Source organism: Strigops habroptila, chromosome 1 (assembly GCF_004027225.2).
Source record: "Strigops habroptila isolate Jane chromosome 1, bStrHab1.2.pri, whole genome shotgun sequence".
Lineage (NCBI taxonomy): Eukaryota > Metazoa > Chordata > Aves > Psittaciformes > Psittacidae > Strigops > Strigops habroptila.
The window spans coordinates 69,331,767-69,403,855 of NC_044277.2; the positions used below are offsets into that span (position 1 = coordinate 69,331,767).

Genomic DNA, 72,089 nt, shown 5'->3' on the forward strand with positions numbered 1-72,089 from the left:
GAGAAAGTTGGGGCTGTTCAGCCTGGAGGAGAGAAGGCTGCGTGGAGACCTCATAGCAGCCTCCCAGTATCTGAAGGGGACCTATAAAGATGCTGGGGAGGGACTCTTCCTTAGGGACTGTAGTGGTAGGACAAGGGGTAATGGCTTCAAACTTAAACAGGGGAAGTTTAGATTAGACATACGGAAGTTCTTTACAGTGAGGGTGGTGAAGCACTGGAATGGGTTGCCCAGAGAGGTTGTGGATGCTCCATTCCTGGCGGTGTTCAAGGCCAGGTTGGACAGAGCCTTGGACCACATGGTTTAGGGCAAGGTGTCCCTGCCCATGGCAGGGATGTTGGAACTAGATGATCTTAAGGTCCTTTCCAACCCTTACTATTCTATGATTCTATGATTCTATGATTCTATGATTCTAAGATGCTCTTTATGGAAGAGAGTTTAGGAAAAAAGTATACCCTAGGAGTGTAGTGTCCTACTTTGCCCTTACTATTAGCAGCAGCAATTCCAGTTCTCCCACTTCTCTTTTCCTCCCTCTCTCAGAGTTGACCTGTATTTTTGAAAGTAAATGGAACTTGTTTGTTCTTAGTTTTAGTGAGTGCGATATTGGTTATGTTTTAAATAATCTGATCTTTAATAATGCAGAGACTGTTTTAGTAAATTCTATTTAGGACTTTTCAACATGGCTACCCAAAAGTAGACTATGATTTAAAGCTTTACTTTGTTTTCTTCTTAATGTCAGTCCTCTGTAATCTGGGCAAACAAATCTTATTACTGCATGACTTTACATGCAGTTTCAACAGACGGTAGGTTCTCTGTACCAGTGCAGCACAGGAAAGCACCTGAGTTTGGATTGGGCAAACTTCACTTGTTCACTTACTTTTTTTTAAAAGTGAGTATGTCATACAGCTTGTGAATACTTAGAATTCCAGCCTGGTACTTTGGTGATAAAAATCAACAGGATGTGGCTGATACAGGAACCAGCTATTTTTAGATAAAAAAACTCCCAAAGTGGGATTTAATTTTAAGTCTTCTCTGCATTTTTATTTTTGAAGCTGCTTGAAAGGCTTGAATGATACATGATTAATAACTGAGCACATCATATTTATACATTCCTTTACAATAGATGGATGCAAAGAAATCAGAAAATGAAGGGGGTAAGCGAGGAAAAGGATTAGCAGCCTGGAATATTAAAAGGCAAAAATAGGCTTCTATGGTCGATCCTGCAAGAAAGACATGAGCTGGTAGTGATGATAACTTTTCTGCCAATCTACCTGTGTTTAATCTTTATGTATTAATTTATACATGCCTCCATTTTCATACTTGTCCAGTTTTCTCTTGTGCAAGTGTATCAGTGGCAGGATTGCTGTAACTACACTAAGGATTAAGGCTAGACTGTTTATTTCTGCTAATATATATATGTATTGCCTAGTAAGGCTGGAAATCAATTTTAAAGTCAACACAAGCTATGCTTCATGAGACAGGATAATGTCCAGTTAGTGGTATGGCCTGATTTTTTTGGCTGAGTTGACGCATGTGTTGGCATGTGACAATTATTTGCTTGTACTTCCAACCAGAGCAAAATAATACTATTAATCTTATGAATTTAAAAATCAAGTCTCAGTTACACTGCCTTCAAGTGCTAGTGTTAATGCTCTACTTGTGATATACTGAAGTAACCACCCCATCCATCTTTCTGCCAACTAAGAATATCTGGAAGTAATTTTTTTTTTTTTTTTTTTTAATAAGTTCATAAACCATCAAAATCTTCCTTTTGGTACTTCAAAAGTACTGTAGAGAAGGCTATGAAGAAAAATCTTGGTTTTTACAGTTCTCTTCAAAATATACCTCTTGGGGTTCTGGAGTTTTAGTGTAAAAAACTTGAAAATCTTGAAACAAGACTTTATTGTTGGGGAACTTAAAAGGGCATATTACAGTTTTACAGTCTTAGCCTTGGTCATGGTCTTATCCATGTTCCCAGTCAGAAAAATCTCTGAAATCTCTGCATTTTTCATTTCTTCAGGATGTAGTGGGATTCACCTAATTCAGTATTTAGTGTTCAGTAGCTTCTCAGAGATAAGGAAAAGAAATCTCATGGAATAATGTGTTCATGGAATAATATGCTTAAAGGTTATTTTATTCCTCACCACCAGTAGATGTTTGCTACCTTCAGTCCTGAAACATGAAGATTTATATTCATAGAATTACAGAATCATTTAGTTTGGAAAAGACCTTTAAGATCATCAAGTCCAACTGTAAACCTAACACTGACAAGTCCACCACTAAATGATGCCCGTAAGTGCCACAGCTACATATCTTTTAAATACTTCAGGGATAGTGACTCATCCAATTCCCTGGGCAGCCTGTTGCAATGCTTGATAACCCTTTCAGTGGAGAAATTTTCCCTAGCATCCAATCTAAACCTCCCCTGGCACAGCTTGAGGCCATTTCCTCTTGTCCTATCACTTGTTACTTGGGAGAAGAGACCAAGACCCGCCTCACTACAACCTCCTTTCAGGTAGTTTTAGAGTACAATGAGGTCCCCTCTGAGCCTGCTTTTCTCCAGACTAAACATCCCCAGTTCCTTCAGCCGTTCCTCATAAGACTTGTTCTCCAGACCCTTCGCCAGCTTCATTGCCCTTCGCTGGACCCGCTCCAGCACCCCAATGTCTTTCTTTTAGTGAAAGGCCCAAAACTGAACACAGTATTCAAGCTATGGACTCACCCGTGCTGTGTACAGGAGGAAGATCACTCCACTAGTTCTCCTGGCCACACACCCCCACACACCCATAAGCCTTAAAAAAAGCTCTTCTTCTGGCTCTGTAGATCTTATTGTTATCTTTACAACTGTCCAGTTTCACTTGGAATTTTGCTGTCTTAAGTACAGCTCCATTTTGAAGTAGAGCTCTATCTCACTGCCACATTCTGATATCAGTGCTGTCAGTGATAATGAGTCTATACCTGCATACAGTATTCCTCAGAAGCAAGCAACAGAAACCTGTGTCATGCCATTTTACTATTTTCAGAGTTTCTTATCTCTTTTGTTTCATATATGTCAAACTGTACTTTCTGTTTGTTTACCCATTAACCACTAGAACAGTGTTTTATCGATCTTCTCACCCTGAACACTAGTCTTTCTTCAGAATGACTATAGTTGGTACAGAAACAAACCATTCCAGTGTTAGGTTCAGATTTGTTAAGACCTTGCCTATGTAATGAACCTTCGAAACATATACCACTGTGAATTTAAGTGTCACTGGAAGAGCTGTCTGTAGTGGATGGAACCTGGACAGAGCACAGGAGTTGCTGGCATATTCATCCTGCATCCCCAGTGTTGTGTTCTTCCACCTGTATATCTTCACCTGCACTAGGTGCTTTGTATGCTGGTTCATCAACAGATCTTGTGCCAACTTCCTGAATGACATTCCTTTTAAATGCCCCCAGATGGCTGGGGTTTTAATTTCTTTTTTGGATGACCAGAGATAGTTGTGACTGTTTTAAAACATTTCTGCCACTCCACCTTGTTTGTAACCATGCTACATTGAGGAAGTCATAGCCCTCAAAGATGATGTGGTGAAACAGATTGTGCTTCTCATCCATTTCAGAAATGTTGTACGGCTTAGTAGCTTAAATTGATGAAACAGAATAAAGAATGCAATACAGAAATACACAATAAAATGAGGGCAGATATTTCAAGCAGAGTCTCTATAGTGGCATATGTGATGGCAAATCTCTCTGAATGTTGTCTCAAATATGACTTGTGTATAACAAACTCATCTTGAAGAATAACATAAGTCTTTCTTTTCCTAAGGAAATGTTTAGCATAATTTTATTTGTCCAGTGAAAATATTTGAAGGGCCACATACTTCAATGCAACTGCCTGTGTTTTTTTATGCGCTACACATTTCTGAGGACTACCAAATGCCTAGTCAGATGGAAGAATGAAAAGTGGCTAATAAAAAAAATAAATAAATAAATCACTGAGTGTATATATTTCCAGGATAGAATTGATACTGCTGCTGGCAACTATGATCAGTAGGAGAAGTGTGAAGAAAACAGAAGTCATCCATCTGCTTCATCCATCTGCTGAGAAAAAAAGACTGTGTTACTGTTAGCAAGTCTGTCTCTATAATTCTGTGTGTTCTGTGTACATCTTCATGACAAATATCTTAGATACATATACTGACTTTACAGTTAACCATACTAAATATCATTTAATTTACCCAATTACAAGCAGCTCTAAGGTTGTTATGTTGTTATTTTTTGAAACAAATGAATAACAGAGCATAAATTCCCAGATGTCTCCTTAAAGTTCATGATGATAAATTAGTGGCTCTTTAAAAAAGTGTCTAATCAAAGAGACTGGTTTAGTATTTGATATACTTGATAATTTATTTTTCATATTATTCTGAGTGAGGATTTTGGCACAATGTGCCACCTTGGCTTCTCATTATCTGCTTATATTCTATTTAAATCTTAACATACCTTTCAAAAGTGAAGGTAGTAAAGTTGGGCTGTAAACTTCAGGTGAAACAGCATTCTCCAAGTCCATCTGTGGAGGTTATTGCTGAGGAGAGCAGTTTTCTTGAACATTAGAAGTCTCAATCGCAAACAGTAAGGGAGACTCCTGAGGAATTTTGTTCAATATTCTTTATTTTTCAGCATTCTGTATTTTATTTATCCTATGGGTTAGGAGCCTTCGAAAGGAAACAACTTTTCTAACTACACAAATGCAATCTAGAAACAGGAGCAACCTAAATCTAGTAGCTCCTTCTGTGGTGCATGATGAGATCTCCAGTACATACCAGGCATTCAGAATTTCTAGAATCCAGACAATGCCAGCTACCCTGCCCGTGTGCACAGTGCCACAGTGTAAATTCAATAGGTCCTGTGCTTTGTACAGGGTTGTCAGCAGTATTGCATACATTATTTTTGCTGCTACACATGTGTAATAAGTAATTTCAGAATTTATTCCCTTGCTGGGTCCAAGAAGTATACTGGAAAGGTGTAAGACAAAGATCACATCACCATCACCAGAATCACTACAACAGCTCTCTCCTGGCCACCTACTTTCCTCAGCATTTTGCATAACTGATTAGAATGTACTCCAGGTCAGGAGGTTTCCGTTTGGTTTTTTTCCCAATTAATGCAAGTAGACTGTGACACATACACAGCTTTATAATGCTATTGGGTCACTTTCTAAACCTCTTCTGTTATTGTGAATGCTAAGAACTGTTTTAAAAAAAAACAACAAACAAAAAAACCCTAAACAAAACCGACAAACAATCTACAATATTTATTAAACTATGTAAATATTTCCTTACTTTTTAAAGGAATGGCAGCTAAGTGATGTAATAAGATTTTTCTGCTACAAAACTAAAAATAGTAAAAAACAAATATTTTTTTTTAAGGAATAGAAAATCAGTGTTGTGTAATATGTGTTCATCTCCTGAGTGCCTTCATCACTGATAATCAAGTATAGGGCAGTGATGATGAAGGGAGGCAGCTGACAGTCTCTCAGTTGCCATTGTGCAGTTGCAAAAGACAAAAACTTTCCCTGACAAAACCCTAATTACAAGACCTTCTTTCAGATTAGCCAAAAGAGTCATAGTTTTGGAAGAAAAACCTTCTATTTTGCTAGAGAAATTGCATTTAATTTCATTGAGTACTTCACCTTATTGCAGAGTTGAGCTACCAATGTTACTTCTTACAGCAGTGATTTGGTTCAGCAATTCTTGTAAAGATCACAGAATCATAGAATGGTTTGGATTGGAAAGGACCTTAATGATCATCTGATTCCAACTCCCCTGCCACTGGCAGGGACACCTTCCACTAGACCAGGCTGCTCCAAGCTCCATTCAATCTGGCCTTGTTTTGTCTCCCCCTTTCAGCCAACAGTTTGTTAGCATCACCTTTTGTGTTTGAAAAGTAGCCCCCAAGTTCTTCCTTATTCAATCCAACTTCATTTCCCTTCTCAAGAAAAGAGAATTATGCTATCACTTCTTTCTTCATAGTTGCCTGTTGCAGGGAAAAAAAACAATCACACCTTCCATTTTCTGCCTCTTATGCAGGAATACAATTAGTAGGTGAAGCAACCAGGCTGCACATTTCCACATCTTTTTTGTCAGTGCTTAACCCCACTGAGGCGATGCCACATATGGACAAAAGTAATAATGCCCAATTCACCAAAGGAAAAAACATTGAGGTGGTTTAGTAAGTACGTTGACATTTATTTTCAATAAAGTGTGAATTCCTCTTTTTCTGTTACGGTGAATAAGCAAAATTTTTGAAACCTGAACCATTGTTGGTTAACATCCAGAAACTAAAATGTAGTACAGAAAATTTGGCACCTGTTTTTTTTAAGAAGTATAGCTGCCAATGATTTGAAGGGTCTGTTAAGTCATTTGATATTGAAAAATATCAGCATCAATTAACATACTCTCGTTACAAAAGAAATCATTATCTCTTTCCTTCTCAATTTGATATACAAGGACTTAATACATAATATCTATAACTTTGCTTAACAATCTAAACCCCATATAATTTTTAAGGTCATAGTTATGCAAGTGTTTTTCATAAGGAATGTTTGAGACTTTAGATTTAAATGAAATTGTTTGTTTTAAGCAGCTAGTTGTCAAACCCAATCTTCTCTTTTGTTTTTCAAGTTCATAGTATATCAAAAGAGGAAAGGAATTAATAGTCTATTATGTACATTTTGGCTTCCTTATGTGCTGTCACTCTAAATAGTCTCATATACACATAAGATCTCTTCCTGTGCTGTATTGTCATTGTAAAGGAGAATTTTGATAAGTTTAAATTTCATTTGCTCCCATCTGAAGGCTTTCTGTATTGTCAGCACAATATAGTTGGAATTCAAATCCAGAATATTTATAGCAGTATGGATAAGAGTGGGTTACAATAAAATTTTAAAAGAAAATCCCACAAAAACCTTTTTTATTTATTTTTTATTAAACTGCTTGTCATATTTTTGAACTTTTGAGAGATTGCTAGTATGTGGTATTCTTCCAGATTTGTTTATGGCTCTAATTGTTGCTATTCCTAGTAACATTCATAACTGAATGGAAAAATTTTTTGAGTTGCAAGTATTTATCATTTCAAAACTCAAATTAATCTGTCACTGGTAGTTAAATGGAAAATTACTGTATTTGTGAATCTTACAGAAGAATCCTGCCCTTACCTGTAGGATAACTATTGAGAACACTCTTAGAGCTGGGAAGTCAAGCTGAAACACAAAACACTTTCTCTGTTGTTCCTTCCTCATAAACTTTTGAGCAGAGATATTTTTTAGGTGATAGGACACTGTAAAAATTTAGATTGTTGTTAAATGAAGATTCTTTTTTTTTCTCTAGCTTCTTTCATAACAAAGATGACATTATTTTGTCCTCTGTCACCTTGCTATAAGTGAGTAGCAAGAAATACAGTATTGTCTTATTTTTCAGATTGAAGCGCTGGTAAAAGAAGAATAGCACAAAAAATGAGAAAATGAAACAAGATTGCAATTACACTTGAGTCAAGAAAGCATACGTCTGTTTCTTTGCAAGTAACTCTAGTAATAATTGTGATTCATTATTACAGATAAATTTAACTTTTTTCTTTGCTATTGTCTTCCCGTACTGTTTAGATGAAAAGCACTATGAAAACTATGTATAATCTTTCAACTATGTGAATGCATGTGCAAACTTTATGACTCTGAAATCAAATAAATCAATATTTAGGAAGCTCAGAACAAAAGACTGAAGTAATTTATGGTGACTTGCATTAAGCAATTTCCTATGTGCTTAGCATTGTTTATCTAAGCTAATCATGGAAGATTAACCTTTAAAAATTTATACTGCAAAGTATGTTGATCCCATTCTTCATTCTTAATGCTTTTAGCTCTGTAAACAGTATTTGACATTTACCAATAGTAATGTCATGGACAAATGTTCCCCCATCCTGCAAATAACAAAGGTTTGAATTGTTTTCTCTTCCTTTTTTTGAGGAAGGAGTTGAAGATTGGCAGCAGTGCAGTCCTTTTTTCCTTTAATGGTAAATTATATTATGACATGACTGTAGAGATCATTGGAAATTAAATTGTTAACACTGAAAGATATTAGGCAAGCATTCAGATTTTTGCAGTGGCCACTGTTTTCTCATTTTATTTGAACAAAGCAAAAATACTTTAAAGAAAGAATATGAGAAAAAATGGTTCTAGGGCATGTTCTGATCCTAAATCACAGGGGCACTGAATTATGTGCATAGGTATGAACCTCCAAGCAGTCCTATTGCTTTTGCTGTGATGCCACATATGTTTATACCTACTTCTGATCTTTGCCTTCGGGTAGTGCTGTAATATAAATATTGAATATTGAGAATGAAAAAGAAATAACAATAATTCATGATAGAGTCAGTGTTTATCATTCCAGTTTTCTAGTAGCTTTTTTAACAGGAGTTCTGAGGAACAAACAGTCAATCTTAAATCACTCTGCCAAGCTTTTTTTAATCTATGGTCTGAGCACCCCTCCTGCTCCATAAATTTCTTTGAAGAATCTACAAAAAGCAATTAAGAAAGGAAAGTTCAAACACGTTATGCAGCAACTTTCATGCATGAAGATCCAGAGATTAAAAGAATATTGGTAACTATTGAAAGGAGAATTTATGAGACAGTGTCTGTAGCAATGCTAATCCTTGATAGTAGTACAAAAGTGCTGCAGATTTTATTTCATATAATACAAAAGCTTTCATTGACATTTGATGGAATTGGAATATGTTTCTTTTAGCTTCACAAGACATAATATCTCAAAATGTGTGAATTGTATTTAGATGGCATATAACTTGAAATGCAGAAGCGTTTCATACTCACCCATGTTTACTCTTCTATTAAAACCAAAAACTGTTATAACAATCTGAAGAAAGTCACATATGCAATGACGTGTTGGGGACACCAAGTGAGAAGCATGAGTCATGTAAATTACCACCTCAAACTAGACTATTTTTGTAGAAAGGTTAAGGACATTGGGTTTTGAGATGTAAGTTGCCCTTTTAGATAGCTAACTCAGAAGAGCTTTCAAGGATATAATTAAGCCTTTTTTTTTTTTTTTTTACTGTTACTGTTAAATCCAAAGTAGAAGTGGTCCAGGACAGAAAATTGCAGTATTTTGACTCGTATACCAAATATTATTCTTAACTAAATTCTTAGGAAATAGGAGGCTACTGCAGCTTAACTTGCCATTTTGAGAATTTCTTGGAGCTTCAGACAGATTCCTGATTTGAAAAATATCTGTTAAGATGCAGCATAGAATTTAGAAATTTAATAACTGTTCCCGTTAGGAGATGTTGTTGCTGCATCCACACAGGTTGGCAGAAACTGTAAAACTAGGCTCCAGGTCTGCAAGCAGAAGTGCTGGACCAGCCTCATCTGAAGAATTTAGGTTTATTGTCATGTGGAGAGGGGCGGGTGGTATCCCCTTAGCATCTCATGCAAGATTTAAAGGCTTTTAAAATGTCCAACAGATTACTTCTATCCATTTTCTGCTGACTGTTGAAGAAAAATGGCAGATCAAAATACATCACTTGCCATGCTAATGTCTTCTGAGTTGTTGTATCACACTAGTCAGAGTGGTCTAAAATTCCACTTTTAATTTCAGCTGGTTCTTTAATCTTACTTCCTACTTCATGGTGATTTATAGCTAAGCAGCTAACAGCATAAAACAAAACACAGTATCAGTTTAAGACGGTAAACAGAGGCTAACTTTAACGATGTGAGGTTAAACTGCTTCTGAAAAATGCTGTATGCCACTGCAGGTTGTCTATAAACTATGTGCATACACGGAATATTCATATAAGATATATGTATACAGGAAACATATGAAACACGTGTGATGTTAAGCATTTGGTTTTGATTAAGACCAAAGGAAACTGAGGTTTCTGAACCCGACATGGGAGATTTTCACAACATCCAGTCAAAGACATCTATTTCACAGGAAAAATGTAGCCTTTCTTCCAGAGCTCTGAAAGTTTGGTTGCATAGGTGTGTTCACAAAATGAGGCTCCAAAACGCTCTGGCTCTTTTTTCATTTACTTCCTCTTGGATCCACAGTACTGGTTTTGATTCAGAACAGCTTAACAGGGCTGTTTCTATTTTCTTTGTCAGTAGTCTGATAAACCGTTATTACTAGGAAGCAAAGCATTCCAATACACAATGTTTCTAGTAAGTCATTAATTTTATGTTTAAACAAAAGAACATTTCCCCTATTTCTCCTGACAGTTATTCCTGATTTTGTATTAGACCAAACTTCTACTATCTTTATTGCTGCTTAAACTTTTCTGAAACCAAAGAAAGACTATTTCCAGTCAAGCTTATAGTACAGAATAAATGGGAAATAAAATTTGCATAAATATGTTATCCTCTTCCAAAGCGTTAATGTGTTACCCTTTGATTCACTGACACTATTTGTTCTTTCTCCTTTGAAATTAATGGGGGAAGACTTCAGACTTACAGCCATTTTGAAATAAAATGTTGGCCTGTAGGCTATGGACTGGTGAGATATTAAACATACTTCTTTCTACATTACTTACGAAATGAGGAGAAATCACACAGCTGACCACACTGCAGCTACTTAATGCTTCTGTAAATAGATCATAATAAGCATGTGTTATACATGATTGTCTGAGCTGATAAATGAAAGGGTGTGGATTGTTCAGTATTAGTGGAAGGAGGGGAACATGAAAAAAACCTTCTTGATTGCAGCTGCAAATGGTAGCAATTTTTCCTTCCTGCATTAATGAATATAATTCATGTAATGCATAATACTTCATTCAACAGTAAAATTTTCACGTCCAGTTCACAGACATAAAGTATTTTAATTAATAATATAAATGAGTAATGACAATCCACTTCCAGAAAAAAGCAAAGAAAGACGCTTCTTTGGCCATGTAGAAGGAGCTGTGATGCAATATAGTTTATCAGTGTAATAAATTCACTTTCCTAGAACTCTTTACCAAAAGAATATCCTTTAAGCCATGTTCTTATTTATTTGTCTGTTTTCCCCTTGTAGCCTTCCTTTACATGCAGTATTTGACTGCAAACCTGCATTTTACAGTCTCTAGTAATCAAATCACTTCATCTTTCATAAGCATCACAAATTAAAAGAGCTTTCATCTTTTAAATTCCAACACAACATACACAAAACTAAAATAATTCATTGTCTAGAGACCATAACAAATTTTAATGTGCATTTACAGAGTAAACAGAGGGCTGAAAGGGGCCAAACCAGTGGAAGTGAAGATATGTATTACAAAATCCACACAGTACTGAATTACGAACTAAAAAGTGATGTCTTGTCAAAAAAGGAAATAAAGATGCCTATTGGTGGCATGACATATAGATAATATTAAAAACTGGTTTGCATGAGGACCGAAGTATGTCTACTCTGAAGTTATATCACACAGACTGTAAGCAATTTACAGAATTTAAGTTAGTTTTGCATATACAGGAGTTGCAAAATTAGAGAAAACACACTGAAATATAGAACGCACACCAAAAAAAAAAAAAGATGTGTATATATATATAAACCTCCACGCAATCATCAGGGGTTGGCCTAAGTCAATAATTGTCACCATTGAACAAGAAACAAACAGACAAAAAAAAAAAAAAAAACCACATGAAAAAACTCACAGGGTAAAAATAATAATAATAATTAAAAAAAATATAAAGAAAAATAGCCTATTTTCTTTTCCAGAAACTACATCCTCTATTCTGTTTAGCTGCTTTGTTGATTTTCTTTTCTCCTCCCTATTCCTCATGGAAAAAACCAAAAACCAAAAACCAAAAGGCTTTTTGATAAAGTTTGTGGGGTGTTTTATTGGGGTCGATGTTTAAATCACAATATTTTGTTTCATTATTTGGCCTCTGTTTGCTTCCAGGCTGGAACTGTTCTTTCAGTGTAGGAAACCAAATGTCATCCGTAGTTAATTCTGTAATACTGATGACTCGCAGGCCAACCCCTGAGAAGTCAAGGATGAGGCTTCTCCTTGCCGAAAGAAAAGGAAATTAAGTCTTGCTGTTACAAAACGCTTGATTACATCACATCAGTTCTCTTCAAATGAAAGATCAGTGATACATCAAAGAAAACAAGATATCAAGAAAACATGTGGTATCCTCTTCTTTTCATAATATTTATTTATTTATTTATTTATTTTATTTAGTAATTTTGTTTGTACTTCCTGAAGAAGGTGCTCCTTGTGTAGAGATTTAGAGTACATTGGGTGCAGAGTGGTGGTTGGAGGTTAGGGTCAACTTTGCTGTCCGCTCCGTGGATTTTACAGGCGATTTGCTCTTTGCTTTAAGAAGAGAAAGTGATATTGGAAAAAGTCAGCACTTTTAGATTAAAGCAAAGCACCCTTCACAAAGCCACAAACAAGAAGCAGGACAGAAAGTCCATGGCTTGTAGCTATCCTCGCACCTGCGGAAGAAGTTATAAGATATTCGCTCATCTTGCAGATTTCCAATGCTCCTTATAAGGCTGTTTTAAACACATACATTTATATATTTAATTAGCTCGCCAGGTTGGCTCTGGTGCCCATGAATGTCTTGGCATGCACTGCAAATAACAACACATACAAAGTATTTCAGTCCCAGGGAGGTTTTTTTTGTTTTGTTTTGCTTTTGTTTCTGTCTTTTAAAACATTATTCAGAAAAACCATATAGACCAAGAGGAACAAACCCAATTGCCTTCCACCTCAGAGTGTTCTTTACAAAATCATTTCCATCATCACACCAACTGCTAACAAAAAAGTCAGCTACTGGCTAGAGTGTTTTCATGTAAAACAGAGGCAATAGATACTGGCAAATGGCTGTGCTACCTACAAGGGGGAAACAGATTGCTAAAAAATTTGGAGTATTTATTGTTGAGAAATTATATTTTCATAGATATTTTTTTCTTTTAAAAAAGCTATGAAAACAATGGTACATACCATTATTTCTAAACCCATGACTTTATATTTTAAGTAAGTATGTTGTCAAAATTAAAACATTCAGAACTAGACTAATTAAACTCAAATGTTTGTGCACCAAGGCCATGACTATCTAGATGTCTTACATACCAAGTCTCAGCACTTGATAACTCCCTATATCATAAAGACTTACATTCAGAATTTGAACATACTGCTTGAGGTGAAAACCATAAATTTAATTTGGTTACAGTATGAATAAAAGTTTGAATTATAACAGGTTAATGCATGATTAATAGATTTTATAGCTGTGTTGTATACTTGAAAAGGATGAGTGTTATTGATGGGTACAGGCATCAATTCTGTAACAAAGTAATAATGGTGTTATAAGTAGTCCATAATAATGCTGGACTTTTAACAACTGGTTATATTTTAAAAATCTATTAAACATGTATAAGCTGTTTTTGTAAAGAATTTAATATTAAACTGAATGCTGGATTTCATTGCAACCCCAATAGGCATATTTATCTTCTGATTAAGAATATACACAATAAAAACAAAAAGAACTCAATGCAAATGCTCATTTTTTCAAGTTTTCAGATGTTTATCAGTAAAACATTTCTCTATATCTGTTAACTATAAGTGTAGCAACAAGTATTTCTGTTTCTGTCTTTAGTAATTTTTTCCCTTCAAAAATGAGGATTAAACTAAACCCCAGATCTCTGAATACTGCTTCCTTTTGCAAATACATGGTGTGAGACATTGCATACATAGTAGTTGCCATAAAAGACTCTTAGTCTTCTGTCACATACACAATAGCTTCTAAGTAACAGTGATATTTCAATTATCCCATGTGTGAACTGAATTTCTAAACGAATATTAACATTTAAATGGAAACATGTCTCAGACATTGCTAAGATTTTCAAATAAGTCCAAGGGAACTGTGAACTTAGTTTCTACTGAACGTAGGCAGGAGTGGGAAGCCTACTTTTCTCTTGCCCATCTGACAATGCTACCCTACCTGTCCTACACTGCAGTAGTTTGCTGGGCTTCTAAAAACACTTGTTCTGCGTAAGGACAAGAAAACACATAAGCAAATTTGTTGTAACTTCTTACTGTGGGTTGTTCTTATACAGATAGATAGAGTTTATAACCTTGCCCCAAGGGTTGAGTTCAATTTCTGGGTTTGGTTTTACTGCAGCATAGTTTTGTTCTCTGTTTTATGCAAGATGTAAAATTTGTCATTTGTCAGATTTTTGAAAAGGCTTTTCTTTCCCTGACTAAGTTGGCAGAACTTGGTTAGAACCTTGTTAGTGTTAGATCATTTCATGATGTATTGAATTATTTTCACTCAGTTTATTCCATTTTAAAATTGTTTTTGATTGAACTACAGAAATACACTGCTCAAGACAATTCCAAAGAGGTCTTTGGAGATACATTTCCTCTGCTCAAAATATGTGCAATGCAAATAAGGATAAACACTCAGTAGATCCTCATGGATATTTTTATAAGAGCTTTTTTGACTGTTAATGGCATTATAATTTGAGAATTTGAAAGCTGTAATGTGTGGAAGAGAAACAGTATGATACAAAATAGGTTTGACAAACTATTTTGCAGCGGGAAAAGCAGCACCATAATATTTGCAGGCAAAGCATTCTTTGATATTTATTTTGGTTTGCCTTTTTTTTTTTTTTAATATGTCAATCTGTAGATTTCCAAATTAGGGGTCATATATTGCATAAACATGAAACTTTTTTATTTATAATGTTCAGGTTCTGTATAAATCATGACTTTCCTCCAATTCATGGCATATATTATAAATGCATGTTCTACAGTGACGATACGATGAGGTGCACTCTCATCTTTTCAGTGATTCATTATGAAATACAGTTGAAGTTTAAATATATTTAGGTTTCTTTTTTTCTGGAGATATGTAAAAGAACTGTATTTTTTCTTTCATGAACCCAAGTATTTCTTCAGACTTTGTAAGGGTGAAAGCTGCAAAGGAAGAATAATAACATAGCAAAGCAAAAAACAGCCTGTTTAGATTTTTTTTCCTTTTTCTATTCTGTCATATTCGCTCATACTCTATTATTTTGATTTTCATCTTGATAAAGGATAAGCGATCAGAAATAGGCAGAAATTTCCATTTTGACTGCGAATCTAAAAGTTATAGGGTGTTTAAATCAAAGATTTAGTTTCACTATTTTTAGACTTAAGTATGAAGCAAAGTACAGATCAGAATCCAAATGTCTCTGAAACACACAGTATCCACATTCAGACATTTCATGCATATGTGGTTTTGGTGTACATTTCTGACCAGAACTTAAATAGTATCACTGTAACAGTGAGCACAGTAATATAAGTAAAAACCTGTTGACCTGGCTGTAGGTTTGCTAGATCAATTACTCATTTCCCCACCATTTCTAACATTATTTTCAAATTAACATAATGAGACCTAAAAGAAATTTTACTGCAGGTCAGTAACACTGGGTTAAATTATGTTAGTTACCCTCAAAGACAGTAACCTGGACAAATAACAGTAATAGGTATACATATATTATTTTTATATATGGGTCAGGGATTTTCATGTTTTGACCCGTCAGCACTGGCATCCAGTTAAATCCTTCCTGTGAGATATAAATGCCCATCTGTTGTCTTTTGTTTCCTGCCACTGACATATATGCAAAAGAAATGTTCACAAAATACTTAACCTTCTCCTGTAAACAAATTCTGTGTTGCCAAACACATGTGATCACGAGATAAGTTTTGTGCAACAGCATGAAAGGGTAGTTAACGACATTAAACTCTTTGAAACTGTGATTTATTCAAATACATGATTTACTTAAATGCTAGGAAAACAGAAATGAAACAATAGTGATAAATAATTGTGATCTCAGTGTTTAAGATAATCATAGAATCATAGGATGGTTTGGATTGGAAGAGACCTGGAAGATCACCTAGTTCCAACCCCCCTGACATGCACAGGGACACCTTCCACTAGGACACATTGCTTCAAGCCCTGTCCAACCTGGCCTTGAACAGTGCCAGGGATGGGGCAGCCACAGCTTCTCTGGGCAACCTGTGCCAGTGCCTCACCACCCTCATAGTGAAGATTTTTTTCCTAATATCTAATCTGAATCTCCCCTCTTTCAGTTTAAAGTCATTTCTCCTTGTCCTGTCGCTACACATGCTTGTAGAAAGTCCCTCTCCAGATTTCTTGTAGGCTCCATTTAGGTACTGGAAAGCCGTCACAAGGTCTAATAAAATAATCTCTCACAGATGTTGAACCATACTTCATGGCTCATAGTGTCTGCACCAAATAGCTAACCAGCAATTTTGTTCTGTTAATGAGATTAATTTTAGAGCATCTAAGTATAAAATAAAGTAAGTAAATTATTAGCAAACCCTGATAAAAAAGTAACTACTCTTTGCATGCCTGAATGACTATAATCCCTTGTTTTCACTAAGATGCTGATCAGACAAAATTTGTGTAAAAATACATGGGATTTTGGGATGCAAGCAGCAAAAAGCAAATGTTAGTTTCATAATTTTGCCCATTCATTTTTCAGAGATGGACAAAAGTGATTTTTAAACTAAACAGCTGCATCAGACCTTACAGTTTTAGCATCCCCTATTTGTAAGAGTACCTTACATGGTTAACCACTTTGGGTATCAAGCAGTTTCCATCTGCAAGAGTAGAAGTTTATCAAGTTTGGTATTCCTTGTGCTTGCTAAGGTTTGGGAGATCTCTGGGATGTAATAGCCTCCTCCACTCTGAATCTTAATACTTGTCTGAAAACTGCATTGATTCTAACAGTTATGCTTACAATGAGTAGTGTATATTCATATAAATAACATAACGAATCTGTGAATTCAACAGCACTGCTTTAATATTTTACTAAACATTTAAGTTTAGTGAGGGTATCCATGAGTTTCGTTTAATTAGTAAGCCTCTGATCACAAGGGAAGACTAACACCTAGTAGAGTCCTGGTTTTATGCTGATCAGTATAGCAGAAATACAGCCAGTCACACCAAAGTCTATCCTATATTCTCTGTATGTATCACATGATGTCAAAATATCCCTGCATATATATGGGGGATATATATTCAGCTTGTGCTGAGTATAAGTTAATTTTCTTGTGAAATTGGTTTCTAAAATTACAGGGGTGTCAAAACCTTGGAAATTTTATTTTTCAAGAATTTGTGCTGATATTTTCCATCTTTAATACCTAGTTTGCTATTTTGCAACACCTGGCTTTGATTTTAGTGTTGGATTTGAACTAGCTTTCTTGTAAGCCACAGCAGAAATCACATGAAATCATAATTTTGCATTATTTCCATGTAAAGTAAGTAAAAGTTCATGAAATACCTGCCTTAATTTTACTGGGGATATTAATGAACCATAAGATTTATTGGAAGACATTTGCAGTTTTACATCCATAAAGACAGATGAAACCAAGTATGGTTGGTTTTATTTGAAGTTTGATTTGAATATGTCTTACACAGGTTTTAAATAAATAGATTTTTCCTCTCTGGCCTACCAAGTGCTATCATTTTTATTCCTCTGAATGCAGAAATTTGTGTTTCCTACAGCTCTCCTATACTGCTGGAATATATACCCACACTCAGGAAGAAAATTTCCCTTCCACGAATATAAGGTCCGCTTTTCCTCCTCAGCTGAATTAGATTCTGTCTTAAAACAAACAAGTGTGTTTGATTTGGGGGAACTGAATGACCAAAGATGAGCAGTAAGTAGCATATTCAAGCCTCCAAAGGTAGGCACTTTTCCTTAGGCTTCCACTTTCTCCGTTGGCTGTACGGTGGTCATCCTAAAATAGTGTCAATTGTCTTTGGCAAACATACCACACAGGGCAAATAAATTCATCTTACATACCAGAAGAAAAGTTCTGAGTTTCTGGGTTTTGGTTTTGGTTTTCTTTGGTTTTGGTTTTTGTTTTTCTGGGTTTTTTGTTTGTTTGTTTGTTTGGGGGTGGGGTTTTTTGGGGTTTTTTTGCTGGGTTTTTTTTTGTTTGTTTGGAGGTTTTTTTGTTTTTTTTTTTTACATTTTGGAAAAAAACTACTGTTTCCAAATTGATGGAAATTTAGAATAAGCTGTGTATTGAATTTCCCTGAAGTCTACTTAGACTTTGCATCCAGCGCATAGCTCTGGTCATCTGCTGTGTGTTACTTTTTTGCCAGTGATGCCCAGAAGAACAGAGGAGGAAGAGGGATGGGCACCTAGATGGATGGCTATTCCCTAGCTTTCACTATGTAAGGTGCCCAGGTGAACTGAGGTGTTCAGTCCTGTCATGGTGCAAAAGAAAGTGCCAACTTTCCAAACCTGAGTAGAGGAGAGAATTCTGGCACAGTTTCGAGCTACAATAACTCCTGGAGCTCTTCCTGGGCTAATACAAGTCACAGCCTTTAACTTGCTGTATTCTACACCTAAAGCCACGTTTTAACACAAACTTGAGATGGAAATACTTGGGAAAGGAAAAACCTGAGGAGAGTTCAAATATAGGTAGCATGTAGTAAAATGATACTTGGCTTCAGGCACTGGTGCAGGACAAGCCATAGTAAATTTCTACATGGATAATAGATAGAGGTATGAAGGGAGAAAGAAAGAAGAGTGGGACTTTGAACGATTTCCTGCAATTTCACAATGTCAAGATGGACAAAAGTAGAATTATGGGTACACTGGTGTGAACAAATATGGGACTTTACATTCAGGGCACTTTCTATATCATTTCTTACATTAACACATACCTAGGGAAACATTTAAATTTTGTTCCTCCTCTGCAGCATATCTGAGAGTCATGGGTTTCTTTTTAATTCTTCAAACAGTGCTCTTGTCCATCTCTCAATTCATTAACCACTTGACTAGACCCAGACTTCTTAATTGAGCCATCATGCACTGTGAAGGAGCTAACATGATCTCTAATGTCATTCTCAAAAATGAAATCATCAAAATGATTGGACCCTGTCATCCTTTAACCTTGAACAGGCAGGAATGGCAAATGGGAAGTGCATCAACATTTATAGATTTTCATACTCTTCTGATGAAAATAGTCAAAAATCACTGTGTAGTTTGAATACAGTTTTTCAGGAAGATGAACTTGATAGTGTAGTTGGCTTTCTACACCTCTATTGTAATTTTTGCACTCTTGCATGTCATTTGTCCTGTAATTTCTACTGTCACCAGTGCATTTCCTTCTGTTTTCATCTGTAGTCTATTTAAATTGTGTTAATAAGTGGTTCAGGGCTAAGTAATATTTTACATACTAGCTTGATTAGGAAATCTTGGTACAGTTTTGCCTTGGCTTCATGAGTGTTACTCATTTCCTGAGCAGTGATTCTAAGTTTTGTTCAAATGCTTATGCTTATTGGAAACTTATTTAGGCTGTTTTGGTCTGCAAGTGAGTCTAGCTATCTGGATAGACTATCCCATAAAAAATTCAGCTTCTGAAATTTTAATTTCCCTAGCATTTTCATGTGATGCTCTCCTAAACAAGTTTAGAGTAGTAAAGTAGCAGTAAGTTAGGTACCCATTTGGTAAAATGTAGATGAATTGTCTCTGCGGGTGATATGTGATGTAGAGCGTATCAGAGTTAAAATGATTTTTGAACCTAAGGCACACAGAGTTCAGCTTTAGATATACCCAGAAGCATATTCCTCCCTGTAGTAGCTTAAAACTTCTATTTTGTGCTCAGCTACCTCAAATTTCATGCGTTCGACCAAGGATATAGTGAGTTCTTGATGTCTCTGAATTGTTTAGTGGCTGTACAACTATGACTACTTCCATAACTATACCTTTATTATATTGTGGAAATTTTTTTGTCTTAATACTCAAACCTTCCCTGACAGACTTTCTTTTCTTAGGAGAATGACATTCTGCCTACCTGTGGCTCCCAGTTACAAATGCTCAGGCATCAGACATTTGTAGAAATATCCTAATTCTTCTCCTCCCTTTAGTTGATGTTTGAGCCTCCAAAGTTTTAAAGTTTTTTTGTTTGTTTCTTTGTGGGTTTGTTTGTGTGTGTTTGGTTGGTTGGGGTTTTTACACTGAGTATCTCTTTACATGTATAAGTAATGTATTGATTTCAGCTGTTTCTATTTCAGTGAGAGAGTACTTTTTGGGAAAAGGGTTGCTAAGAGAGATGTGTGCAAATAGTCTATGAAACACCAGTGTTAGCTATTTAAATAAAAATAGTGTGACAACCAGTCCAATATCCAGTGTCCCTGGCAACAGCTAAAAGCTGAGGGGGGTGGAGGCAAGCTCAAGCAAATGGAGACCCTAAACTGGTTAACTGGTATTGAAAACCACTGACAGTATGCTTTATGACTGATCTTATCAGCATTGGGCACATTTCTCTCTCACCCTATCTCTAAAAACCACAGACAAAATGTCTTAGATTTTTTTTAGTGTGTGGTAGGAATATATAGAAACCAGTGCATTTCTATTTATCTGTATGAAATGGCTGATTCCAAAGCAAATGAAGTTTTTTGTGACTGTTCTGTGATAATCCATCCTCATCTACTTACTTGCATAAAGTTGTGCCCATCTGAATTAAGGTGGGAACATAGGCTGTTAACAAAAATTCTTCTTGAATTGACTCTTTTGTTAGTAACTTGCTTCTGCTGTTGGACCTAAGTATGGCTTCAGCTCAAATTGATCAGCATTCTTGCAATATATATAAATGTGTGTATATTTGATATATGCCACATTGTAATTAAACTTAACAGAGCCATTTCTGAAAGATGCCATAAAGTTGCAACAAGAGTTTTATTTGAAGAAAAATAGAACTGAGCTTGTCTTTTTCCTCCTGTGCTTTTTGCATCCTGTTCATCCTTTCATCTATCAGAAAAAAATCTTAAGTGGGCTGATACTTAATATCATTTCCAACAGCACTGTCATAAAAATATATACAAAGAGGGTTATTATAACATAGAAAGAAGGAAAATTATAATTCTTTGAAAACATTTCAGCATGAGATGTTCAATCCCTTTCTCTGTTTTCACACCTTACACTGCTTAGGCTTATGTTTGACATACGGTCAACCTGATCTTCTATTTATATAATTTATATAAAATGTATTTTCATGGAAATCAGCTAAGCTCCCATTTATCTGTACCCATCTGACTGGATAAGTATGTTTTCTTCTGTCTGATTCCTAGATGGTAAGTGTTTTGAGGCAGGGACTATTCTTCTGATCCTTTGTTTACCCGGTGGATAATGCAGTTGTTATAGAGATTAGAACAATGCCTCTGATAACAGAACATACCTCTGTCTAAGGGCTATGAATCATGAGCTCTTAACGGTTTTAGCTGGAGCAGTTTAGGATGATAGAGCTTCCATCTCTCTACCTCCCCCTCTTATGGAAATTAACCCCCCAATAGTAAGAGTGATATCAGCAAACCCCATGCCATTTTTTCATCAATTTAACAACCCAGTGGTTTAGTTTATCAGCTATCATAGAGGCTTATGTCATAGAGGCTTATGTCATAGAGGCTTAATTTAATGCTCAACACTGTGAACTGGCAGAGCTGAGGGACAGGAACCTATTTCCTTCTGCCATGCAGGTTTGGGGCAATAATTTCTGATCGGGGCAAGACAGGGGCTTTGGGTGGCAACATTTTAAACTGTAAGAGCTAAAGCAGAGTTCACAAGTCAGAGCCTTCATCCTTGCTATACAACAAAAAAAATACAATGTTATCACTCCTACAGCCACAGTGCACTAGTTTTAAAAGGGTGGATTGTGAGAAGGAAGCTTTAAGAATTTGTGCCGAATCCTGTATTAATTCTAATGCCTTCACATTCTATATGGTTCAATTTTTCTAGTTTTATTTCAGATCTTTTTTACCTTTCTCATCATACTTCTGAGATGTGTGATCAATCATCATGATGGAATGTCATTAATCATTGTTCAAAGACTCTTCAAGTATAAGGTGGTCACTGATCAGTATATATTGTATGCATGTGAATAATTCAAGAGTAAAAAATAGGTAATCAACCTGCTATTTTGGCAAAGTTTCAGACAAACACAATGCTATTTAGCCATATTCTCAAACAGTATTACTCTACTAAAGGGCTTTGCACCATCTGAATCTCTAGCTTTCTGTAAGACCTACTGCTAGTTCTTGGCTTTGTAACAGATTTATTATTGCTCCTTGACAAAATATCTTGCCCTTTTAACTCTTTTTTCACTTGCACAGAATAAACTGGAGATGGATACACCATCTTCTGTAATCGTGTAGAAGTCACTATTATAGTTATTAATAGCCCTACAGCTGTAGTTTGGTGGCCAAAAGCCTCTGTGAGTGTCATAGGCAACAGCAGTATCTGAGGGAATAACAGCAGTAGAAATAGGACTGGCAGCATAAGTAGCATCCAGATTTGCTATCTGTATTTTTGTTGCTGTTGATGAACACATAGACCGTATGTATGATGCACTGGGAATACTGGCTGTGGCAGCTAACTTTCACATTTTTGTTCTCCTCAGCACATTAGGCAGCTTTGTTCCAAGACAGCAGCATTTGTTCGTAGGTGGGGGAAAGAATTTCATTGAGATGGATCAGACTGGATCACCCCCACACAGACAGGATAGCAAATTGCACTGTCAAAAAGTATGATGCAACTTCCTTACATTAAAGTAAAATGAAGGGTTTGGGGTAGTCTTTTCTTCACAAGGCCAGCAGGAAGATCATCTGCTGCTCTTCAAATGACATCCAGCTTTATCATCAGCAAAGCAGGATTAATTGATTATTACTGTGGCTGTAAAGAAGGTAATGTGTCTGGAATATCTTTAAAGCTCATGAATTATTTAATCAAATGGAAAATCCCTGTCCAGAGAATAAGAAAATACTAAGAGTGTTGAGCCTTCTAGCTAGTCCAGCCTAAGGTTTCAAAGATAAAGACTAGAAAGAAGTTGATCAAAGTTAAAGTAAAAGCACACAAAAACCCTGAAGCAACAAAACCCACAACCAAGAATGCCCCTGAATCTGAATGAGTTGAAAATAGAAGTTTTCAGGTATTTTCCTTGCCTTCATTCTGCTCCTGGACAGCTTCACTGTCCTAAACTTCTTCAGGGAGTACAAGCTGGGTAAAGCTTAGATTCTTCTTATAATTCACTTTCACTTCCTGAGCAGAGGAGAATTAATCTTCATCCTTATGCTTGAGCCAAATTTTTTGCTTTTGTAAATGAATGCCATTCTTTTGACTTCAGCAGAGTTGTATCCATTCCAACCAGCAGATAATTCTACTCATTGAGTGATACAAAGGATTTTCATAATGAAGTAGGGCACCTTAGACAGGAAATTTCCTGCTTCTCATCTGACAAACAGTTAAAAATGTCCTCTGGTTTGCTCTATATGTGTCAAGTAACAAACGGGTTGTGTTCTGAAACAAGGAAATCCCATCAGTTATTTCAAGAGCAGGCCCTGTCACATATGCTGCAATCTCCGATTATCCAGGGCAAGCTGTCTGACGGTGTAGCAATGAAAAACAATTTGAATGAGTTGACAAACTCATAAACAGCTTCTTTTCCTCTCCCATTTTTCTTTCCTTCCTTTCTTTTCTTCTCTTTCTTTACTAACTGTGTGGCCCATCTGCAATCTTTCCAGTGGTTAATTAACTAAGAAAGTTATATTGGGCATGTAGAACAGAATGACTATGAATCAGCTACTCAGGAAACTCCTGTGGGGTCCCCTACCAGATCTTTATATATCGCTTTTGTTCTAGAGATAAGGTGAGTCTGAAAGGTTCATATTTTAGCTGGTTTTAAACAGCTAAAATAAAGGAAAAGACATAATTAAGTGCATATGTAGCAGTGGCAGATGGAGACCAAAATATACTGATAAGGTTACTAAAAGAATAAGAAAGATCTCAATGTACATGTGTATAGATAAACAACAGTGTAGATGGAGAAAAGGTAAAATGAGTTTCTTAAGTTTTGTGCATTTAGTTCCTGCTGTGTCTGTCCTCATTGTTTCTGGATTGGTTTCGTAGGAGGCAAATAAGTACTGCAGTATCCAAAGACAGTTTTTCATGTTTTCATGCATGCAACCTGTACTGTATCTGAAAAAGCAACTGCTCAAGAGTAGCCCAGGCTATGTTTGAATTCTAAAAATGGAAATCTGTCATGAAGTCCCCTTTCCTGTAGTAGGCTGTTTCTAATCTGCCATTACTTGCTTTCTCAACTTCCCTCTTACCCCTACTTGTGATTAGTTAAGGTTATTTAACATTTCTTTCCAAACACCATTACTTTTACAGGAATATGACTTACAGGGGAGATATCATATGTTTAAAGACAGAATCCATGATCATTTTCAACAAATATGAGAAGACCGCGATTTTCTTCTATGATTCAGTATTCATGCTTCACCATGGGCATAACTAAAGATGAAAATAATATCTCTGATTTCAGAGAAGATGTTTAAACTAAGCACACCCAGTACTCAGTCTAGCATGGGCATGTGGGATTGAGCTGCTAAAACTTGTAGGACAACAAAAATGAACACAGATTGGTTGGCGAGTACTTTCTCTTCTTAGTTCCTGAAGCTGTGTTTTTGTGAAAGGAAAAGAAAATAATAGAAAGGTGACAGTGGTGTAGTATCAGTGATTAGCAATGACAGGGAAGGATGGTTACAAAAAGTAGATACCATTTTGCTTGTGGTGGGAGTTAGAACTGCAGATCCACCGAAAACAGTTCAGTTTTACTAAGCACTAGGAACAGGACTTTAAATACTTGTATGCATTTGGTTCTACCAGTAAGTATGCACATATAAGATGTGGGCTTTTTGAAAGAAACATAGGGCAGTAATGAGTTCATTCTGTGTTGGAAATCCTGGCCTAAAAAAATGTGTTTAGCTGCTGTTAAGACCTTGCTTTGTCAATGAAGTTACTTGGAGCAGATTAGCACTTCTCAGAAGATACTTACTGTTTCAAGGTCAACAACTAACTGGTTGATAGGGCTACACCAATTACCGTGGTAAGAATTTATTCCATTATTTCAGAGAAGCTAAAAAAGTGAAGTGGCTTCATTGCAGGAAGAGAGAACCAAAGTGTAAATTTCAAGTAAAATCAGAGATTGTAGTGTATACAGGTGCAACATGGGATAGACTTTGAAACACTTTTGCAAGAATTTCTGAGGATGGCTGAATAAGGTTCAGAACAAGAAGAACAAAACTATCATTTGTCTTTTGCTTTAATGTAGTCCTAAGGAAACAGAGACTTGACTTTTTGTTGTGCAACAATCACAGTAATGGTTGGTGGCTACCAGCCTCATGGTTTCAGAAACAGCAGCCACCAAAGATAAGGTCTTTCTATTAGTGAAGTAAGCAGTAATGTTGGCTGTTGTCTTGGTGAAGGCTACAGCAGACTTTTTATCCCTTCACTTTAAGAGGAAAAGTAAGATAAAAGAACAATTAAAAAAAAACCCCAGACAACCCAAAACCAAAATCAAACAAATCACAGAAGCTGGTTTATATTCCGTAAGATTCCAAACTGGACATAAAATTTGAGCTTACAATAGGTTGATAATAAAATATTCCTGGACTCTGTAGATAATTGATAATGGAGACTGGAAGGAACGGCATCGGTTTATCAGGATCACCAGACAGAAGAAATATGTTTTCATCCTCTTCTTTTGCTTTCACACCTGATATTCAGCTTCTCAGAATGATTTATGATGCCAAGAATCCTGGTTGTTCTGTCTTAGGTAAGGGCCACCTTCTCCTTTGTGCTCCATTTCAAGTCACTCACTGCAACTTTGTTATCATCACAGGAACAGTTTTGGCATGTAGTTATGTTAATAGTTGAATTTGTTATTTCAGGAACGAACAAACAGTTGCTGGAAATGTGGAGTCTGTATGTAGTCAGTCAGAAAATGGACCTAATGTCACTTCTTCATTTGGAACTAATCCCTCTTTGAGTTCTCTGAGCCTGATCTTGAGTCTGAAAAGCAACTAATGGCTTTGAGTGCTTTAACAGAGCACTGGCAGAACAGGAAGGGTTTGGGGGATACACATTCTCAGCACACCAAATTCTGCAGCCCTTTGTGTTGCTATAAAAGTGGAGTGACTTGAATGCAGGTAGCAAAGTTTGTCTAGATGTATATCCATGAAACAGTGAGATCTGGTGCAGCCTGTAGATTATTTAGCTTCCTTTTACCAGAATTCATTGCAACTCTTGGACCTCAGTTGATTGCAACATTGCTGAAGAGTTACAAGGCTCTGTGAGAACTCTGTACTTTCCTCTTTGGACTAAGATATGTTGCTATGAATTATGCATGGAAAAAACGTCTGTCACTCCACCTACATAGGACATTTTCTGGATATATGCAGATTAGCCTGTCAAATTACTCAAATTCCTCTTAAGCTGTGGTGGCTTACTTCATTTGCTGCAGCCCATGAATATGAAATGAAAGGGTCAAGCTGTGTTAGCTTTGACTTTTTCTTTCCCGGCTTTTTTGATTTTGAGGTAGACATTTAGGACACTTAGTGCTTCTCAGTATATTATCTGAAGATTGTCTGTAGGAGATGTTCTCTTTAGCTCTTTCTTCCCATATTGGATCTCCATTACGCTAACAAAGATGAATATCTCTTACACTCACATAGCATTTTTCAGAGTAGCACAAAATGCTGTATGGACCTCACGTCACTTTAATTTGTCAGCCCTGGCTATATAGCTCCCTCATAGTTATCACAGATATTCTTGCTTTTATGTAAAAGAGAACAGCAGAAATACCTGTTCAGTTGGGAAATGCTGGTATTTTTAAATGGCAGTGGCTGTAAACTGCTTTTCTAAAGCAAACTATTAAATATCTATTGTTAAGTAAGAAGTGAAATTCTACGGTGTGCTTGAGGATTGAAGGAGCTAAGCAGAGCGCTATCTACCTTTCAACAATAAATTTTGGGGAAAAAATGTCCATGTAATCAGAGTCAATTTTATATTAGTAGCTGATTCTTAAAAAATAGCTGAATACAGATATCCAAATAATTTTGCAGTGTCATGTTTCCCTCTGCTGTAAATGTATTTTGCAGTAATCTGTGAGCATGGAAGTAAAATTTATTGCTTGCCAATAACTATACACCAGCTCTCTAATATTGGAGAATATTTGATACAATTACCTATGGTTAATAGTACTTCTCTCTTCAAACAGTATTGCTGAAATCAGTGTATTACTCAACATCAACAAACACATCACAATCACCCCATATGTCTTTCAAATAGAAACGTGGTTAACAATAATAAATTTGTGTTTAACCATGTTTCTGTGTTCTAGGCTGGATGGATACATTGCTTACATGTAATGTAATCACACAGCAGTCTTGTGCACTCATATATACTTAGCATGATTTTGAAGAAGGGAAGAGTTTCTTATCTGACATAAGGAGACTGTGTTGATTTATGATATCATAAAATGAAAGACCATTACAGTCTATGATGCCTCCTCTCTGCTTTTCTGAGGTCTCACAACTGATGTATCTCCTTTCCTAGCTGAAGTTGTTCCTCAAAGATAGATAGAGCTAAAAATTCTCACTGCCTTGTGCTCCTGTGGGTATTTCTATTCATGTAGAGTGTAAAATGGAGTGAAAATCCAGATCTCACCATAGCTGGAAAATTAAGACTAGATTTTCTCAAGTAACGGAAAGTGAATCTTGGTTCTCAAGAGTTAAACTGATGTTCATCAAAATATCACCAGTAATTACTGTGTAGCAAGTGACCATTACATTGAAATTAAGCCTAATACAGTTTCTTGGTACACACTTTGTTTCCTCAGTAGATGAGTTTCATGTCTGATGAATACAGCATTAATCTATGCTTCATAATAAAACAAATGAAATAATAAACTAAATTATATTTTAATCTGTTTAATTTTAAAATTATTTATGATTTGGCTTGTCTGTACTTCATATGCAGTAATCTTTCCTCAAGGAAAAAAATTAGAGATTAAGTTTTTCTGTGTTGTTTTTTTCTTTTACAGGGACCTTTCCACGTAATAACCTACTAGCTCTCAAGTAACAAATGTCCAGCAATCAGTCAAGATATTGCTTGGAATAAAGACATAAACAATATTGTGGATTCAATTATGTATTCAAAGTGATTTAGTGGATTAGCTGTAGAGTGCACTCTTTGGGTGCAATGCAGCATAGTCTATAGCTACATATTTCATAAACTTGTGACTACTTTTATTAATTTCACATAGAACTGAAGAGAAACCAGAGTTTTCACTTTATGGACAAGTCTGCTACTTTGAAATGTATGAGTCCAATGGAAAATAAGCAGTATATAAATTTCTCTGAAAGGAAAGCCATAGTAGAATGATGATTTTAAATAAATTCAAATATTTATTTTCTTCTAACAGCTTAAACATTTTTGGAAGAGATAAAAAATGAAAGTGGCTTCATTTCAGGGAAAGAGAACTGAACATAACTTTTAAATAAATTTAAAAATTGTATACAGAGGTAAAATGGTGGTGGTGTGTGCATCATCTTTTCTAGTAGCAAGAATAATTTTTATATGAATAATCATAGTGCTCCAATCTATAATGAAATGTATTTTCCTTATGAAAATGTTTTTCTAATAGTCTACCTGTAAGATTAAAGTGATTTTAGAATAGTAAAATCTATGAAATTTGCTATGAAAATTGCTATGAAATTTTATGTATTCCCAGTTTTGGTTTTGATGAGATGGCATTTGGTAGCAGAAAAATGATGCATCAGAACAAACAAGGTTAGCTTCCATTATATATATCGACCTAGGTTCTGATCTGCCTTATATTGGGCCTTCAGTGTAAGCAGAGGTAATCCAAAACCCCTTAAACTTGCAGAGTTTGTTTTCCAGAGGATTTTTGAGTATTTACAACATGTCTTAGTTTTTTATCCTGCCATCTCTCTATTGCAGTCCTACAGTGGTCAACATCTGCACCTCCTGTATATTCACGTACCTTTGCATAACTGTGAATTTTACTGTATCAATGTAGAAAACGCAGACTTATATTGCCTGTAGGTTATTTATACAGTGCTGCAGAAAGTCTCTCAAACAAAATGTGTAGTATGTTAGTCTCTACATGTGAGGCACTGGCATTTTAATATGTGATCCAAAGCCAATGGTCAAGCAGCTGAAGATGACAAACACACATTCTCTGACAAACCCATGATCTTTCTAAAGCCTATACAAGGAAGAAACAATCTGGTGTATCTAAGGTCTGCTTAGATTTAGAAGTCAAGTTCCTTATGAAAATAGGGTTGTTACTAGAAGTAGATTAATTCTGCTAAATGTTAGAGATATAAATGTTAGGTGACAGGTGTAAATTAACTTACAAAGAAACACTTCTGAATGGGAGTTTTATTTAATTTATCATGCCTAGCCATCTTAAAATGAGATGAGTCCTTCATTGACATGCCCCTCTGTTTCCACACACACTACAGGGAAAACTAAGCTTTGATTAAGAAGCTAAACTTAAGTGGATATAACCAGTAGAGACAAAATCCACGTATAGGAATTTAAGGCTTTTTGCTTCTTCTGCCCAGAAGCTCATTCTTCAGGTTTTAGGATGTAAGGAGATAGCAGGAGGAATAGAGCCAGAAAGAAGGAGGAATAAATGAGCACCACACTCTTCCTAGTCACAATTCCTGATTACCTTGTTGAGTTAGCCTCCTTCTACATGCTGGTAAGCAATCAAATGAAAGCTCAAAATGCTTTACCATACCTGATTGTGGACTTTGTTTGGGAATTTTGGCTGCTGCTTCAGGGCTGGAGGTGGCACGCGTGCGCTGATTGGCAGAGTTATGGATGCTACTTGGAACAGCTGCTGAGATGTTTTTGCGAGGTTTCACGTCTTGCAACCACATTGGAGATGCCTCAAAGGCTTGCATTCGCCGAGAGTGGCTGTTAGCGTTGACTTTGAGAAATGCCTGGGCCTTGTATTCCTGAAGGTCTCCATAGTTGGCATCGGTCACCCTGCACTCATACAAGCCTTCATCCTTTTTCCTCACTTTTGAAATCTGCAGCTTGTGGGAGATGTCATTCCCTTGTACTTTCACTGTCTGCAAATTTGCCAGGAGAACAAACAAACAAACATGTTGTCAGGTGTTGTTCTCTGGGAAGACTCTACTGATGTAGTGCCAAATTAATCAGTGATGTGATTGTGCTTACTGCAGGGAAGTTGCATCAGGGATGAACATGATTATTTGTATCTATGAGGAGGTCTGACATCTTCTTTCTAAAACTGTTTAGATGGTTTGCTCTGAAAGACTAATTGGCCTCAGACAAACAACCCAAACTACCATGTTCATTCCAATTAATTACTTAAGATCATGAAGATTCTTCATGAGCTTTCTTACATAAATGTAATATCTCTGCACTTCATTGGTTAAACCTTTCCAATCTATTCACTTTATTGAATAATTCAGCTTTTGGACTTGTGCATTAACAACTTTGTTGGAAATGTTGGCCAATATTTAAACTTCTTTAATAACAATTTCTTTGATTAGCTTGTAGTCTCCATTACAATGAAACTGCATATTTGACATTCAATTTGTCTCCTTCATAACAAGACACCTTGTGCCAGGTAGTTCCTTTTGTCCCATTTATATAAGTGTGTGCTTATTAGAAGTCACGTATCATTTCTGCAGCACATATTCAAGTAGCACATACTCAAGATTGTTTTAAAAGTTGTCAGCTAAAGTAACTCCTGATTTATTTTTAATTGCTTTTAATATTTGAGGGTAACATAACTTATTTTTGTCTCACATAATTAAAATACACACAAGTAAATTATGCATCCAGAAATACATGATAGGTATTAAGATGCATTAGGAAAGGTAACACATATTCCTTTCTGTATGTTCATCTGTATGCTCATCAACTTTAGAGAATTTATATTTAATTAATTGTCTGTTACTCTCTAACTGGATTAATATTTCTTGCCCCACAGGAAGCCAGTTAAAAGGGATTCAGTGGGACAGAAAACTTCAGCTTTGAAGAACTCCTGAACCTAGTTTACATCCACCATTACATAAACATGGATGCAAATGTGGCTTTGTGTCATATCACTGACAGGCAATGAGGAAACATCAGGGTGATGAGTATATGGCAAACCATGAAGATGGAGAACTGTTCAACTGAAACTAGGCAGGTGTTATTGGTGATTATACGACATATTGCTTCTGATAGCTTGGTATGCTGCAGTCACCAGTGTTAGCAAAGCACCTATTCTGCCTGCTTGATAAATTGAAGAGCAATACTTGGGAATACATTATTGCTTTAAGGTACTGGACGGACTTTACAGCCTGTTGTGTTTTATCCAGCTCGAAATTTATACTTGGCAAACTGAGTTGGAAGTATGGATTGCATACTTTCAGGCATAATGTATGCAATATTAATTATATGGAAAGTGCTGGATCATTATTTAAACCATATTCAATAATAATATATCTCTACTGAACAGCTCATATTCAGCAAAAGGATTAAAGAAAGTTCATATGAACGGAAAGAGGATCTTTAGGTCATATCCCACCTTCATTTGTTCCACTGCAATATCTGCAAAGTTAACAGTGTTGCATAACACTAATGAAAAAACAGAATTTGTGTTAGGGTTTGCATTTGGAATTTAGAAATTTGCAGTCAGCATGTATGCGTGTTTTCAATTTATGCCTAATTATAATTTAAAACCAGTAAAGCAGTGTACTTCAGCACAGCTTAAAACCACAGTTAGTATATTTTACCATTTCTGTAAAGAATTTACTAAGCGCACTTAAAGTTTGCTCACCTCTTCATGAAGATATTTGCCAGTATTACTAATGGAGACTCTGTGTTTGCCTTCAAGAAGGAAAAAAAGGAAGGCTACATTTGTAACAAGTGTATTTAGATTGTCAACATAATGTTGACTTTTTTTAATTGTAAAAATAAAATGTTTTACACAAGCTTATAAAAACACTGTCTAAATACCCCATCATGAATTACTATCATACATAATGAGAGAGATTTTTAACTTGAAAGATGGGACAAGCTTTACAGCCTGTACTGTGTCACAGACCTTATGGATTACTATTGTGATTTTGAACAGGCCAGTATTGATAAGGAATTAATTGGCTTGGAGTACTACATCTAGTGGAATAGTATTCAAAGACCACATGCGGGCCTTATTTGTAACATAGTCTACTAATGGAACTGAAAATACAGTCGACAACACAAATAATTTCTCGTGTATGGTGAAAAGTATCATAGGAAATCTAAGTATGGCTAGAATATGTATCACTTTGAATATACTGTATTTGAATTCTCTTTTATAAATGCCCTTCAGCTATACCTAGCTGCACGTTCAGCCACTGTGATTACTTGGTTAATTATTTGCAGGCATCGAAAAGCAGCAAAGGATTTAACAAAAATGTTTCACCTCTATCTGTTGCTGGTTTAAGCTTTGCTGGTACTTACTTCCTTGGCTGTAGCTAAAAGGCACTTCTGAAGGGATTGTGTCTGAGAAAGGGAAAACCCCTCTGGGCTCATAAGGAATACCCATGCTGCAGTATCTGCCAAGTATCTGTGTCTTTCCACTGCAGTAAGCACCACACCATGACCTCACCATCCTACATTTCTCGGGATGCTGAGGGAGGAGGGTCTGAACTCTTCTGAGGTCAAGGGCTATGGCTGTGCCTGGCGCAGCATATGGGTCAGCTGAGTAAGGCATCCTTTCCCTGGACAATGGTTGCAGCAACGTTGCTCATAATTTTGTTGAGACGACTTTCTAGTTTAATTTTCAAACAGCAGATTGGTAACTCTGGTGTCAGAACCCCACTTTCCTAAGCAACAGTTTCAGTGGCCAAGAGTGGAAATTACTCCCAGCAGGGAGGTCTTGTCCAAAGACTTCATGAGCTTTTTTCTGCCAGGCAATATGAACCTGGGAAAGTACCCATTTAAACACTTGCACATCCCACTGAAGGCAAATGCAGCTTCACAGCCAAATTTCAGCCTTAAACTCAGCTTTGGCACGCTAAGGCAGGCTCAGCAGCCACCCAGGGTAAATGAAAATAGGAGGTCTAAGGACGGGTGGAGGCTGGCTGCTTCACGGCGTGGAAGCAGAGCCTGCTGAAGGTCTGCGTGGACCTCGCTTCATGCCCAGGGATCCGCGAGGGCGAAGGCTGCGTGGGGCAGGGCTGGCACCCTCTGCCGGGGCCGGCGGGAAAGGAGCCGAGGAAGGAGCCACCCCCCCGCTTCAGCATGCTGTGAGTATGGGGAAGGGATTCGGGCGGACGGGACCACCCTCGCCGCACCCCGCCGTGCCCGCTCCGGGGCGGCTGCCAGCAGCGCCCGAGGTGGGCTGTGTCTCCGGCAGGGCCGGCCCGGCGGGCGGGGGCTACCCGCGCCGTGCGCCGCCACTTACGCTGATCTTGGTGCCATCGCTGTCCAGGTCCCGCTCGGGCAGGAGCTCCACCTGCAGGGAGAGCAGCGCGCTGTGGGTGGCAGGCCCCCAGCCCGGGGACCCCGCGGGCCCGCGCCCCCCGCCCCGCCGCGGAGCACAGGAAGCAATGGGCGCTCCGCGTGTGCCCCCTGCGGGCCGCGCCGGGGAGAGCCGCGGGCAGCCGGGCACCCCCGGGAGCGGCAAGGGGGACACTGCCCTACGGAGGGACCCGCCGAACACCCGGCTCCCGTGGCGCGGCTGAGCGCCGAGACCCTGGCAGAGGGGGAAGGGAGGAGCGACCCTGGGTGGCAGTGTAGGTGCCATGGCCCCCTCTGCCCTACTCTGAAGGCTGAAATTGCGCTGTTGTATGGTTTTTATTTTTTTCTTCTTTGGGGCATTGGTTCCCCCCTTCTGCTCCCAAGTGTGTGCCTTCCTGTCGCAGCTGCATGGAGAGTTGGGGCTGCCAACTTGGCTGCACCAGCTGTAAATTGGAGGGCACGTGTAGGATCTTGCCATTTGGGAGATGAAAAAAAATCCCACAAGGAGCAGTCTCTGAACAGCTGCTTTCCGAAGGGAAAATGAAACAGAGAAAAAAAAGAAAAAAATTAGACTTTGCAAATCCATGCGGTTTTGTGAACATCCCTAGCTGCATCCTGAGAGTGACAGGCACCAAAGGCACTGTCCCTTGAGGTAGGCATTTTTCTCTGCAGGTTCTTGTGCTGCTATTTCATGGTCAAAATTAAGTCCCTGGGGAGATCCAGAACCTCCCTCTGCTTCCTCCTTCTCTCCCCCCTTCCCTCCTTCCCTCTCCACCCTTTCTCCCATGGCATTCATTCTCTGGTGGTTTGGGAAGCCCACAGCAGAAGATCAGTACCTGAGTGCCTGTCACTTCAGCTCCAGCCTCTTGGTCCTCAGCCGCCCGCAGAAACCACCACTGAATTTCAAGGTACACCGAAGCAGAGCCACTTTGGAAAGCACAAGACATCTCCACATTCTGCCCTTCAGTGGCAGTGACATTTCGGGGAAACTCAGTGAATTTTGCTGCAAAACAAATGCATAACATATTGGGATCTCCTGTCACCTACTCGTTGTTTATTCTTTGGTTTTTTTTGTGTTGCCTTTTTTTCTCCTATCTCTTTTTTTTTTTTACATTTCAAATTAATTTATCTCTTTTCTCATTGTCCCTCTTTTCTTATCTTCCAGTTTCCCCACACATTGTTCGTTCCCCCCCCCCCCCCCAGTTTCTCTCATACACAGCTTTGCCTTTCCTCCCTTATGCACAAATCTGCCTACTTTACAGTCTAAGCTCTGCTCATGGGAAATGCTGTAGACCGCCCTGGTTGCTCCCATGGGCTAGTAAAGTTTCATGAAATTAGGTCCAAATACCCTTGGGCAGAATGCAGTATTTCATCAGACTCACAGAGGGATTTTGTGCAAGACTGATTTGGGAGAGGAAAAGGGAGATCAGACTGATTCATTGTATTTCGTCGAGCTGAGCTGGAGACGTGTAAATTGTTAAACCTTCCACAGCCAGCTGGCGCGGCTGTTGGAACGGGCACTCTTCTGAGGCACAGGTCACAACCACTCATCAAAATGCCCATTTCAAAGGCTTTACCTGAGTTAGTTACTCTTTCTGAGAACCTCTACCTGCATAATCAGACCAAGGAGCAATACATCTTCTGTTTCTCAGCCCTGGTAGACGCTTCCTAGAACTAACCTTCACCTTTGTATCCCAGTTTTTTGATAAACAGGATCTGCCTATTTCAGTGTACCTCTGTTAGGCTGAAACACTAATCCTGAGGGACACAGCCCAGGGCACCAGTCTCATCCGTTCCTATAACTCACTTTAAAAATGTGCAGCATAATGAAACATGATAGTCAAGTGAGCGAGGCTACATACAAACAACGCAATAAATAAAACCTGTGTTTCAAGAAGAGGAAAATTTGGGAAGACCTTGCAATGTTGCTTTCTGTTATGCATTATTACAGACTGACTAGAACGTATTATGATGCAAAGGAAACATTGCTCATTGTCTCCTCCCCTCTTTCTTGCTCTTTAGTCTTCCTAGCTAACCTTGAACTGGTGGGATAATTTAGTAGCCTGTGTTACTTCTTTTTCCTCTTAGATTTGTGCTTGGCAACAGATACTTAGCAAAGCTGCTAGCTTTGTGGTTTACGGTGTCCCTTTTTCTGCCCACCCCCCCCCAACCCCCTTCCTCCACCGCCGCCCACCTAGTCAGCAGCTGGTAGTCACCGGCTTAAAGTGAGGACTCTGCATTTTGTGTATTCGGGGCTTGTAAGTTTGTTTGGTTGGGGTTGTTTTTGCTTGTTTGTCCGTTCCCTCACCTCGTGGTCAGTGTGTGTGAGAGGTGTGGGGTCGTGGAGGGGGATGCTGCCGGCATCCTCCCGCGACCGCACCGCCGAGCGCAGCCGCGGGAGCTGCCAGCAGGGAACGGCGGGCGCAGGGGTCTCCCCCGCGGGATCTGTCCATGGTGCTGACAGCGTCGCCGCAGCCTGCAAGTCCCAAACAACCGGCTCCTGCAGCGCTGGGGCTGCTTGAAATGCAAGGCGCGCCTTTCGGAGAGGAAGGAGGGAGGAAGGCGACGGGGGTGGCGGGTGAGGGCTTTAAAGAGGTCGATTTTGTCTTTTTCTCCCCTTTTTTTCTATTTCTTTTCCCTTTTTTTTTTTTTTTGGAAGTGGGGAGAAATACTCACAGACTCGAAATGAAGGTCTGACTCTGAGGACTACAGGGTGATAGGAGAGGAAAGGGGATGCAGCACTAAAGGGGGCTAAATGTTTTGAGAGAGGCAGTAGGTTTACCCACCCGGTACTTGGTCTGAATGCAATAATTATGCACGCATGGGTAGGTGTTTATGGTATGCATACATGCACATACACAGACATGCACCACCCAAACACATATATGTCCATTCACCAACAGTCCTTTACTCTTCTGCTAGGTGTCTCTTATTTCTCTCTTTGCAATCGAGCAACGGAAGCCTGTTTTATTCCCACTTTGGGGAAACTTCTCACTTCTGTTCCTATTTAAATACAATTTTTAACCTAAGTGCAAACCTGATGTTTGGTGTCCTCATCTCCTATCCACTGTGGGTTTTTTTCCTCCTTTTAGTCTCTATTTCCTCATACCATCCTCTTCCCAATCCTGTTCTCAGTCTATTTTAGCATAGAAAAACAAACATACGAATTTGATAGTAAGTGATCTTACCTTGGGTAGAAAGTCCTTGTTGAATATACATAACTGAAAAGAAAATGAATCCAACATAAGCTAGAAAGATCCCCATCATTCCAAGACGAAGAAGAAGTCACATCAGGGTAATAAAAGCCAAAGGTACCCTCAAAAAAGGAAGAATTGATATATGGGTCTGTGTATGTATCTCTAAATATGTGAACAGAGAGATGTTACAAAAAGGCTCTGTATTGTAGCCCTAGCTGCGACACTGGCAGCATTCTGCTACTCGGTGGAGTCTTTTTCTTTGGGAAGAGGGAGTATTGCAATACAGTGTGGTTCAGATGAGCTGTCTCAGGCGCTGTGTTGCTTGAAGTCCAGATTCAGACTAAAAAAAAAAAACACAAACAAACCGTTGAAAAGTGGGTATCAGCTGCCTTCTGTGCCTTTTTTCAGCTACCTGGCAGCTCCAGCCAAAGTCAGCTCTTGCTGCTCAGGATGGCGTGATAACTGCCCTCCCTACACACTGATACAGCTCAGGAAGAGGGGAGTGGGGATGAGAAGGGGGGAGGGGGGAAGAGAGAGAAGTCTACTGTGCTTGTATTGCTTCAACTTTTCCCTCTAATGGCTGCGATAATGCCTTTAACCCTTCCCTCTCTAGCTGATCCCTACACCTCTCTACCTGTTCTGACTTCTACTGGCTCTGATGCTGGGGTAAAGCTGCGCGGTTTTTTGTTTGGTTTTTTTTTCTTTTTGCATAGTGTACAGCTTGTGATTGTAGGGAGAGCAGGGAGCCTTTGTTGTACTGAGGCAATCTTCGGTCTTATATTCCAAAACATTCAGTGGCTAGGAGGGCAATGCAGTGGTTTGATTTTTTTGGTGAGTTCAGTTGTTTCTGTTTTCTCCTTTTTCTCTCCCTCTTACAGGGTCTGAGAGAGGAAAATAGTTACTCAGTAATCCTATTGAGCTCACTATTGCCTGCTCCAAATAACTATGCTTCTAGCATCTTATATTAAAATGTTGTTAGTTTTGTCTGCAGAGGCAGCTACAGGAGATGATACTTAGAGTGTGTTTAAGATACATGTATTTATATAGATTTCTGTGGAAAATATATTTAGCTAGATAAAAATAGATGTTAATATCCTACAGATTACCCACAGTAACATATATATATTTATGTACACCAGAGAAGGTGCTTACAGCATATGAAAGAATGCTTCCTCCTGCAGTGAATGTTTCCTTCTCTCTTCCTTGTTTTCTGCCTATATATGTATTAATAATGTTTAGACAAGAGACTAGCCCTGACTGTATTAAGAGTTCAAAACACCCTGAAAAAAAATCCGCACTGAGGGAAGTTCTCTGACTAAAATCATTGTGCTGCTTGTATAAGAAGCCATCTAGAAAGTGCTTGTTGCACTAAGCAAACACCAAATACCTTCACAAAGCTCAGACAAAAACTAAACAGAATCTGAAAGGAGCACCTGATAATCACTTTGACTGCCAAATAGCTGAACTTAACTGCTAATCACAGACTAAAAAAAACATTCAAGATGTACCAAGTTAAAGAGAATTTTGTCTGCATGGGCAATATGTTTTTCAGTTAGATGAAGAGCTGGACAGGTTCTGTCATTCTTGGCAGTGGGAGTGCAGCAGTTCCACAATGGCACAAGATGCAACTTTCACCTTACTTGCTGCACCATCCAAATTATTACATGCGTACGAGACATCTGACATAGCTGCAGAGATCTCTTTCTCAGAACTAATGCCATCTGACTGGAGAACAATCATTTTGTCTACATTTTAGCGTTCATTTGTTTTATGAGTTCCCATCTTTCTTTATTAAAATAAGGGAGCCATTTTTCCATGGTAATGGTCTATTCCATTGATGTCATATATTAAGCATAACAATAATTCTGATAAAAAAATTAGTACAGTAAATAAAATATAATTTAAATTATTAAAATGGTCCCCTAAATAGGAAAACAATTGCCTGCCTGAAAGATTTTCTATTACCACAGAGTTTTAATTACTTTAAAGGAGTTCATGATGGATACATTCAAAACCAAAGAAAACCTGTAAAACAAAAACACAAGTCTTTAAAGGTGGTGGATCTAAATTACCTGAAGTAACCAAAGACTGTGAGTGATTCAATGATTAGATACACCCTGTGAGGGTCTTTACAGGTTCAGATGGTGAATGTTTCAATAATTTCTATTAAAGAAATCAGATCTTTTTCAGATGGGCAGCCAAAATCCTAAGTCACTTCTGAAAATGAAGGCTGATTATAGGATTCACTTCAAACCCATGTACGTCATCAGTAATCAGCTGAAATTACAAATTAGAGACATATTATCAGCAGCCAAGTTAAATGTAAATTAGATAGGAGGAAAAAGGATCTAAGCAGCATCACCTGGTTTAGAAGTAAAGCAGAAAACAAAAATAGATCACTTTTTTATCTTTTTTTGCTTATTCCAATTAAAAACACTTGATAGGTAAGTTTAATTTTATCAATTTATAATTTAGAAACAGGAATAATTTTCCCAAATACCTTGTAGTCAATGGAACTAATGAAATCTTAAATTACTGCCACAGGGAGGCACAAAATATATGTGGTTATTAAAATATCAGAACAGAGGATGTATTTATTAGGAAATTGATTTAACTGAAAGAATCCTAAAACTTGGTTGCATGTTTATTGTTTTAACATTATTCATGTGCTGCAACAAGCCATATGCTTCTGTTAAATACTGCAAGCAGAAAACAAAGATAATCCACCTCCTGCTATCAATGTTAGATTTTACCCTGATGGATGTGGCTTCTCCACAATCAACCATGCTGTATGAATGTGGGCAGTGAATGTTTCTAGTTACCTTGTGTGAAATCTCTGCCTTTTATGCTGTAGATAGAGTTTTCATGTAGCCTAACTTGAAAAGTATCAGTTGTGCTTTATGGCATGAATGCTACGGTTTATGTGATGTTTTTACTGCCTCTTTTCCCCCTTTCAGTGATTCTAACAGATGAGTCATCACTGGATACTCTCCTAGGTCATAGCCAGAATGTCCATGCACAGGGGAATGGTTTTTCAAACATACCAGAGAAATGTCATAATGGAAGACCTATTTATGCTGTCTTGGAGCTGAATTGTGCAGTTCATCCTGTGTCTTATTACTACTTCAGGACATGTTCCAGATCAAGTGCTCTTTCAAAACCATAACTGGCTATGCATGTTCATAACTCTGCCCAGCTTACAGACCCCAGATCTATGCATATGTTTTAACTATTAAGGTAAAAAGTGGCTTTGGAGGTGATGATTCCAAGCTCAGTAAAGGTTAGAAATGTAAACTATTATGCTGTCAATCAGCAATAAAGTTGGAATGCTTTGGACCTATAAAGACAGGCACCAGTACGGGCTACCTTGACCTGCAGAAAGCTAGTCAGCTGATGACCAGCTTGTGGTTGTTCAGTCTGGAGAAGAGAAGGCTCAGGCAGGACCTTACCACTCTCTACAACCACCTGAAAGGAGGTGGGAGGTCAGTCTCTTCTCCCAAGTAACAAGTGATAGGATAAGAGGTAACGGCCTTGAACTGCACTAGGGGAGCTTTAGATTGGATATTAGGAACAATTTCTTCACCGAAAGGGTGATCAGATATTGGAACAGGCTACCCAGGGAAGTGGTGGAATCACCATCCCTGGAAGTGTTCAAAAACTGTGTAGATGAGGCCCTCAGTGGCATGGTTTAGTGGTGGTCTTGGCAGTGCTGGGTTAATGGGTGGACTTCATGACCTCAAAGGTCTTCTCCAACCTAGTTTATTCTATGATTCTAGGAATCACCTCTCTGAATAAGACCATGGCTGACTGTTGCTATCCTACAAACTCGGTTAAAAACAAAATAAAAAAAAAAGGTTATTTTTGATATTTTGTTTTATATTATTTTGTGTGATTGTTGGATATGCTCAGCTTTTTTTTTTCATTTTTACTGTTATTTCAAAGGTTTGATTACTATTTTCAAGGGAAATTTTGAATTTTCTGATGTATAAAATTTAAAAAAGGAACTTGGATTTCTTTACTGAGGACTGCTCTTTGGCTTTGTTAATTCTAGTGTTCATGTGCACCTCTTCCAACATATCAGTGTTGTCTTTTTGCAACGGTATCACTGTATCTTTGCTATAACTAATTAAAATATATAGGAAGCCTATGAACAAGCTTGATTTGTAATGGCAAAAACAATCCAACTAACCAATCAACCAAACAGCCCATCACTTTTCAGTGTTTTTATGCTTGCAAGTTTATCAGAGCTAGTAGAAGCATAACTCAAGAGTAATTATTTTGGTAATAATTATAAAAAAAAAAAAACAAACTTGTGGAGGGTTAACTTTCAAACCTGAGAGTATCAGTGGGGCTACTTACACAATTACATATTTATTCAGTCTAAGGAAATAACACATGCACAGAATTACCAATATCCAGACCAGTGAGAGCCTTGGCTATGCTCAGAGAATTTATAATCTTTGAAGAACAGAGAAAAGCTAAACAAATGTATGTTTTGAGTACTTTGGGGATGAAAATTTCTCATATCTGTATATGATGTAACCAGGGGCTCCCAGAAATGGTAATGCAACTGATAGCTATTTCACAATGAAAGTAACACCATAGCCTTAATCATGACAGAGAATAAAGGTATGACCTTTCAAAACTAGTAGTATTTGGGGCACTGCCAGACTGAAGAATACTTGCCAAAGGATGCTTTTTGTTACTTAGGTGGAATTGCTTTTTCTTATTACTGTTCTGCATATACACAAGCTATAAACTCCATGCTCATAGTTTGTAAATGTGTAATTTTGAGAAACTAAGAACTTGGGCTGTGATGTTTCTATGTGATTTATGTCTTACAGAGTTTGAGGCAGTGATTAGGTTTGTGGGGTTTTCCCCACTTTTATTCAAACATATATCAACTATCTATGAAACCAGGAAGAGGAGGAGATTATAATAAAGGTTAGAAATAAGTACTGTTTCACCTTAAAGATCTTTTATTTGGCATACCTTCACACTCTGACTCTTCAGATCAAGGACATGTTATTTTGTAGAGTTGTCAAATATGTTGGCAAACAAATGTTATAGCCTTTGTCTTTAGGCATTGTACCTTTGCCACTCTTGTGAAAATTCTTGCACATTTGGCCACATTCAAAGATCTGAAAAAATATGGGTTGCATACACTCAATAACAGCTCATATCCCTTAGAAGCCTGTGTTCATTCATCGTGCCTAAATTCCTCATAGCCTTGAACGCTGACTGAGTACGTATATGGCATTTCACAGAGTGAAGAGACCTGCAAAAGAACTAGCTGCACAAAAACCCCTGCAACCAGAATCTGGAGAAAAAGGAGAAAGTCAAGAGAAAAGAAAAATGTGACAAGGAGCCGAAGCACTAATGAAGGGGTTGAAAGTTGGAAAATGTAATAATGAAGTTTGTCCATTATCTTAATTAATTTCTTTCATTTGCATTTGCATGCAATTATGAGCAAGCTCTATTTCAGGTGCTCCTTTTTTTTTTTTAAGTTCGGCTCATATTTCACTCAGTAGACAAAATTGTCCTAGTCTAAGAATGGGTTCCTGCTCAAGCCCAGGAAGTAAGGAATGCCATTATATGTGATACTTCTGCCTTATTTCTTATAAATATTGGAAGAGAAAGGATGCTTTCCCCTCAAGGCAGCTAAGATCTGTCTTGGAAAAGTAGAGTCTGTCTCTGACTGCCGTTGTTCCTGAGCGATGCTGCACAGTCCCTTACATCACATGTTTCACAGATGGCCAGTAATGGTGTGCTTCCCATTTCTGACTGACCACCTCAAGATCCTAAGGGCTGAGATGAAGAAGCACTGAGTAGTCATATCTTCAATTTAAATGAATGGGTGCTGTGCTCAAAGGTGCAAATTATTACAAAACATGACAAAACCCCATGACCTGGGTCCTGAGTAGCTCAGCATTGACTGCTGCCTGTGTGCCTCTGCTGCCTGTCTGTAAAGTGGGATATATTATCCTGTCACTTCAGAGAGGTTTTGTTAAGATAAATTAACTTTCATGAAGCCCACAGAGCTTTGTGTGATGAACACCATAGGAAAGCCCATAAGGAAATTAATAATTCTGTCTTCAGCTCACGGTTTGAGTAGTGTGCATGGGTGGAGTCCCAGGGACACACACTGAACAATGAAAATAACCAAAATATTAAAGACCTGTTCATTACTTGAGCTCCATTCTTCACATACCCTGAATGAGGTGGGGGGAGGCTTTAGAAAAAACGCCCGCACCATGATGTATTTAAAGACAACATGATGTTGCATATGAAGGGAGGCAAGGTTAATTCTTGCTTTCCTGTCTCCTGAGTACTTGATTTTTCAACTTTAACAATGCTCTTTCAGTACAGCTTTTTACGTATAGTGCATTTTGTGGATTTACGTATAGTGCATAATGACGTATAGCATTTTATAGTGCTCTCTCTCTTTACCATTGTTTCTCTCTACCATTAGGTATCTGGGAGAAAAACTCCCTTAAAAACCTTAAAATGGGACTTTGGGCATTAATCCAAATGCTTTTTCCTGGTTTTCTCTTTGTTTCTATTAGAGAAAAAGCAGGGGGGAAAGGCAAATAAAGCAAAAAAACAACAACAACAAAAAAAATCTGTTTTAAGCACAGTCTGTACCCTGGGTTTATGGAAAACATGTGAAGCACAACATTCTATGCAGAAAGCCTTGATGCTGTATTACTCTTCTTACAAAACTCTTCTTTTTTTTTTTTTGTCCTTTTTATTATTTTCCCCTATTGGTTCATACCCAAAATAATGTAGAAGTATCTTTAGAGTATGATAAATTCATATTTCTGGCTTAAGTAAGCTTTGAAAAACTTGAGTTCCTATATTGCTTAGGATCACACAATCAGAGCTTATTAGCAAAACAAACAAAAAAATAAGATGCAGAAATTCTATCGTAGGATTTTATACTGTTTGAACTATGGATATTTGACTGCAGCTCTTCGAAATTCAAGCTTCACTGAAATTTCAGTTTGATTTCCCTTTTTTTTTTTCTTGCATCTTTACATTTCTGAGGGTGTTGGTCCCAAATACAGTAATAGTTGAGGGGGCTTCGTGGAAGAAAGGCACACTGGAGGGCAGGACAGCGGCTGGGCTGTTTTGTCCATGCTATTCAGTGCACAGTTAGTGAGGGGTGTGCTCAGAAGAATGAGGAGGACTGGAGACAGCTATCAGGCTGATCAGATAAAACACTTAATTTTCTTCTTTGAATCATGCTACAGAAAATCACGCTGAGCCCGTGAAAGAATTTTTTTTTTTTCCTGTGGAGGTGACCCCAAAATTTACTTAATTCCTTAAGACTTGTCAGTTTGACGAACGAAAAAAAAATATTATCATAGTGCCCAAAAAGCATATTTAATTTTCTTAGTGGAATAACAAAGGAACACTTCATGGAGAATTTATTTTTTTCACTTATTTAGTTTCTTTTTTTTTTCCCTGCCTTCACTGGCTTGGGAATATTGGGTGCAACTGCACAGTGAAATAGTAGCAAGGAAAGCAGAAGTGGAGTAATGTGCTGGGTTGGTTTTTTTTTAGTTTGAAATTTTACAATGAATCACGAAGGTATAGAGTAGCCTGAGGGAAAACCTGTTTTCTTCCAAGACAAGTTCCTTATTTAGCACTTGATTTTTTTTTTTTTTTTTTTTTTTTTTTTTTTTGGCATGGTAGGTGTTACCTGTTTACTTTTCGAAACAAAAGCTACTTATTCAAATAAGTTGTTATGAGCAACACTGCTCTGTGGTCATTTTCATTAACTTGTAATTTCTAATTGTCAGTTAAGCTTTATGGATGTGCACAAGTTGTACAAATTTAACTGTCTTACAGGCTTATGAATTTCTACTACCATAGAAGTTGCATTTCAGAAAAATCCCAGTCCATATCAAAACATGATTACTCTCTATTGAGTTTTTTATGGATTTTTGGTTTGTGTTTTTAATCTATGCTCTGCCTAGCCCTCTTGTGGACAGTTCTTTAGGGAAGGAGACAGTGAGGAGCAGCTGAGAATAGAAATGGTTTGCAACTTTCCCCAGCAAGCGGGGAAGCTGGAAACTGTGAGAGTCAGTGCAACTCACAGACAAGACAGACTCTGGAAAGCACCGTTTGATCTTTGTTTGTCTGTGATCAGTTAGGACAAGATCACTGGACACTGATGATTATTCATCCAGAAAAATATGAGGCACTTATAAAACTTTTTATCTGCAGAATTTGGTTCCTTTCAGCTATTAGCCAAAGGCCTTTATGCTTTTTTAAAAAATTATTGTCATTTCAAAAACAGACAATCAAAACAAAACAAACCAAAACAAAGAAAAGCATCCTTCACAAAACCGCACAGTAAAGTACATCTAGTTTTAAAAGGGAGAGCTCTCTGATTTCATAAAACTGTAATCTTTCATTATGCTGATGACGAGAGCAAATATAAGAATTTCAAAATAGAGCAGGCTGTTTGTGTCAACTCTGGATATTTAATATCTCTTTGAGGTAAGCCAGTGACAATGCAAAATGCCTACTGTAATGCCTTTTCAACACATTGGAAAGCTTTGTAGAGGAGATGTTGAAAAACACTGAGATAGCTTCAGCTACCTGCATACAAAATTATTTGGTTTTCAGTATCAAATCCACTTTCATAATTTCAACTACAGGTGTTTCTTTTGTTCTAATTTTTATGTAGTTCAGTGAAACAGCTACTGTAGCATTTTCAGCATGTAAAAGGAACTGTTTTCTTGGGATAGAAAAGGCAAGACTGTCAGCATTTCTCTTGGGGCATTATTTTACTGCATTTGCCTGTATATGAGACAGTAGTTTTCAAACAGGCTTGATAATTGTGAGGGTATCTTCACAATTCAGGACCAAGAAGTCAAGGGGGACTGGAAGCTTCTGAGATGACTACAAACTGGGAAAGTTTTAATTATAAATGTAGCTGGTAAACAGAAGCCCATCAGAGCCTAGTTTTTGTCTGAGCTTTCTGAGAAAGAAACCATACATCCTTGAAATACCTTAGAAACAATCTGATTTTGTTTTTTTACAGCATTTTTTAACATGTTATTGTCTTCCTTATCCAGTGAATCAGTAAGAATAGGTTCCACTGTTTTTCCACTCTGTAAAGGAAATTACACCCTTGGAATGAAGGGTGAGTAAGGATGACATAATTTGCTCCATAGTACCCACCATGGTACAATAAATCTGTCATACTAGGTAACATCCATGGAACAGCAGTCCACAACCCAGAGGAAAGTGCCTTTTTCAGTAATTATTTATCAGATATTCACTTTCTGCAACGTTCAAAATGAGATTTAAAATGGCAAAAATTCAGTAATTTTAATTGTTTGAATCTACTTAGGGACATGGTTTAGTGGTGGTCTTGGCACCACTTGGTATTAGTTTAACGGTTGGACTCAATGACCTTGAAGGTCTTTTCCAATCTGAACGGTTCTATGATTCTGTGATTCTACTTTAAAGGCACAGATTCTTTAGCAAGTAAATAAACTTCTGATTGGCTAAGTACAAGTATTCATCATCTTCTGTACAGGAAAAGCCTTAAGGACTATTCATGATTCTGCATTTTGAAAACACAATTATTAATTAGAAGCTTAAAGACAGAAGTGGATCCATGTTGAAGTGTCAATATGCCTGTGATTAAATGTTAGGATTTGTTGATTGGAAATGATTGATAAGTTGCTTTGTTGTTCAAGATGACTTATCAGCAAGATTCAATTTGAGCATTTATTAATTTTTTTTATTTGATAAGGGGTTTTGAGGGTTTTTTTTTTTTTAGGACTACAATTTGGAATATTGTTATACAAAATAAGCCATGAAATAAATCAAAGTGAACTTTTATTGGGCCAAATTATTAAAATCGCTTCTTGTCTTGTATATCCTCATTTTCAGTTCGGCACGAAGCTGATTTAAATTAATGTGAGTCTTTTGTTCGACTTCAGTAACCTACAATTCATAGTTTCTCTGGCTGATAAAGAATAGTGTTGACCATACAAAAAACCCATCCATCTTACTCACTTGGACATTGTCAATGTGCTTCTCAGAATTGAACACTTCTAAATTATTCACAGAAAAAAACACTCTTATATAAAAATAGCATTTCTGGGTTGGTTAGTCGATATACCAACATTTGACACTCTTGAGGTCAGGAGGTCTCATGGCTTGGACTATGATGAAAAAATTTGCAGCACGTATAGGGCTTGATCGAAACTCTAATCCAATTAAACTGGAGCAAACTCTTCAGTGTCTTTTTAGTCACTGCCAGTTTTTCTTCATTTATTTTTAAGCATTCCTGTTATTTTGTGTTAACACAGTGCTAGGTGTCTAAGAAATGCCATTTATAGATAAGTATTTTTTCCAATGCTTCTTTCCTGACCTTGATTACTAGCTTGTCATCTTGAAAGGGTAAGAAAAAAATGACCTGAAATAAAACATTTGAATCTCTACAGTTTATTTTGCTTTTCTGTTCTTTTCATTCTTCTCTTTCACAAGTTTTTTTTTTTTTTTTTTTTTTTTTAAATTTCATTCTGAATAATGGGGTAAATTCTGAGATACAGGAAATACAAAAAGCCACACACCAACCCTAACACTGTAGAGCAAAAATGAATGTAAATGCCCTTCTTTGAAGCACTTGTAAAGGATATAATTCAGAAGCCTGGAGGGGAGACCTGTGAAAGGAGACTGAATTCAAACACAGCGTGCTGTGTAACCAAACAAGAGAGTGTTGCTTTTCATTGTTTAATATTCCTAGCAGTAAGGTGGTATTGCTCAGGAAGTTGAAAAGTAACACATAGTGGGGCATATGATTAAGTGAAGCCTGAAGAATAATTATGCAAGTACAGCTCAGCATAATGACAAACGAGGGTTAGGTTTTCTTAACATCATATGTTGACATTAAGTACAAAATTGAAATGTGATGCTAATATGTCTGTTGAAAATGAAAGGAACCTGCATATACAGGCATTTTGAAGAAAAAGATTATTTTTATTTTCTGTGAATTAGTACCATTCCATGTTTTATTTAAGTAAAATAAAGTTTTATTTATTAAAGTCTTGGTATAATTTCAGAAGAATGTGAGAATTTCCATTGATCTAAATGGAAACTGGCTCCATCCCTCCATTGAAATATTTATATTTTAATCTGTAGTCATACAAATAAGATGTCATAATTACTCTGAAATCTTCAGTGCATCCCAGTCAAAGCCAAGTTTCTGAGCTGTTCAGAAGAAGATACTGTAAACTGAGGATTTCAGCATGAGCCTGTTTATGAGGGACAGCTCTAGGATTGCCACAACAGCAGCTTTTTGCTGGCACTGCGGAAGTTTACATGAGTATGTAACTAATATAGCATTTGGAAGAGTGAAAAGATATCTGTCCAAGATAATTCTCTAATTCTGGGACTTAACCTGAGTGGCAGTGGGTTTTTCTCTGACATACTGTGGCGTATTTTAAAAGAAGAACCAGAAAGTATTTGAACTTCATTCTTGTTGCTGCCATTGCACTATAGGTTCAGGGGTTATGAAAGTAACATTTCTAAGCCATGCTTTGCTGGTGCTAGTTGGATCTTTAACACTGCTCTACAATAGGAGAGCAATCCTGTTGATTATGCTAAAGGTGTCTACTGCTATTATTAGGTTCCCTAGATTATCCCAGGTGTTGCCGTGGGGTTGGCAGATGCACAACAGAACCTAAAGTGATCCTACACCTGTTTGAGAGAGCAGATAGAGACAGGTCTGAGTATCCTAAAGTGCCATTTAGGCACCAGGTGATTGTACTTAGGCAACCAATTCCCTCAAAAGGTTTCCGTAGTTTCCTCTACTCCTCCACAAAATAAGAGTCCAAGAGAAAGACGTTAACATTTATCTATACTCATAATCACTTAAACACTTAATGGGATGAAAAATTATAACATGGAATAAGGTTATAGTAATCTATAAAAAATCAAAGGAACTCCTGGTGGAAAATAACATTTTCTAAGAACACTGTTGACTCTCTCCTTAAATCCATGACATTAAGCTTTAGTAGCAGAGGAAAGTTTTGAGGAAATGATTCTTCTGATACTGAGATCAAAGGATTCTGCCTTCTGTCTCTCAGATTAATATAGATACATATATTTACTCAGGAAGATTTTGGCAAGGGTTTGGTAGAAACATTTATCACTTTAAACTGTAAAAGCATTACCTCTTCATGCCAGGAGAGATGTCAGGTTATTGGTATTTCATTCTGGATTCAGGTGGTGTCTTGCACTTTGAGTAGTCTGATTCTATAATTTCAGATCAGTATTCTCTAAACAGATAGAGAAACAATTTTGAGTGTGAGAAAAAAACGTAGGGCTTTGATTTTATGTCACTATACAAGCTCCTTCAGCATTTGGAAACTCTGCATATAGAACTATTTTGCATTTAATTGTTTTCACAGGTATCCACTAGAGGTAAATGCAGTCCAGTGGTGGCTGGTTTGTGTTATTACAATGTAGTAATAAGAAAACCTGGATTATTGGCACAGTACCTAAAGCAGAAAGAAATAAAACAAAATGTCTTTTTCATCTAGATATAGTACACATTCATTTGATTGAAGATAATTTAAAATATCATTAAAAAATTCATTTATAATTTTGCTTGGAAGATAAAACCAGGGATAAGGTGACCAGAGCACAAAATCACTTAGATCTCTACAAGTAAAAATGTATGCTGTTTATTGTAGAAAAGACGTTGGCTGACCTGCTGCTCATGTCTGGCAACCTGACCCATAAACTTTAGGAAGAAGCTACCTGCCAAGAATGCTCAATTTAAATTGCCAGCCACATCTTTACAGCTGGAACAGAAGACGCCTCAAAGCTGCTGTTTTTTCCCCCCCCTTCATAGCAAGTGAAAAGTCTGCTTTCTCTTGAATCTGAAGTAGGACAGTGAGTCATTCTAGTTCCTTATACTGTAAAGTTGGAGGCATTGCGGAGGACACTACTCTGTACTATAAAACCAAAGAGAGCGTTTCGGGTGTAATTCTCTCGAGTTCTGGTGTAAGTACTGCGATGGTGGTTACTGCATAATGCACAGCGCTGCTACACAAGTTGACCCCTGGGAGCATTTAGTAAATCGTAACAGTCTGTGAAAGCACAAAGTAAAGAAAGATGGACTTCTCTTCTGAACACACTGGTCTGATTCCTGCAGGTACCTCTAAGAGTGATAAGGAGGTTAAAAGTTGCCTAGCAGCAGCAACAATTCTTGCAGTTAGTACCAGAGGACAGTTCCACCCTTGGCCTTGAAAAGTGCAAATTGATGCTTGCAGAGCAATGCTTTCCCCAGAAGCCCAGATTTCTCTGCATGTCACTGTCCCAAGGCTCCCACTAGCTCCACCCATTAGTTGTGTGGCTGTCTCTATTCCAAAAAGTAGAACTAGACTCAATTAATTGAAGAGAACTGGCAACCAACAAATAAAATAATGGGCCAGACTCCCCCCCTCCTCCCCCGGTGTGGTATTTTCATACATTGATACATGAAGTATTGGGAAACACCAACATACACTATGAAATTCTTCCCCTCAATGAGATATCTAGGTGTCCAAATGAAGTTTTAAAAGCTTTTCACTAAAAGCTACAGTTCAGCCTGCTGGTTAAATTCCATTAGGCATGCATTTGAAGGAGCTCAGCTCTGATCCTTGTTCTGGCATTGACTTTCTCTGCTTCATTGGGAATGCTGCATATAACTAGAAGTCTTTTATCCAAGTTTAAGTTAAGGATGATAACTCTTTCCAAAGAGCTCTGGAATTCACACATGAAAGCTGATGTATTGGTCCTAAGTTAAACTTGTCAGTGACCACTTACTGAAACTGCCCACTTGCTGTAGCACAGCGTCATTACTTCATGTGCTCAGCTCCTTTGAGGGCGATGTAATGCCAGGTCCTGACTGAGCTTTCCTGGCATGGTACTGCCTTTCTTGGAAGTGCCATATATCAGAGGAACAATGTGAAAAGGCTGTAAGTCAAACCCTCAGCCCTGTTAGCTTCAGTGAGTTGTTCTAGTTTGTATCTTCTAGGGTCAGTATTAAAAACACACAGAGATTGGCATTTACTGCCATGATTTTAGAAATATTTTTAATAGGGCTTTTTCTCTTCCATACTTTCGAAGGACGATGAAGAGGAAAATGGATTCCCCAAAAAAGTAAAACTAGCCTTTTCAGATATTAAGTGTGTCATAGTTTGGGTTCTCTTTGAATCTGGTCTGCAAGTGTGACTTTTTCTCCTGCTGCTTTTCCATAGTTAGTTATAAAAATATGTCAAAACTTTTCACAAAACAAATTCTTTTAAAACATGGCTTTTTAACTTATTTTAATTTATTTATTCTTAGAGCAACAGCCAAGTAAGACCTTTTTAAAGGTAAACAGCAGGAGCAAGCCCAGGCAGCAAATGTAACATACCAAGTCTTTTCTTATAATTTCCTTCCTTCCTTCCTTCCTTCCTTCCTTCCTTCCTTGCCCCCCTTTCCACTGCAAATAAAGGACTGAAGAAAGGAGGAAAAGGCTTACACAGCAACATTTGCATCCATGCCTTTAGTTAGTCACACTTTTCTAGTTTGAGGTAGTATGCATTATTGAAGAGTGTCCAGTGCTCTCAAGTAAATATGTGCCACTCAAATAAATAACTCCCTACTATACTTGTCTATACTCCCGGGCAGTGTTTGTAACTATCCGCATGCAGCCCAGTTTTCATTTTTCATCTTTACTTTCATTTTTCAGGAAGCACATTTTTAGCTAATGTCTCAGACATACAGGGGTCGATCACAATGAAGTAAAAAATTATACTAATTGTTGAACCAACACAGTTACATTGTGACAGACCAATATTGAAATGTGGCTGCATGCTTCCAGCCATCTAAGTCCATGCTCAGGCTAGGGATCTGTACAGCAGCTGCTACCGTGAGCTAATCTCAGGTGTCCAGCTTAAAATATTGGGTTCAAGTTGCATAAAACTTATGGAGTTAATTAACCAGTACAAATTAATTTAGGAAGATCTTCCTTTTATTGCAACCTGACGGAATCTGCAACAATATTTAGTAAATTACAGCTTGAGCAATTCCCCATTAACTGCATAATTTCTCTCATACATTTTGCTTCCCTAAGTTGTCCCACTAAACATTTTACTGCTTATAAGTTAGGATAATTAGAGTGGGCTGAACAGTGTCTGAGATACAAAACGAAAGCTTTGGAGAGTGATGTATAGTTGCTCCTTCTTTTTATGACTACCTGATAAAGGTCAGTCATTTACAATTTCCTTGAATTGTGGTTCATTTAACTGTTATCTACCTGTATGGTTTTAGTGTATGGCTACTAGTCTGATCTACTGGCAAGATTTAATTGTTCCAAGTATATAATGCCCTTTGACTATACATGAACACATGGTGTTCATGCCGGTTAGGAACTGTAAAAGTCATTATTCAAGTGCTATTCCTGTATACAGTGCATATTAGAGAAACTGCTATCTGTAATTGTAGATGACATGAGTTGAGGTGCCAGATGGGTCTAAGTATTGAGAAACCTTGCCTGATATATTAGGTGGTTTGGGCTACACACAGCAATCAATATCTTGATTTGAACATTTGGGTTAAAACACATACTTTAATGTGCAGGGTTCAGGGTAATCTGTCTTCTGAACTCAAGGGTTTCCAGCGCACAGCCCCACCCTGCAAGGAGAGTGTCCCAAACAAGAATGTAGGCTATTTTGGATAAATATATAAATATATTGTTGTAGTCCTCAATTGTGAAACTTTTTGCTGTAAGATATTGCACAGGGGGAAAAAAAAACGGTTCATATATTAATTAGACAGCTTTATTTCATGAATGCCCATTGGTGACTACTAAATGCACTAGCCTGGATGCAGCTTCTGGCTTAAAAAAATAAGAAAAAAAAGTTTTAATAAAAGGTGTGGGTGGGGAAAACCTTAAGCTTCTTGTTGCTGTAAGGCAGCAAGTGATGTCAGTCCATATTTCATCTTTTTCATTCACTCTTTCTTTAAGCAACTGCAACTAACCATTGTCAGACATGATACTGAGTGACCTTTGGTCTGTTCCAGCATAGCTCACATTATGTTCTTAATGACACATCTCTGCACTCTTTTATACCACAGGAGCCAGCTTCAATCTCAGAGAGGGTGGACTGGGTTGTGTGAATGAAGTGGCTTGGAGCACGAGGGAGGCTCCTTCCTCAGGATCCCCTGCTTCCCTCTAACAGAAGCTGGAACTCGTACCATGGATGAGGCAAGGCTACAAGGGTTACATACCTCATGTTGAGGTCATTGAAAAGCTAGTTTCTATTTCTGTCCCTGACACTGCTGCAGAATTTTTGGCTGATGGTAGGCAAGCCGCTTAAAAAACGTTTTGCAGAGTGCTGACAAATGACCTTTCCCATGTCTCTAAGACCTGCCTTTGATGCTTGGTGCTAGGATTTCCTCAAATGGGAAGGCAGCTGATGCTGATGGACTGGTGTGGAGGCTGCAGTCTCCAGGGGCTGTGATATGAGCAGGGTGGAGGAGATGGAACGCTAGAGTCTGAGTCATCCAGACAGTGGTTTGCCCAAATCAGTGGCTCTTAATCTCAGACCTTTAGCTACCCATTGTAAAATGAGAATAATTTTACAGTCATACTTTACAGGAAGTTATAAAAGTAAAGTCATTGTTGCTCACGAAATGTAGTCATGCGCACCAACAGAGAAGTCTAAACAAATGGCTTCAAAAGACAATTTGAATAATGCACTGCAAACAAGACCGAAGGCCACACTTTACAAAAAGAAGATAAAAAAATTTTGAAAAATTATTATTTAATCCATCCTTGTACTGAGCAAGGGAGGGGTCATGTATCTGACCAAGTAATAAAAAGCCAAGATTGAATTAATGCTGCAGAGGTGACTTTTTCTGCATGTCTGTCATTTGCTTTTGCTTTCTGGCACTGAGGGTGTTTTTTTTAAGATGGCATATGTGTGCAATATGTATACAAGCTAATATGAAAATTAGGTTTGCTATGCTCATAAAATTCTCAACAACTTAAGAAAATTTTGGTGACCTTATTTTTTTAGTATTTCCTTGCTGATTCTATCCACTGTTGTATTTAGTGCTGAAAGCACAATAAAATTCAGTGCTAAAAGCTAGGCACCTGAGAAAATTCTGTGTCCTGTATTCAGAAACCTCCTCCTGCAGCAGAGCTAGTGTATTGATTCCAGTGAGAAGACATTATTGCTGGGATCTTGTGGTTACAGAATGAGAGTTGATGTCTGGCAGTTAGATCTGATCTCATGGAGGCCTCCAAAGACCAGCAGATTGGTCTTAAACTGGAAACAACCTGAATTCCAGATGCTGGAATTACATTTTCAGAGAAGCAGTACAAGACAAATTAAGTGGGTCTGATTAAGAACGCATATGCACTTCTTCCTAATGCTTGTTTTCATCTGTCTATAACTTTTTTGTGTGCTTTATTTTACTTTTGAGCTTGAAATCTGACCTTTAATTTTTTAAGACAGAAACTCTTTCTTTGCATACTGAGCAAGCGTATTTCTTTTCTGACCAGAGAGAAAGGAAAACCATTGCCTTATGTAGCTTTCTTATCTGATCTCATTTTGTAATACATCTACTGGTCAGAAATGAACAACCTGGAAGAATAAAGTCCTCAGGTCTCAGCGGTGGATTGCATCAGTCTGGGAAAAATTTGCTGTGCTTCTTCATATTAAGGAGAGTTTAAAAGGAGACTGTATATACATACCACGATTTTTTTTGCTACAGTGAGCTACTGGTTTTCCATGGTTCCTGATAATGAGGTACATCAAGCTGCTTCTATAGGCACAGAGCTATAAAGCTGGGGCGCTCAGTTCAAAAAGGACAGGAGCCTGTGTGAAGTACATTGAGGCACCAGATTTGAAGAACCTATGGAAACATTTATGGAGACTTGCATTGCACAGACAGTGAAAACAGTCTCCGAAACAGTTGCAAGAGTGCTATCTACAGATAGTGCTATCTACAGATAGCTCTAGTAGACAGTCCTGACTCCAATAAAAGTGTCTGTATTATGGCAATGTGATATTGCTTGATATAGATTCTAAGAAGGACTTACAGGTTACAGGTATGTAGGTAAGTAGGTAGATAGTTGTTTACATGACCTGTGTAACTGCCTAAAAAAAAGCTTCAGAAACTCATGCCATTAAGCATACTGGAAAAGTATCAGTCATCTTGATAAAGAAGGTATTCTCAGAAAACTTTATACATACACATTCATAATTGTGTGGATACTTCAGGAGAAGACTGTTGAAGTAATGGGGAGTAACACTGATACAAATTCACATAACACATTTTAGGCTGTTTTAAATATCTAATTTGAAATCTCCCATGTATAAACTGCACACATTCCTCTTTCTCAGAAAGAGACACCTATCTTTTCTTACTAACTGACAGAGGGCTTGGTCTTCTCAATTTTGGTCTTCTGAGTGACACTGACATTAAAGACAAGAGTAACTGGGATAAATATTCTGCCTGTCTTGTAATGATAGTCTGACTGCTTTATTTTTTTTTCTGTGTGTGAGTCAAAAGATGAATCTTTTTAACTGCCTGCTGTGCAAATTCAACTAGGAATCTGCTCTTCCTCTCTGTTACATCATCATCAGTAATAAATATTCTGCAGCTGGAATTCATCTGTCAGGTTTGCTGGTGATACATGACCCAGAGTGAAATCCTATGCAACTTTTCAGATCTGTCTTGGTTTTGCAGTGCTAACAGCATAAAATATTTGTTTTAGTCAATAAAATCAGCAGATATACGTCAAGTGCATATGGGAACTAGATCAGTTGGGCAAGAATATGGTATTTTTCATAATAATTCTTCAAGCTGTAACTGCCCTTTAAAGTTTTGAATGTGGTGACACAGCTAGTTTGACAGCATCACCACTTTAAGCCTTTTAACATCACTGCAGGATACATTAACACACCCAGCTTTGCCATAAAAGAGAGGATCACATTCAAACCCTGAGGTAATAAACTAAATGTTCCAACAGACATTGTCAGCAGCTAACCGCCCACCTTCTTGCTGGGGGTAAGCATTTCTAGCCACTGAACTTCTATCCACCTTCTCCTTAATTAAGAAAGAAATACCTTGCAAAAGAGGGACAGTTTCACATACTAATGATGTGTTTATATTTAGATTTTCAAATTTACAAATTTGACATTGCAACCATGTGATATACAGAAAAAGAAAACAAGCACTCTGGAATTTCAGAAGCATGGTTCAGCATATTTTGTCATAGAACTAGTACATAGCATGACATGCTTTAATTTAATTTTCTTAGCCTTAGATTTTTCTGGATTTATTTTTCAGAGTGAAGAGTAGATGTTTGTTTCTGCCTGACATAAGCAGATATTAATGTGTGTACTTCTTTATAGTAGTTTTTGAGTGTAATAATTCATTGAAAAATGTAATTTCAGTCAATATGTTTTCAAGAATTCATCAAGAGCACAAGCCTTTTAGGTGCCTGTCCATTAAATATCCAGTTCATACTTGTTTATCGGTAACAGTGTAAGATTCACATAGAGCAACACGAACTTTGCAGCAAGGCATTTAATAATAAATCATTTTTGCTAGTAAAGTAGTGTGAATTTTATTTCAGAGACTGAATCTTTATACATGCTTAAAATCACTGGATCTGTCTACAGAGTGCCAAGAATACATCCATTGGAATCAGGGAATCAGTCCTGTTACTAGAAGTAATGCACTGTTGGTGATATAAGAACTGGACATATGGTGATTATGCAGAACTGTAGTGAGGAACCACAGTGAGCATAGTACTTTTGTGTTGCTACTGCTTAAAACCTGCTTGCTGAATACAGCAAGAATGCTCACTCATTTAGGTCAATAAATCTGACCGAAGTCTTTGTAGTCTTTTGTAGTGGAACACTGGGTCATTGTAGACACCAACAAATTAGCTGTTTTCTTTCCTGAAACTATTGTACTTGACTTTGGGGGTTAACAAGAACATAACTGAGGAATTATGGAGAGAAAAAATGGGAAGATTCCTAAAGATTGCTAAGTCCAACTATCATCTCCAAGTTGGCCAGTGCTGTGCTGTATCTAATTATGTTTCTCCAGCCTATTCTGGACTGCTGCTCTACCCAGGAATGTAATTTTAAACCTCTCAGACAATTTGTTCCATTTCCCATTCTTCATTATGAATCCTATATGCATGCATATATTATAAATATAAGAATTCTAATTTCCTTTCTTTAAATGAACACTGTTTTGTTCTACCTCTAATGACATGAAGAAAGCATTTACTCTATTCTCTTCATCTGTGGAAAGTACCAGTATTCCATGTCTACCCATTAATGTTTTTCCTTCCTGTCTAATAGAAGCTTGGCTCTTTTATCAGTAACTGTTTAGACTACTGATCTCTGCTTGGGCTCTTCTCTTATTCAAGCACAGCTCTTTTTGTTATTGGAAAGATATACTTTATAAATGGACTTTCTTTCTTACATGACCTGAATACTGACCAAGAAAATTCTATGAAATTACCTCCTCATAACTAATTTTTGGTTTTATTTTAAAAGAATTTATAACCTCATAGTTCAGCAAATATGGTGTTGTCATTGCTAGTAACAGACCACAGGCTGTGCATTAAGCTCACAGCACATGTTCAGTGCTTGTTGGATTATATTTGGACTTCTCTTGGTCCTTCTGGAGCTTTGGTTTAGCTTGTGTAACTAAAAACTATGATCTAACGACCAGGGGACTGTTCCCTCCTATGGTCAAACTTTTCTACAACTCTATGGTGTATGTATGTTATAAACATACACAAGCATACACACCTTTTTATATATTTATAGACATATAACTAACAGGTTGTAATAATAAGTAGTTATTCTCTGTAAATGAGCTATCCATGATCCCAGAATAAAACGTTGCATAGAAAAGTATGGGCATGAGTTGGTAAGAGAGGCTCAGGAGAGTGCGTGAGACCTTATTGCTGCCTTTCAGTTCTTAAAAGGGGCCTATAAGAAAGATGTGGAGAGACTTTTTAGCAGGGCCTGTTGCAATAGGATAAGGGGTAATGGTTTTAAACTAAAAGAGGGGAGGTTCAGGCTGGACATGAGGAAGAGATTTTTTACAGTGAGGGTGGTAAAATACTGGAACAGGTTGCCCAGAAAGGAGCCAAAGGGGCAGTGGAAGGGTGAGCATAATGGCAAAGGCAGGCGGTGGACATTAGAGGGTTTTTGTGTCTGTGTGTGAGATTTTAACTATATTTAACTTCAAGTATTAGAATCACTGTAAGGACACTAGTAACAATTATCTGATTAGTCAGTTAAGATTTAATTAGACTAACAATATAATTCTTAAATATGTTCTTTTTGCCCATAAGAACATTTTGAGTCTAATAAACCAGTAAAAATTAAAGCACGCTCTGTAACTTCATGCAACAAATTGATAATAAAACACATATGAGGCTAGGTATTTACAACTTGTTTTAAAATTTAATAAAAATGGTAAAATATTTTTATATTAGTCTTCATTAGTTAATAAAAGCAAGCAATATTTATTGGTTACTTTAAGCTAGCTAGTGAAAGTAAGCAAAGTTTTTTGAGATTAACAATTGTTTCAGTCAAAGGCCTGAGCCACTTGTTCAGAAGCAGCAAATTGAAATTTAAAGATCAAATCAGTGTAAGCATGCAAAATGGTGGGGGTTTTTTTCATGTTTATAAAGTATTTTATTTCATGGGTCATTATAAATCAAGTCTATGCCCACACTTACAAATTGCAGTGTTCTATTGTTAGACCTGTTTGTAAAGTATGATGATTGCTTTAGTACATACAGGATTCAGATTAATTTATTTCTTGAAGGCAGAGCTGAGCAAAATTACTAATTATCTTTTTGCAAATATTTGGTATATTCTACAGGTGTTTTTAACTTTGAAATTGCTGTTTATTTTTTATCTTTGGGGTTTGGAAGTCTCCCTTTTTGAAGTAAAAAGACATCAGATGAGCAGTGTCAATGGAATGATTATTTTTTGTGTGTTTTGTAAATGGATGAAGCATAAGATGGCTTCTTAGCTCTGCTGCTAAGGAACCTGGTAGAGGGACAAGCTAATAGAATTACAGTTAACAGTCCTATTCTGATTACAACATCTGATAATTTAATTTGTATTGCTTTATGAGATGTAATCCTGTAAGAATTAAACAACTGCAGGAAAGTTTGAGAGAAAAGGGTGTTATGAACATGGAAAATAACAGCCTTGCCAGATTTACTCGTGTATGTACATGGTCTCAAAAGTCTGTGATGGTGTATATGGCACATAGAGGCTTACTGTGTTGATTTTTGTGCTGCTACACTGAGTGGAATCATTCCCACTGATCCAAATACTGAAGCAGTATGATTACTTGAATCCCTGCAACATGGTATTTGCTAGTTTAAAGCTATACTCTTTTTGCTGGGCTGAATGTGAACTGAAACACAAGCTTTTGACACCATACAAAAATAAAAGCTATGTACTAAACACAATAAATATCTCTTTAACTTCCAAAGTCCTCAACACAGATGTTCTGTCAAGGTACAAATTAAAGTTCCCTTTATAATTACTGGAAACAGAGGATATAATTTAAATATTTGCTTTGAGATTAATTACATCTTTGACTCCACTGATCATGGACTGATTTTTATTGACTCTAGAGGGAGCGTAAGGTGAGCAGTTCAGAGATAGATCTCTGCTTGAATATTCCTACATTATTCAGATAGCATGTTACACTTCAAATATTATATCGACAAAACAAAAACGCACCTTACATGCAATGCTAAGAATTTGTTGGTGTAATTAAAATCCTAAAAGCCTAATGAAATAATTATTAGTACAGATCTAATTAGTACATAAAAAAAAGAAAAGAGAAAGTAAAGAAAAGGCTTAAAAACAAGAAATAAGAATAATAGAGTTAAAATTGTTATATGCACGCTTTCTAGTACCTACCCTTTTTCTCTGTCGTGCTCACCCATCCAGAGCCCTCTGAGTCCTAAGGTGAGCGACTTCAATCTGGCTGGAGGTAGAAGAGGTGATTTACAGTGAGCCAACTGTGTTCCAGACTCTTCACCAGGCAGACAGTGGTGCTTTTGATGGGGTTTGTTTCTTCTTCTTTAAAAAAAAAAAAAAAAAAGTATGAAATTGATCACAACGGCACCTTTTCCTCACTCTAGGGTCTACTTGAGGCTAATTTTATATGTCTACTAACATGGTTTACACCCTGGTCTTCCCTGGTCTGCAAGTCCATGTCATACTCAAATTTGCCGTATATAGTATGTTTCAGATATGTTGAATACTTGCTTACTGATCTCTTTGTTACCCTTAAATTGGTTTTACCCAGCTCCCATGGTTGCATTTCTTTATCTGACTTTTGGTGAGTTGTTTCCATCTCTGGAGTCTTCAATGTTACCTGTCTCTTACCATCCCATGCCTGCACTCCTCTACACTTCATCCCTTGTCCTCCCTTTCAAGGACTTTGCTGTCATAGCAGGTCTGTCTTTCTCTGCATTGCATCATTATGCTGCAGTTCTGAATCTTCTAGTTTACGTGAAATAGCTGTTTGTTACTACTTTTTATATAAAAATTATGGTTACACCATAAAAAGGTAAGAAATAAAATAAATTAAGCACAGTAACCTGGTCACTGGAGAAATTATTGCTGTAGCTAAATATGCCAAAACAAACTTTTAAGCAGGCAAAAAAAAAAAACCCCAATTTTGAACAAAGCGTGCCTGAGGGGCCTCAGCCCTGAGGACTTTCAGTACCAGTGGCCTCCTCCTAGCTACAGCAGTACTGCTTTACTGAGCTACAGAGCTGAAAAACTCTCCCAGCAATGTTCGTGGTAACAAGCGCAGGAGTATGAGGGTGGTTGCAGCAGAATAGTGTTTGGCTACTTGGGTAACTTTTGGATTAGTGACATCTAGAATAATGAGGATATTGAACTTCTATTTTCAGAAATGGATTTGCCTACTGTATAAATATTGAGTAGGTTTCAATGACTTATTACACTATGAGAAGGTGATGATTTCTACGTTCTTCTCTAGTTGATGAGCTTCTCGTTGCATGCGTCTCACAGTATTAGCTCTATTTGTCCATTTCACCCTGCAAAAAAGACTACATGATTGTTGTCAATAGCTTGAACATGAAGGAGCTTCTTACCTGTAAAGGTGTGATGAAAAGATGTGGGAAATGTAGAGGCAAAATTGATAAAGGTATATCAAAATCAGCTGGAATTTAGAAAAGCGCTTTAGCTAGTTTAAACATGGATCTAAGCCATGTATGAATGAAAAAATATTTTGCATTCTAAAGAGAAAAATAATACTTTTCTTTGACAGGTACTTGTAAAGTGAACTTCAGAAAGCAATCTTGTAGAAAGGGGAAAATGAGATTGTTTTCTTCTCCTGTTGACTGCTGGTCAACAGTATCAGCACGGTTTTGCAAAATAAGCCATCCCAAATGACTGCAGAATGCAAAGAGTTAGAGTGGACACTTATGGATGAAGAGATGGTGTAGTGAGCGGATGGCAAGAGCTATTTAACTGCTGCAGTGCACAATGTCAGAGAAGGAAGAACACAAACCCCTTTTAACATGCTCCTGTCTTGCTCAACAAGGATATTGCACAGCAAGAGGTGGTGCACTATAGCCAGCAGCTGTAGGAGACTGACACACACCAGCTGCTGTAGGATGCTAATGGTTGACAGAGTGTCCACAGATCCATTTGAAAAGAACAAAATCCAGAGAATGTATGCCAAAATTTCTTTGATCTGAAACTCCTATTTTGTGGTTTCTTTTTCTCTTAATAATTTGATTCACTCCAAATAAAAAAAAAATATATTGTCTCCTTGTGAAACACAATTGAAAGAAGGCTTTAGAAAACCTTTAAAAATCTTAAAATTGTGAAGATTTGACTTTATAGAAAGTAAGCAACATGGAGCTTGGGATTGTTGTGCTATCAGGAACTACCCTTATGTTATTTAACCCTCTTGTGTGTGTTAAAGTTTGTTTCTAGGGCTTTTCTAAGACCTCAAATGAGAGTATTTGTGGAGGAATAATTACCAGAAACTGGTACAATGTGGAAATGTTTATTCCTACATTAGGGAAAAAAGAAGCACAGAATAGGGGTGATGCTTCTGCCAGCCACCTCTTTAAGCAATTATAATTCAAAATGCATCTGAAGTAATTTAAATCCTTCAGTTGAAGTTCTTATCTACTCTTAAGATAGAACTACTGCAGTAACATTAAACGCATTTCTTTACCACACCTGGTATTTTTACCCCAAATAAGAATCCAATATGTGTCAAAAAGTGGTGTTGCCCATTTACACAACTTGATGTATTTTTCTTTTTGTAAGACTTTTTTTTTTCAATTTAATCACCCCTGTTAAGATTCATAAAATATATGAGTGAGTGAATGAATGACTAAATTTGATGTTAATAAAATAGAAGTCGCCATAATTCTTAGCTACTTATTCTACAGACTTGATACAGAATAAAAAGGTGATTTTACCAATCTTCTTCCTCAACTTCATTAAAAGTTCATAAGTTATTATAAAGAAAGTGTTCAAAGACCTATGAGCAGTACTGTCCAATTATCTTTAAAGACAGTTTTTCTAGAAATAGAAATATATTAAATCCTTCTGAAAATGTTTACATATGAAAATTGCTAGACTTACAAGTAAATGCATGTCCTGAGTGTTTCTTACATTAAAATTTAAGTGCAGCAGTAATAAATAAACACATCTGGGGTTAATGAACTTCGTTAAACATCACTAAAATGGCAATGAATTGGCTCAGTTACAGTTAAATCTGTTAGCAGCCATTATGTTAATGAAATCATTAGAGCTCTGTTCCTTGAAATGTTACTTGAAAAGCTGTTTTACAAAGCTCTTTACATTGTTGGAATCAGACAGAGCCTGAAAATATTCAACCTCAGACATAAAGGGCTATGAAGGAGATAATGCAAGAGGTAGATATCAGAACTCCATCTACTTCTGAAGGTTTAGATTCAGAATGGTATTAAGTGGCCAACAAAAACATATGGGGTGGTTTCTTTGCAAAGTCCAAATGAAGCATAAACACATTTCCAAATTGTGGAATTTTTTTTTTATTTTTTATTTTATTTTACACTGTTTGGTTCATTATCAAGATAACCTGCTGCTTGTGCCTTCCATTCTGTCTCCTCATTTCTCCCAACTACTTGAAGAGTTTAATTATTATTCTAAAAACCCCAGCAACTATGCCACCATTACAGTATAATGCATATGACCATAATACACCAACATGCCACCTCTGTGTACAGAAATCATGACTGCTTGTCTTTAAAGGTACACAAAAGCTGATCACAAAAATATGTGTTTTGACACTTCTTGCCACTACAGCTCTGAATATTTGATTGCCATGTGTCCTTCATTGGCAGAGTAAGATTGAAAAATCTCTGATTTTGTAGTCAGAGACACAAGCACAACTCCTTCCCATTAAAGTAAAGCAAAAATAGTAGAAGTCTTGAGATTTTAAAACTGAGAAAGTTTACTTCCTATTTTCATTGTTTCCTTCTCCTTTGCTCACCAGCTTATGGTACATGCCTGCCCTTATTGCTTATTCTTGAATCTTAAACAGCTTCCTGGAGTTGGTGATTCACTCTCATCCAGGCACCAGGAAAGCACCATAATTGTTCTGTTGAAGGCTCAGAAAACACGATGGTATAATATGTATATACAGATGGTACCATGGACCAAACTTGACTATCTCCCTTGAACTGCAAAAATGCACATACGTACGTAGCAACACGTACTTGTTAACATAATGAAGTTGTTTTAACTTTCCTATTGGAGTAAAGCTGTAAAAATCTACACAAGCAACTTGTACAGTTCTTTTTCTTACCTCCACCCCGAGGTGTTTTTAAAAAAGCAGGAATCATGACAGTGTAAGACAATTTATTCTCTCTAAGGTCTGGAGGCACTTCCTTAAGACTTAGGAGGTCCACGGTATCAGAAGTGGTTTCTTAATCATTCTTAATCAGCATGGACAATCTGATTTTTGTCCATTACAGAGTCATTAGAACAGCTTCATACTACATCTGGTCTTGACTTTTACAAAGTGAAATTGGAAGCTCAATCAGTCATTAAGATTTCTGGTTGCAATCTTTTTACTAATCTTACTCAAGCAGAATTTGGAGACCAAAAAAATGTAAATATAGGATTATCATCTGGAATACAGAAATTTTAGTATCCCAGTCTATCTTTATTCACCATTCTCTTTACGCTTCTTCATTTTTTTTCTATCTGCCTCTGAAGTATAGAAAATATACTCCTTCCTATCATATTGTTTATTTCTGGTTTCTCCAAAGCCAGAAAGAATCTGCAGCATTGTAAAGCAGCCTACGTTGTGTTTTGTGTTATGCCCAGTCTCTCCTAGCCCTTTGATATGCTGCACAACAGGGTCTGCTCACCATGGGGACTGTGCTGTGGCTTATGATTTCAAGGACATGAAATTGTAGTGCAACTGGGTAAACCAGGCAGGCTTCAGAATTTTTAAGAAATCGTATGATCTCATATAAGAACATGTAAATATCACTCTTTATTCCTAGGTTGCCTTTTGTCACAGCTTTTTTCAGTAGCATCCTGATGCCTTATTAAAATGAGTGGGGACTGTATTTGCTTTGCAGTTATGAAGAATGGGGACCACATTTACAAGCCCGGTCAGGATTTGAGAAATTAACTTTAGCATTCAGACTGGCTTATTTGTTCATGGGTGGAAATGTGCAGGCTGAAAGTATAACAGCAATATAAAATGTTATGTACCGATAAGCAAGCTAAATTGTGATTTTTATGAGAGTCAGCAACCTCAGCTATGCAGGTTCTTTGATCTCTATAGTTGTTACAGGTGAATAGCCAATGGCAAAATCTGACCTTTTACCTTACCCTTTCTAGAAAACCTGTATCTGTATTTGTAATATATGTGTGCTTACTCTTCTTTTCCTAATATCTCAGTATAGTGCTGCATTAATGCTGGGTATTCATAGCAATATAGGATAGTCTGATATTGGCATCAATACTGTATGCAGCTAGCATAGCAGTTATGAGTCAGGGCAACAGTCAATCAATACTGTAAATTAATGTTTTTAACATTGTAGCCATGCTGCCACATACTCTTCTGTACTTCTGTCAATGCTTATTTATGCTCCTATAATCATGAACTCTTCTGTACCTCAAAATTCACAGAAACCAGTGAAAAAAATACTGGTATCATTAATTGGATATAAACTCAATATAAAAATAAAGCAGAAGTAATATGCTTGCTTTTTTTCAAAAGCCTTTCTGGAGTGGCACAGAAACTGCAAAAGGAACAGAACTCTCAAATTCTCAAATCCTTGTGCTTATTTAACCTATGAGATCCTCTTGCTCTGCAGCATTGGTCTGGAAAACCAAAAGCACCAGCATCTTCTACAGACTTTTTTATTTTTTCACCTCATAGTGAAAAGGAGAGACAAGTGCAGATCTGACATGGTACAAGGCAGCTCTGTGCAGAGACATATTACTCATTGCTATCAGAAAATGCAATGCCTACTTCCCACTAGTGCTTGTTAGTGTGGTCACAAAAGCATATTGAAATTAGTATTTAACTTCCAGTCCTGGTGTTATCTAGTCTATAGTCATGTGCAATACTTTGTAAAGACAGGTAGGGAAGAAGGGGAGGAGGAGTCATGCCCTATGTGGAGGACAACCTTGAATGTACAGAAGTCAACTATGGCAACTGTGGAAGCCCTATTGAAAGCCATCTTGTCTAGACTGTGCTTTCGTCAAGAAAAGTTGGATCAGATGATCCTTCCAACCTGGCATTCTGTATTTGATTCTGATCTTGATGAACACAAATACTTAACTTTTGAGGTCTCTTATTGAAGCAACCTCCAGTTTTCAAGACTCAGAGCTTCCACTAGACACAGGATATACCACAGCTGCATTTTTTTTGCTGTGGTGTTTAGGCACCTCAATTTAATTGAGGCATTGATCCACTTCTGAGGCATGCCGAAACTTCAGACTGATTATTATTAAAAGTGATCCTGCATTAATTGCATCTGATAAATTATTGCTTGTTATTAGCTTTTGAGTTCCCAACAGTTGAGTGAAATTTAAATAGGTACAGTCCTTCCTTATTGCAATATGAGGTCCTATCCCAAAAAAGCCACCTTGTTTCATGAGAACTGGACACAGAAATAGTATTTTGACTCCTGTTTCAGAGAATAAGCCACCAATTATTTTTTCAGAAACTAAATAAGCACAATGAAAAAATCATCAGTAAATACGTCCATCTCAGGCTGTTAGTCTGGCTCCTAGGGTAAGGTGCTGGCCTTGAAAAGAGAAAGCCTGAGCTTAGCACCTTTTCCTGTTAGCAGTCACTGTCATGACCTTAAGTATATGCCTGTCCTTTAGTTTTAAGGTCTGTTAAACTAGGATTTGTCTCATGATTTTTAACATAACAGGAGAGTTCACAGACCTGACCTAATACTGAAGTCTAAAGCCCTAGCGAAACAAGAGGAGCAGCCTGCAGCTATCCTTGTTTAAAGAAAAAAGAAAAAAAAAAAAGAGAAAAAAAAAAATAAAAGAAGGAGGATGATGAAGGAGGACGTATACTCAGAACGGACAAAAGGAGAGTGCCCCAAAGATCTTCCTCAAAAGATTCAGGCTATGTATAATACAGTTATAAATTGCTAAAAGATAGGCTTTCTTGTGAGATGTCTTGTACTTCCCACTTCTTACTGAGCTGGAAATACCCTAAGCACAGCCTTTCATCTGTTGAAGTATGTTGTCATTTCTGTACCTGGGAGTAAGAGCAGGAAATATACAGCAGCAAAGCAATCATTACAGATTCACAGTAATAACAACAAGAATAATAATAATAGTAATAATAAAGAATTCCTGTGGCAAAACTCTCTTTGGATGACCTCTTTGCATTATGCACTGTAACCCCCCAAAGAAACTGCAAAAGTTTAGTGCTATATTCTATTGTCACTGAACTTTGTGCCTTAGAGAGTCCCATACTGTAGAAGACAACTGTTAGCTGTAGGCATGCTTTTTAATATGGCATATTTTTCTTTTAATCTATATTTCCAAATTCTGCTCAAAGTATGCTTCCAGGGATGCTGGCACTATAGAAGTATTGTTTCTATTTATATAGAGAAAAGATTAATACTTGGGTTGATGCAAATAATGCAGCCCTTCCAGCAAAGCAGGGTTAGTAATGTGCCTTTCCATCAGTCAACAGAAATAAAAGACACGAAGACCAGTCATCAACTGGAGATGTGACAGGGAGCGTGCTAGCATTCTCTTCTGAGTTTTTCACAGGCTTTCAGGCAGCTCTTGTGCATGTGGAAGAGCAGGTGGGATCATAACCTACATCTTGTCCCACACCAGGCAATGCACACCCATTGTTGCTGTGTTTAAGGAGAGTAAATAGAAAAAGGAAGTGTTATCACCTGCATCCTACAGCAGGGAAGAAACTTGAGAATCTGGTATTTGCTGATGTCATATGGAAAATTTTGGGAAGAGCTAGAAATCCAAAGATATGAAGTCTCTGTCACCAAGTCAGCTACCTCTCTAGCCTGCATTTGGTTTAGTCTGACCTCTCATGAACTCAGTAAATTCTGGTGCTGAGGAAGGAGTCAACGGGCTATTTGTAAGGGATCCATGAAAGATATCTAAGTGGCAGTATGGCTTAAATAAACTGGTTTTAAGAAAATGGTCTTTGTGTAGCTGGAACAACTGCATTACTCGAAAGTTGAGTTAAAATTATGTAGCATATTTAAAAAAAAAATTCAGAACAAATAGGCTTTGCACCACACACACTCATGAAGTTGTGTGTTTTATTGTAATTCCAAGAATTACAGTGAGACTTCATTTGGCGTGGCAGTGCCTTGAAACTCTGCATAGCATATAAAGTAGGAATACCTAAACGATATTCTGCTCCCACTGTGTGTTTCTGCTTATTAGGAGGTAGTTTTATAAAGAACAAGTATATAATTTCAGATCATTTTTGACTCCTGAGAACATTACAGACCTCTTGGCTAATGCAAGTGACCTTTTTCATTTGATCCACAGGTAGATAGATAATAAACAATGTGATACTACAAGTCATAATGAAAAGAAAGGTGCTACTTTGTCAACATTTAGAATCTAAATTGAGCCAAGAGATTATTTATATGCTCAGACTTTTCTTTCAGACCATTCCATTCACTTCTGAACAGGAGAATTTGATGCTGAAGATGAAAATAAAATTCTCCACAAGTTTTTTTTTTTTAATTTAATATATTTTCATCTTTCCTTCCAACTCAGCCTTCTTTTATAGACCATACATTTATGCTGGCCAACGAAGGTCCTTCAGGAGTGGTGCAAAATTTTCCTTGATTTTGTACTGAGTGGACAAAATAGGAGGCTAAGAAATATCACTGTTTTCCTAATTTCATTGTACTGACCTCTTTCACAGTAAGAATTAGTAGCCTGAGAGAAGTTCGTGCTGACTTTAGCCAAATACTTAAAGATCCTCATTTAATCTATGTTTTATTCTTAGTTTTGCTTAGTCAACAATAATGTAATGGTAACATGGCCTAAAATTCATTTTTAATGAAATATATAGTCATATTACACAACAGTTTACACAATAAAAGGTCACAGTTTTGAGACTGGAGAGTAATTTTCCATTATCTTTTGTAAGGATAGTTTTCTAATCAGTAATGAGAAGGATAATCAGAAGTGGGGGAGCAGGATAGTCATAGTTCGCCTTTTTCTCCACCTTTTTCTTGTCAAGTAGCTCACCTTAGTACATCAGGTTCACTTAACTCTTTTTTTCAACGGAAAGAGAAAAATAGTTCAAATTTTCTCAAGAAGGTCAGTTTCCTGACATAGTAGTTGGTTTTATAACAATATTAGCTTTTGTGTCTGTGCATCATAGACTAATTTGTATGAGATAATGGGTGAGAGGAAAGTTCCAAGAATCACTATTTCATTATACAGTGGTATAAATGTATGTTTGTGCCAGTGCTGAAAACAGAATTTCATCACATTCTTTTTGAATGTTTGACATGAAGAACAATTCAATAATGTTCATTTGCTTTAGATTTTTGTTCAGAAGAGGCACATGGAGTAACTTATTCACATGGTGCATTTATGGATTTCAGTTTTGTCTATCACCTCTGCTAAAGGTTTGTCTCGTTGGTGGTGGTGAAGATCCAGACATCATCCTTGCTCCACTGCAGATCTGAAATGGACTGTGCTGCCTTTTGGTCTCTGCATGTTGTGTATGTTCAGATAATTTGTGGCCTCAATTTGGAAAACAAAATATACTTTAATGCTGAAATCAACTAAAGTTCACAAAGGTGATTATAACTTTCTATCCTTCATTAAGCACATGCTTAAAACCTGTGTAAGTCAGTCTGCTTAGGTAAGTATGCCTTGCTGAGGAAGAATGGAATTATACCATGGTTAAAGTCAGGGAAAATGCAAGTGGTTTGTTGGCAAATCCCTGTCAGTTTACTAGCTTTTTTTTTTTTTTTTTTTTTCCCAAAGAGCCCTGCTGCAAGTAGATGGAAGGACTTTTTCATCACCGTATTATTTGGGTCATCCACAATGGAATTATCCATTGGGTCAACACCTACTGCAGTATGTCTTGAATAGCTTCAAGTCTCAGCAAGCAGTTGTACAAAAGTCATTCCCATTTAATAGATTCTTACCTGATTCTGACCTTTTTTTAAACTATTAATCATGGATTTGTAAATGTACTTAAAAATACTTCTACAGTAGCCAAACAAGCATGAATCACCTAGTCCATTTATGATTCAGGAAGGAGGCTTTCGCAATCGCTCAAAAGCAATACAGTACTCCTACCACTGTCAATATTTCACATGGTTGGGTCAGGAGCTATGGTTGCAAAGAGCATTGAATTATGGATCTGTACTTTTCAAACAACAAGGTCATTTTTGGAGCTGTTGGCCACATGAGTCCAGAGGATGTTTAATCGATTTTCAACAAGTGAGTTAACGGATGAAGGGCACAACGGTAATGCTAAACTTTCAGAGACTAGGTAACTCTTTAATGACTCCATTTTCCAAACAAATTTTGATGTGTTGGATTGTCAAGAATATGGTCATTCAGAAGGAAAGAGAAAATGAGGTGTCTCTTGAAGCAAACACAGAGCATGATACCACAAAGATAAAAGATGCAATGACGAGGGCTAGTGTTTGTGAACTGTGATTATTGATGTGGAAATTTTACAATAAGATGAGCTATTCTTCCTTCCCATCCACCAAGGTCTTGACTGTCCAGATGAGCATACCTGGATAACAGTCACTTTTGGAAGGTACCTCCTGATATTAAATGATCTGGAAAATTTGGTTCTGCAAATTAATTCTCAGATGTTGTCATAGAATCATAGAATCATAGAATCGTAAGGGTTGGAAAGGACCTTAAGATCATCTAGTTCCAACCCCCCTGCCATGGGCAGGGACACCTTGCCCTAAACCATGTGGCTCAAGGCTCTGTCCAACCTGGCCTTGAACACCGCCAGGGATGGAGCATCCACAACCTCCCTGGGCAACCCATTCCAGTGCTTCACCACCCTCACTGTAAAGAACTTCTTCCTTATATCTAATCTAAACTTCCCCTGTTTAAGTTTGAACCCATTACCCCTTGTCCTACCACTACAGTCCCTAAGGAAGAGTCCCTCCCCAGCATCCTTATAGGTCCCCTTCAGATACTGGAAGGCTGCTATGAGGTCACCACGCAGCCTTCTCTTCTCCAGGCTGAACAGCCCCAACTTTCTCAGCCTGTCTTCATATGGGAGGTGCTCCAGCCCTCTTATCATCCTCGTGGCCCTCCTCTGGACTCGCTCCAACAGCTCCATGTCCTTTTTATGTTGAGGACACCAGAACTGTACGCAGTACTCCAAGTGGGGTCTCACAAGAGCAGAGTAGAGGGGCAGGATCACCTCCTTCGACCTGCTGGCCACGCTTCTTTTGATGCAGCCCAGGATACGGTTGGCTTTCTGGGCTGCAAGCGCACACTGCCGGCTCATGTTAAGCTTCTCGTCAACCAACACCCCCAAGTCCTTTTCTGCAGGGCTGCTCTGAATCTCTTCTCTGCCCAGCCTGTAGCAGTGCCTGGGGTTGCCCCGACCCAGGTGTAGGACCTTGCACTTGCCTTGGTTAAACTTCATAAGGTTGGCATCGGCCCACCTCACAAGCGTGTCAAGGTCCCTCTGGATGGCATCCCTTCCCTCCAGCGTATCAACCGAACCACACAGCTTGGTGTCGTCGGCAAACTTGCTGAGGGCGCACTCAATCCCACTGTCCATGTCACCGACAAAGATGTTGAACAGGACCGGTCCCAACACCGATCCCTGAGGGACACCACTCGTTACAGGTTTCCAACTGGACATCGAGCCATTTACCACAACTCTTTACGTGCAGCCATCGAGCCAGTTTTTTATCCACCGAGTGGTCCATCTATCACCGAGTTGTCCATTAAGAAAAACAGAATAAAAGTAATTCAAAAGTATGATTGTTTTTTAAAATATGTATTGGAAAGAAAGTATTTGGAGAGAAGTTGAAAAAATCACACAGGTCCATGAAGAAGGACATTGTGAAATCTGCAGTTTAATCCTTAGGAAAAGCAAAGGAAAAAAGAAAAGGAAATTATGTATTTGGGAATATGTCCCATAGACATTTATCAAAACCTTTGAAGGGACATTGCATTTGTGGTATGACAAATTAGTAGATAGCTAAAGAGTAGGTATCTTCGTGCTGGTGCACTTTTTGTATGGACGTGGAAACATGCTACAAAAAAAGGGGGTCTTTTTTGAAAAGTCTTAGGAAGTTTATGGGCACTAAAGTATCTATGGTGTTGGTCTAGGTTTCCATATATTTGTTGATTCTGCCAGGTTGACTGTGTGCTATTGGTTTTGATCTGACTTAAGCTGTGTATCTCTGTAAGCTGCACAGGAACACTGGACAGAATTTGGCTTCATTAAGGCAGTATTCCTTCCAGATACCTGTGGTGTGAAGGGAAATCTGCAGTATACTGGGTCCCTTTCAGATCTGCCATACAATTCTTTCTTCCTAGGCAACACTTACTTAAATGTCAAAGTTGTTTTTTTTTTTCAGAGATACTGACGTGAAACTAACTGGCATGTCTTAAAATGTTTTGCTAAAGAAATTGCCATAAATTTCAATAAAATAATAACACGAAAAAATGAAGAAGAGAAGATTGCTTGTAGAAGTTGGCCACAGTTTTGTGAGTAATATCAACTTGAAAATGACCATTTTCATGACCCTTTTCAGAGAGAAAAAAAAAGCATTTATCTAATCTATCCATCCATCTACCCCTACAGAGAGAGAGAGAAGTGCTGGGGAAGATACATAAGAATGTGTGTGTCTATGAGTGCATAGGTATATTTGCAAATACACACCAAA

The 72,089-nt window shown here is 37.6% G+C and overlaps 1 protein-coding gene across 4 annotated transcripts; it reads right to left on the reverse strand.

Annotated features, from left to right (window-relative positions):
• Nucleotides 1-3,807: 3,807 nt before the first annotated feature.
• On the reverse strand, nucleotides 3,808-37,308 carry VSTM2A (V-set and transmembrane domain containing 2A). Of its 4 annotated transcripts, XM_030490165.1 has the most exons (6): nucleotides 37,221-37,308; nucleotides 36,578-36,926; nucleotides 34,226-34,392; nucleotides 33,334-33,384; nucleotides 29,662-29,998; nucleotides 3,808-14,943 (listed from the first exon to the last, which is right to left on the reverse strand). In XM_030490165.1, exons 2-6 carry the CDS (start codon nucleotides 36,654-36,656, stop codon nucleotides 14,843-14,845), a joined length of 735 nt encoding a protein of 244 aa, XP_030346025.1. In that variant the 5' UTR covers nucleotides 36,657-36,926; nucleotides 37,221-37,308; the 3' UTR covers nucleotides 3,808-14,842. The 4 variants fall into 4 exon arrangements, with proteins under 4 accessions (XP_030346025.1, XP_030346042.1, XP_030346052.1 ...); XM_030490182.1 differs by lacking the exon at nucleotides 37,221-37,308 and having other exon boundaries at nucleotides 3,808-12,458; nucleotides 36,578-37,158; XM_030490192.1 differs by lacking the exon at nucleotides 37,221-37,308 and having other exon boundaries at nucleotides 3,808-12,596; nucleotides 36,578-37,156.
• Nucleotides 37,309-72,089: the final 34,781 nt, after the last annotated feature.

Coding starts and splice junctions, on each gene's coding strand:
- VSTM2A (XM_030490165.1), bottom strand. CDS start 36,656: ATGATGGGGATCTTTCTAGCTTATGTTGGATTCATTTTCTTTTCAGTT. Junction 34,393..36,577: donor ACAAGGACTTTCTACCCAAG/GTAAGATCACTT, acceptor TTTGTTTTGCAG/CAAAATTCACTGAGTTTCCC. Junction 29,999..33,333: donor GCGATGGCACCAAGATCAGC/GTAAGTGGCGGC, acceptor GCAAATTTGCAG/ACAGTGAAAGTACAAGGGAA.